The sequence below is a fragment of the Sparus aurata genome, chromosome 7 (assembly GCF_900880675.1).
Source record: "Sparus aurata chromosome 7, fSpaAur1.1, whole genome shotgun sequence".
In the NCBI taxonomy this organism is placed as follows: Eukaryota; Metazoa; Chordata; class Actinopteri; order Spariformes; family Sparidae; genus Sparus; species Sparus aurata.
The window spans coordinates 2674470-2743594 of NC_044193.1; the positions used below are offsets into that span (position 1 = coordinate 2674470).

Genomic DNA, 69125 nt, shown 5'->3' on the forward strand with positions numbered 1-69125 from the left:
GTTTTGTGTGTTTGTGGAAGTTTTCAGAGGTTTTGTGTGTTTGTGGAGGTTTTTATAGTTTTTAGAGGTTTTGTGTGTTTGTGGAGGTTTTTATTATTTTTAGAGGTTTTTTGTGTTTGTGGAGGTTTTTAGAGGTTTTGTGTGTTTGTGGAGGTTTTTATTGTTTTTAGAGGGTTTGTGTGTTTGTGGAGGTTTTTAGCAGTTTTGTGTGTTTGTGGAAGCTTTTAGAGGTTTTGTGTGTTTGTGGACGTTTTTATTATTTTGAGAGGTTTTGTGTGTTTGTGGAGGTTTTGTGTGTGTTTGTGGTTTTTATTGTTTTTAAAGGTTTTGTTCGTGGAGGTTTTTATTGTTTTGGAGTTTTTGTTTGTTTGTGGAGGTTTTTATTATTTTTAGAGTTTTTTTGTGTTTGTGGAGGTTTTAGAGGTTTTGTGTGTTTGTGGAGGTTTTTATTTTAAGAGGGTTTGTGTGTTTGTGGAGGTTTTTAGCGGTTTTGTGTGTTTGTGGAAGCTTTTAGCAGTTTTGTGTGTTTGTGGAGGTTTTTATTATTTTGAGAGGTTTTGTGTGTTTGTGGAGGTTTTGTGTGTGTTTGTGGTTTTTATTGTTTTTAAAGGTTTTGTTTGTGGAGGTTTTTATTGTTTTGGAGTTTTTGTTTGTTTGTGGGGGTTTTTATTGTTTTAGTGGTAGTTGTTTGTCCTCCACAAAGAGACCTGGGTCTATTTCGATTGAGTTTTGAGTCTCCTTGTGGAGTTTTGAGTCCCTGCTTTAGTTGTATTTAACCTGAAAACACTTCTCATCATTTGTTTAAATGGAGTTTAAATTTAATTTAATGGGAAGTAAAAGTTGAACATTTACATTGGCGCAAAATTACTCGTTCATTTAAGAAGTATACTTAACTTCAATTTTGAGGTACATGAACTGTTCTTGAGTATTTCCATTTTCACAACTTTGAACTGATTTAAAATTAATATTTTAACTGCACATTATTTAACAGCTTACCTTTTACAACATTATTTAGTTAATAGTTACTTTGCATATTCATACAATTAATAGAATTTTTGCCACTTGCGGGACTAATAAAGGGATTTCTGATACTGATTCTGACCACTAACTAATCTTGTGTACATACAACGATCCACCACAAGATTAAAACCAATGACAGGTGAAATGAATAACATTGATCATCTTGTGATAATGTCACGTTCTGCTGGGAAACCCTGAGTCCGAGCTTTCACGTGGATGCCTGTTTGACAAGCACCACTCACTCAAACACCACTGCAGAACAAGTGTGGCCGCTCATGGCAAAGACGCTCCTCAATGGCAGTGGCCACCCAGCAGGACAATGCAGCTGCATCACTGCAAAAAGTGCTCAGGAACAACCAGAGGAACATGACAAAGAGCTCAAAGTGTCAAACTGGCCTCTGAATTCCCCAGATCTCAAACCAACTGAACGTCCACTGGATGTACCATGAGCTGAGAACGATCCATGGGGGCCCCAACATGGATGGGACTTGGCTCTGGCACATCCCACAGATGTTCAACTGGAGTGGGATCTGAGAAATTCAAAGGCCAATTCAACGCCTTGAGTTCTTTGTCAGGTTCATCGGATCATTCCTGAGCCATTTCTGCGGTGTTGCAGGTGCACTGTCCTGCAGGGGGGCACTGCCATCAAGGAGTGCTGTTGCAAGGGTTTCAAGGGTTTCCAGCAGAACATTTGATTGTAACAAGATGATCAATGCTCACTTCATCTATTAGTGTTTCAATGTTTTTGGCTGAGGGTGTATGCTGAATACTTATAATATTAATTACTAATAATATTTTCACTGCATATTATTTAACAGCTTACATTTTACAACCTTATTTAGTTAATAGTTATTTTGCAGATTTACATATTTAATACAAAATATTAACTGATCAAATATAACGAATTATCATAAATTAAGACACATACTCTTCAAGCAATTCTGGAGAAAGATAGTCGATTTTTGAGTCTCATTCTCAGTTCATCAAATAACGCACTCAGGACTCATAGAGAGTCGAGTTGTTACAGTGAGAAGATTTGTACTTTCATATACATTTTATTTAAAGGTATATTTTTGTATATATATATATATATATTTGTGTTTATCCAGTAGCTGTAAAAACACTCCTTGAATCCTGTCGGTTTTGAAGTGGGGATTAAGTCTGCTCAAGCCTGATAAGCAGGTCTGCCTAGCAGACCACTAACAACTGGATTGCTGTTACTGAACTTTTGTGCCTAGAACTCTACGTTGGTGAACTGGTTGTTGCTCAACATTTGTTGAGCTAACACTGTTAGCCTGAAAGCTTTATACCACGATGCTTCTCCACGCACAGTTGTACACTTGAGGGGAGATGTACAAGAACTGAAAACAAAACTTAAATATATTCAGAAGGATGCAGACAAACTAAAAACCACTCAAGCTGTTTGTAGCTATCAGTTCACAAGACAACAACTCCAAAGGCTTCATAAAGCCCATTTGTGCACTCAAGTGGACATGTACAAGAACTGAAAACAAACCTTCAGTACAATCAGAAGGACACAGACAAACTAACAACTGCTCAAGCTGTTTGTAGCTATCAGTTCACAGCACTTCTACCATGAAGATGACCACAACAACTACTTCCAAACGAAAAACATCCCCCACAGCACAATTGGATCCTTATTAGTGGTCTGCTGGGCAGTGAGGCCGAGGGCCCTGTAACAGCTTTGTAATGATCTCTGCATGGTGTTATCAAGCAGGATGCTGTTACACACAGTTGCAAAGAAAATAAATTCCTGCAATTGTTTTCATTTTGTTTTATCACAGAGGTTCAACATTATCTTCAAGCAAAGGCATCGCGTCCATACACACTGAACTCGCGAGTGAAATCGGCATGGACAGATGAGGGCAGAGACCGGAGCCGCTTTGATGGCGTCAGGCTAGCTTTTATCGTGGCCCTGAGCATGTCCCTAGCCAGGCACGAGGCCCAACTAAACACGCACACTTTGTGCACGCTTCTACCAACCATAGGTGTGTAACAACAGGGGCCTGTAAGTTGGCGGGATGGCACAAGGGCTCATAGGATACACTACTACCAATACCAGCAGCTGATCAAAGGCCTGACTACTGCCATTCATAGAAAACACAGCTTACAGCTCCGATGGACAGCACTCGGGCATTTGCCATTGAAGATAGCTGAAGTCCGGTCAAGTTAACCTGTAACTAACAATAATAACACCAGGTTTGCCTGGCAGACCACTAACAACTGGATTGTGACTGACCTTTTGTCCCTAGAAAGCTTTATACCACAAGGCCTCCAAAACAACACATCTCCGCTCAATTCACTGCACTTCTACCACGAATAAGAATGCCAATGTTAACACCAGGCTCTGCTCAACATAGTTTATACACTCAGAAGGACGTAGACAAACTAACAACCGTTTTGTTTTACTTAGAAGAAATATAAACAAGTCTGGTCACAGTGCCTAAATGCATTTATGTGATCTAATTCATAAAGTATTCAACTGAGAGCCACAAGATTAGAACCAGTGACAGGTGAAGTACAAAACATGGATCATAGTGTTCCAATGCCATGTTCGGCTGTGAAACCATGAGTCCTAGCATTCATGTGGATGTCTCTTTGTCAAACACCAGTCACCCAAACACAGCTTCAGACCGAGTACACCCCCACATGGCAGCAGCACTCCTTGATGGCAGTGCCCCCCCAGCAGGACAACGGGCCTGCTACACTGCAAAAACTGCTCAGGAACGACCCGAGGAACGTGGGAAAGAGCTCAAGGTGTCAACCCTGCCTCCAGATTCCCCAGATCTCAATCCAACTGAGCTTCCACTGGATGCAGTCTGAACCAAGAACGATCCACGGGGGCCCCAACATGGATGGGAGTTGGTTCTGGTGCATCCAACAGATGCTCAACTGGACTGGGATCTGGAGAATGAGGAGACCAGTTTGACACCTTGGGTTCTTTGCCATGAGGGGGTGTAGTTGGTCTGAACGGTGTTTGGGTGGGTGGTGTTTGTCAAAGAGGCTCCACAGAAATATCAGAACTCAAAGTTTCCCAGCAGAACATTTGATTGTAACAAGATGATCAATGCTCACTTCACTAGTCAGTTGTTTTAATGTTGTGGGAAATACATGTTAAACAAAACATAATCATAATATTTATATTATATATAAATGAGATCAAATAAATGCAGGCATTCTAAACAGACAGACTGTTTATATTTCCTCTCAGTATACAAAACCCACTTACCATGTTGAACTAAAACAACAATATAGCACTTAGTAAAACCCATTTAAAATACTAGTTTTACTTCTGTCTTTTATTTCCCATTGAAGTTACTTGTACACCGCTTGTTTGCAAATTTGTTTGCCTTTTTTATTCATTTTAAAAAATAAAAATAAAAAAAAACAGAGAAGGAGGGAGAGAGACTAGTGTCCCAACGTTGACACTTTAGTGGCTTCTACCAACCCAAACTGTCGGTATTCAACGACCTGTGAATGAGACTCGACTATCCTCTAGAATCATTTACTGATCCTAGAGTTTTAATGAACAGCAACTGACAAATCTCACACTTTCTGTCTTTAATTTTTGCACCTACATTGCACTGACCTTGTTGGACCAGATGTCTCTCCTCTCAGGGTCTGATCACCATACAGGTCAGAGCTGTTCCACCTGAAGCTGAAGACAAGTCCCACTGTTCACCTGGAGAGAGGAGGCAGTACTTTAATATAACAAGATGACTACATGCGTGTGTGTGTGTGTGTGTGTGTGTGTGTGTATATATATAGATATATATAGATACACACATACATATACATGCATGTATGTACGTTAGAGGTGGGAAAAAAAATCTATATTGCAATATATTGTTGTGCTCTCTGTCGCAATAAGTAATCGATACACTGACGGTAAATATCGATATTTTATTACAACACACATTATGGATTTACCCCGTTGTCACCGTCAGTACTTAATCTTTCCTGTCCTGTTTGTGGGGGCGCTAATTCCGCAAATGAGGGTAAAGTAGGCGTAAGCAGCGGCCAGTGAAGAAGACGAGTTACCAACAGAAGAAGAACAGATGCAAGAATGGCGGAAAATACGAACAACGAAAAACAAATCAAAGACCCACCCGCGAGTCTCCACTCTAAAGTGTCGACCCACTTTGACTTTTACGAGACAGATGACGGGAGAACACTGGTGCGGTTGTTATCACCGTCAGCGGGGGGTGGGTTTAACAATAGCTAAACAAGATAAGAATAACATAGCTAATGTACGTATACATATATATATATATATATATATATATATATATATATATATATTCTGATTGTAACAGAAAAAAAGAAGATGTAATCAGATTACAGACATATCCGGCAAAAGGGGATTTCTTACAGGATTATAATTTCATAATAAAGAATGGTATAGCAGTCTGTAACCATGTGCATGACAACGCCTCAGTCTCACGTCACTCTGCACTGTAAAATCTACTATAATCTGATTTAATAAATGTGTTTTTTAAAGGTAAACCAAAAGTAAACCCTATGTATTAAATCCTGAGAACATGTAGTGCTTTGTAGACGAGTAACATGATTTTGAAGTCTATCTTTTGACACACAGGGAGTCAGTGCAGCAATTTAAATGAAACATTAAACCAGAACTGACACAAACACACTGAATACATTCTGTGCAGGCTACAATGAGGCTTCATATGGTGTGTTAAACTACTTTAGCTGCTCAGAATGACCTTCTAGATGCTGACATACTAACATACTGAGACACTATGAAACACAACACATGGAGCCTGTTAGCTAACTGTGCTGTACTCAGATATTCAGCTGTAACGATGCTAGTATTAACAAGCTAACATGAGCGGGATAATGGCGTCATGCTAACACTCTCCAACATACACACTCGTTAGCTAACATGTACACCTGTCTGTAAAAATGCGAAGATTAAATGACTCAGACCTCTTTATAAGCTCGTTATAGTGTCAGTACCCGGTTCATGTGTTAATAAAGGCAGCTGAGCCGCTGCTAACGTGTTTCCAAACCGGCAGTGCATCTGCAACAACTTTCAGCTAGAGCTAGCTAACCACTCCAGTAAACGTTAGCTAACCAGATTTCACGGCGTTCTAAAGAACACATTTAAAAAAAGTTTCATGCCGATTTTACCGGAACTACCTGCTTGTTTTGAGATAGTGACCAACGTTTAATTAACTATGCATTATCCATGTAATAAACGCGGCAGAGAAAAACGGCCAAAATCACAATGGGGTTTGGTGCACCAAACAAAACATAACGTCCATCGCGGATTTATTTGGCTGTAATTAAAGGATTATGTTCCAGCCGAATTTACCTCAACACTTAACAGTTAAATGAGACGTCTTCAGCTTCTGTTCAGAGTTATTTCACAAACATTTGAGGCTAAAACAAATCTCACCGACATGAGAGGGATGCTGGCTCCATTTTAACCCGCACATATGTAGAAATTACTGGGCTTGGACAACGCATGAAGGTAGATACTATGTGGAGCTGCTGATATATGAAGGAACATCACCTGGACTTATTATCTGAGATTGGTAAGTAATAACAGATCTGAACACCTCCCACACAGACATGAATACACCTGTACTGAGCAGGTAACTGGACACATGAAGCAGATTACTACAGAACAGTTTACTCACCATGTTCGTGTCCTCTTTGGAGACTTTGGGAAGCTCCAAACAGATTGAAGGTCCCTCAGCAGTTATTATAGTCATCAGAAGTTTTGGAGGGAAATGCCCTAACTTCTCGCGGGAAACGAGCGAGACCGCCTCTTTTGGCGCGCACCACCTGGATTCGTCAGAAAGTCTGTGGGCGGGACTTATTTGGCATAGTTTACGTCAATTTAACCAAAAATTGGTGAATGCTGTTCAGCTCAGTTGATAGAGTAGGCTTCCTGTGAATAGAGACTTTGTCTTCACCCTGGGTTTGAGTTCTGGTCCGGTATCCTTCACTTCATCCTTTTTCCTGTAATCTCTGTCTTGTCAAAAGAGGTTAAAATAAAAATAAAACAAATATGAATAGAACCAACTCTGATAAACAATTGTAAATAGGATAAAAAAACCTCACTTTTTCATTGATATTTCATTTCTCTGTTCATAAGTACCTTTGGTCATTTGCATAACATAAGTAAAGATACATGAATATTAAAGAAGAAAAAGAGAAGAATATTTGAAAATGAAAAAAGGTGGTAGTAGATTTAGTGCAATGGAGAATGAAAATGAAGAATGTAACAGTGCATATCTCTGTACTATATGGGTATTTTTATATCATTAAAATCAAAGTCTCCGGATATTTGGTCTGGTCTTAATCTGTTATTATTCCAATACTAACAGAATGTAATCAATTACTTTTATATTGTAATTGGGTTAATTCAGGTAATTTGGACTCCTCAGCTCAAGTGTTATTGATTTGTGTTCTGTATATTTACCATAAAATTAATGAAATTAATTGTGAATGATGACTTCATGGGGATGATGTCACAGAAAGGGGCGGGGCACTTGTACATATTATGTATATACAAATCTATTTCTTACCTTCTTATTATATTGTTTATTTTGTACTATTATTATTATTTATTGTTAAATTGAACTGTCTTTAGGCTGCTGTGACTCACAGATATCCCTGTTTGCAGGACCAATTAAGGAGTTCTGATTCTGATTCTGAGTCAATCACGATCCATGAGAATAGCATGAGGATGTCAGTGCTGTAATATTCTGATCAGCTATAAATAAGAAAAGGCTTCTAATATTTTATCACATTATGTTTGTGTTGGGACGTCACATGGTTCTGACATCAGAGCGGCCTAAGGAAAGTGCATCGACCCTAATGTCCAGTAGGTGGCGCCTGCTTGACACAGTGCCCCCAGGTTTGACAGCTCCTATCTCCCATTGTCTGAGAGCGCACCTGTCACTCCTGAGATGAATATTCAAACCAATCCCAAATGCACATTCATAAACAAACAACATCACACAGGACAAGTGGCTGATTTTTAGCAGCAGCGCTGCGTTTTATTGAGTAAAAATCATATATAGGTTGCTATAAGAAGTACAAACATTTTCCACTAACATTTCAAATAACGTATAAAAATAGTACAGAATCTGTTCTTTTTAAATGCTTTTGCACTTTAGGTTCATAAAAAAGCAAAAGAAAAAAAATCCTCAAATGTGATTCTGACACAAGATAAAGCACAGAAATGTTAAAACATCATTCACACTCAAGTCTACAAATAAACACTCAAATGTTTTACAGCTAACAACACAAGGTCTCAGAAAGCTATTGATTAATATGCTCTATATCGTACTGTAACATTACACGTTTCAAGCAAGCTTTATACGGTGTTAAAACTGTATGTGTTATCAATATAAAGAGTCTTAAAGGAGCAGTTACGAGGAGAAATCGAAAAACTTGAGAAAACTCCAGAAAATATATTTTCTGCGTACTATTTTCAAGCAAAACATTCGACAGGTTCAGCAGTATTAATGAAGCATGTAAACAATTACTTTTTGGTTTTTTAAAGGACTTAAAAACTAAAAGATGTTCCTGGCACTTTAAGGGGTTCTTGTGAACCCAAACGAGGATTCTTACATTTCTTGACGAACTGGTCATTTAAAGAAAGAGAACAGTTCGTTAAGAAGGCATTTGTGCATTTTGGTGTTTATATGTATGTAAAAGTAGCTTGTGGTCAAACAAGAGAGTCGAAACACTTGTAAACCTTTCTATCGTACAGTACGCTAAACATTAAGTAAAAAAAAAAAGGTTCCAGTGACAAAAAAATACGAGCTCTATATATATATACAGGGCATATGGGAGCAGAAAGCTACAGTATGTATTCACAGAACAGAGATCCTAGAGGAGGAGTGATGTACAGTTGCCCCTTTGTCTGAGGTAATGCCCATTCAGTATGATTTGGTGACAGCCAACAGCATTTAAAATCTTCCAGTTATCAAATAAAAAAGATGTTTTTAAAAAAGACTACGAAGAGTTTTTTTGTGAGTCGGTCCAAACAGCTCAGTAAAATACGTCCGTATGGTGAGCAGGCCTGAGCGTACAGTGTGAGAAGTTACCCTTCCACTTGCCAATCCATTAAAGGAGTAATTCACCCCCAAAAAAAAGAAACTTCAGTCATCATCTCCTCATCTGTATGCTGAACAGATGAGGAAGTTGCATAGTCCACAAAACAATTCAGAAGCGTCACAGCAAAACACAACATTCAACTAAACAACTGAAGCATAAAAAGATCCTGAAATCCCAAATTGATTTGTAAAGATGTTATTTACACCCGCGTGCATCCACTTCAAGTCGGGGTGTGAGCTAACACCTTTAGCCAACAGCTACAGTAAAGATTTTGGCTTCAAAGACAATATAAAAAACATCTTTTCAAATTAATTCAGGATCTTGGATTATGCTAGACGAGTTGTATGAAGACAGATTTTTTGTCCCCAGCTACTTCAGTTGTTCAGGAGAACGCTGCAACAAAATGTTTTGTCACCTACGAAACTTCACTGTACTTCATCAGCATGAAGGTGAGGAGAAGATGACTGAACTTTGATTTTTAGATTATCTTAAACTTTCACATCCATCCTCTGGTTTTACTCTTGTTACTCTGATTTATCTAAACACACTGTGTACGCCAAAGCCTGCGCACCACACAGAACAAAGCTCAGTATCACCACCATCACAGAGATGATTATTATGGCAGTTCCCTCGTCAGATCTTTTTGGAAACTGAAATAAACTCCTTTAAACAAAAAGTAGTCAGTGCTGGTTTACATAAAAACATTGTGTACACCAGTGTTTCCCACCATAACAACACATTTACACACAGTGACACTCGCTCTACTCTTTCCTGGATTCAAATGAACTTCTTCTCACCACAATCACCCACATGTGGAGACACTGGCATCCAGCCATTACAGTAAACAAGAAAGAAACTATAAAAAAAATAATATGAACTCATCTACATATAAAGCCAAGATCCTGCTTCAGTTTCAAGTTAGGTTTTTGGTCCACTAGCTTCCACTGCTGAATGTGTTTTCCTTCTTTCATTGCTCTCCTGAAAAACTCAAACATGGAGGTTTTCTTTCCGTGTTTGAATCTAAATCTGCACCGAATTCTCTACTGGGTGGGGAAATGTCAGCAGCGAGATGTAAGACTGACTTTGGACAAGTAAAAACATGTTTCTGCTTTTCAAGACGGATCAATGAAGCAAACGTTTTGGGGAAAATACATTCAGGCGAGGTGAGTGGATCAGCAGGTGACTCAAAAAGGTTCGCTGGACTTCAACGGTCCATCTTATGACTTTGGTTCAAGTGAGCTTAAAAAGTGTTTGTGTTTAGATGTCAGCAGCCTGTTTGTCGTCACGCGCGTTACCTGTTACCTCTGAAATGTTTAACACCTCCTAAAAAATAAGTTCGATACGGTTGCCACTCAAAAAGTTGTACCGTCGGTGTCATCTTGTTCTCTATTTTTCTACAACTACTAAGTGTTGTCAGCTTAAAAACGATGCCTGCCAGGGGCATCTTACAAGAGAAATATCCTATTAAAAATATCTGTTAATTATAAAAGAAGAAGCGTCAGGTGTCGTCTGTTGTCCCTTTGAACTCAGCTGGACCTCCGGAGAGGCGGAGCGCTGCGGGCCTCCGTCACGGCTGCACGTTCATGAATCCGACACCTGACCTTTGACCCCCTGGGGTAGTGATCAACCACAGCCAGGGTGCTCACCTAAGCTGCATTTGTGTATCTCTGTGTTAGTGTGTGTTATGTGTGTCTACGGCTGCAGTGCATTATCGCCAGGATCCAGAAAGGACTCGACACAAACTTGCTGTCGAGTTTCCCCCCTTTCACTGTTTCCCGGCTCCACTGATGTTTAGAGAAACTTTCGGCTATTTGGCTGAAAGAAAAAAACTGTCCAGCTCTTCACAAAATGTGGCTTGTTTGTTGGAGCCAGTATCAGGATAGAAATGCTGGTGTTTTGGCGTCCGTGCGCTGGTGACCCGGTGGAGTCTATTCACAGGCGAAGTAGTCTTTGAGTGGTGCGAACAGGTGCCTGATGACGGGGACGCTCCAGGACCGGCCCAGGAGCTTCTGTCTGGCACCACGACCCATGTTGGACACGTCTGTGTAGTGGACAGGGAAGCCGAAGATCCTGCAGAGACACACAACCGCCGTTAGAATCACAAGATATCGGGGTCAATCCACATCATCACCAGATGATCTTACAGGAACAGTTCACCCAAAAATACTAATGCAGTCAGTTTCTCCTCCATGTTGGTGGAGAGGTGAAGTATCGTAGTCCGCAAAACATTGGGAGGTGGAGATAATGACTACATTTAAATGTTTGGGTGAAGTGTTCATGAAAAGGCTTAAGTTTCTGTTTCCTGCTCACCTCTCCAGCTCAGTGCACCACAGTATGTCCTCCTTCCCGTTCATCAGCACCGGGAAGTGTTGGTCCTTCCCTTGTTTGATGGAGTTGGAGCGGGTAGTGATTGTACGCACCTTCCCAAACTATTAAAAAACACACAAAAAACAAATACACCGTCAAACAAATGCAACCAAGTCTGCGAGTAAGAACTGTGAAGAGCGAATTTTTCTGTAGAATTCGTACCTTTGCGACTCTGCCGTGCTCCAGACAGTCCTGCAGCTCCAGCTTGTCCATCCCAGAGGCACACAGAGGCCTGAAACATGGAGGAGGAACCACATTTAGTCTTAAGTCTGCTGTCATATAGGAGAGATCAGGACTCAAGCGTCTCTCTGAGTTGAGTTCCCTCTCCAACCTGTTCATGCCCGGCAGGTTTCCCCAGAAGTATCGGGCACGGTGAGCAGCAGAGACCTCGATAGCATCGATCATCACAGGGTTACACTGCAGATAAAACACATGAGGACAAGCAGTGTTTTACTCATTAACTCGTGACAATCATACATCTTATACTTCAACAACAATCAGTGGATCGAGAGGGATACGTATGCTTTCATTAGCTGTTTAAATGTTAACGTGGTCGTATCTTCTGGTGGACTTCTGGTTCATGTTTGTGACATCAACTCTCCGTCCGTGTGACTCACCTCCAGGAAGCGTGAGATGTCCCTCTTGTCGTTGACGCCCATGGCGACCACGTTCTCGAACATCCAGAAGAACGGCCGGTCCTCTCCTTCTTTGGGCTTGGCCTCGCTCAGCAGGCGATAAAACTCGAAGAACAACCTCCCTGTGCCCTCTGGAGCGGCAAGACGGCGTCAGGAAAGCAAGAAAACATCGTCAACCAATCGATTATACGCACAGAGGAGGTGAGCATCAGAAACAGCCTTTAAATAATTAATAATCAACAATTAAATTGCCTTTTAATGAAGAGTTAACTCCCAAAACGCACTCAGATTATATGATTAAAATTCAAATATATAATTGAAGAAGTAAAGCCTCTGTGATATGACTTCCTCTGGCAGGTTCTTACCGTAGAGGCCTTTCCTGGCAGGATTGACGATCGACAGGTCGTTGCAGGGACTTCCTCCAATCACCAGGTCAAACGGACCCCACTCCAGCAGCTGAAGGAGACAACAGCACCACCAAGTGTTAGACCGAGGGAACGACGGCTACTGCGTTAATTAATCAAGTTTATACTTTGAAAAAAGTGAGATTAAGGGACCAAGAATGATCCAAACCCAGGCTGTGATGTCTGCAGGTGTTTTGTCTTTGCAGCACAAATCTTTAAAGAAGCTTTAAAGTTCAAACTAATTATTGTTAATCAATCTGTTGATTATTTCCAAGATTTATTTAGAATTATTTAGAATTAACTGTTTGGTCAAAAAACCCCAAACATCTGACAGGTGTAAAAAACACCAATCAAAACTTTTTAAAGCCCAGGTTGGTCTGACTGAAAGCCCAAAAGCCAAATAAATTGACGTAAACTTTTTTGTGCAATTAATGTATTAATAGTTGCTGATTAATATACTTTTTTATTGACGGATTAATTAATAAACGCCACTGTAAACATGATTTATTCATAGAAACGGACACGAGACGACCAATTAACCCCCAATCTGAAGTCTCACATCTGCTCGCACTTTTGTCCTCGTTCACCTTTTCACATACAAACCCTTCCATCCACACAAGAGTCCTTTTACAGAGGACAAAGAGACAAAGAAAGAAAGAGAAGAAGAAGAAAGACATAAAGAAAGAGAGAGAGAGAAGAAGAAAGAAAGAGTGAAAGAAAGAAAGAAATAACAGGAGGTGGGGTGCTTTTAATCTCTCTTACATAAAGCTAACAGGGAGAAGAGCCGTGAACCCCTAAACACTCTCTCACTCTCTTACTCGCTCGCTCACACACACACACACACACACACACACACACACACACTTAAAGCGTGACTAACAAGTGAAAGGGTTTCTGAGGAGATTTACGGAGGTTAAAGCTGCTCTTTGTCCTCTGCCCTGAGCCACGTCACTGCAGCTGCTCGGCTTGCCTCTGTGTGTGTGTGTGTGTGTGTGTGTGTGTGTGTGTGTGTGTGTGTGTGTGTGTGTGTGTGTGTGTGTGTGTGATATTGATACCACTCTCTTGTCTTGTCTGAGCTAATTAGCTGACTGCTCAGTGGGCTGTGGAGCCAGCCGCTCTGCATATTATCACATCTGTCCAACATTCTCACATCTGACTGTGAATTCCGGATGTATTTTGTTATTTAGTAAAAGTCACTGAAAGTCTGAAGATGGTGAAGCGCTCAAAGAATCTTTTGGAATCTTTCTTACGTTTTTCCTGGTGATGTCTCTGACGTCGTGGACGTACTGGATCTTTCCTTCATGTCTGACAACGCCCACTGAGATGGAGTCCTCACACACCTCCGACGCCACGTACTGGTCCACCTTAAAACCAAGGTCCCTCAGAACCAGGTAGCCTGGAAACAGACAGACACAGTTTGAACGATGACCGGCTGTGTCACATCACGCTCAGGATGTTAGTGATTAATCATACATCGTTTAATTGCTCGTTCCGGGAGAAGACTCATTCTGAAATCTGGAGAGAGGTGAGCTCCTGCAAACTCCTCTCTCCAACTCTGACCACGTTTCCACAACAACTCAAATCTCGCGAGACTTTAGAGTGAGATCTCTCTAAGAGCGAGACTTCTCTGTCCGGTGCACAAACAGGTCTGTGTCTGTAGGAATCATTTCCACAATCTTGGCTGACGTGAACAACTGTTGTCGGTCGGCGGGACAGGATGACGTGATTTTGTTGCAGCCATTTTCCTGGACTGATTCCAAATCATTTGGTAAGTATGAATCAATTGTTCCTCTTTGAAGCAGCCGACTATAGATTCAAGAAATTATTTAAAAGACGCATTCAGTCCCTCACACACACACACACACACACACACACACACACACACACACACTCGTCCTCACCAGTTGCAATGCCATCAAACAGGGAGAGGACTCTGATTGGCCGTCTCTGCTCTGCAGGGACTGCTGGGTAAATCTTTGGTTTCTCCTGCAAGATCAACAGAAGAAGATAAATCACATTTTAGCTTTAATTCGTTTGGTGTCTGTCAGAATTATCAGGATTAAAAGCTGCGCAGCTTCATTCTTTCTGAGGAACAGACAGTCCAAAAGTGTCGGCCATAAAAAAGAGTATTTTTGTTTTCACTTCATGTTATCTGCATTACTGGAACACTGTTGACCTCCAAGCTGGAATGTTACATTATGATGCAATCGGACTGCTTTCTCCCCCAGAAACCTGATCACAACATGAACACTGAAATTTAAAGTTTCGCTTTTGCCCGATGACAACAACAACTGATGTGTTGTGTTTCAGAAATGTGGCTCGAAGAAGAAATAAGAAATAAGACTTTGACATGTGACTCTGTGAAGAGTCTGAATTGTTTTATTTGCTTCATTTTTAGAGGCCCGAGGATGTAAAACCGTCCAGTATTTCACAGTGAAAAGCAGAGATTTAGAAAAAGTCCGAAAAATATGTGTAACATCTTGTTAATCACATTCGAGCTGCAATGATTTCATGATTATTTGTCATTCTTAAATCAATGAACGGGTGTTTATAGAAAACATTCTCTAACTCGAGCTTCTTAAATGTGGTTTCTTTCCTCCATTATGACGGTTAAGTGAATATTTTTGGGTTGCAGATAAAAAACAAGACATTAAGTTTGTGATTTTGGACTTTTGGCCGACAGCGATCAACATTTTTCACTATTATCTGACATGTAACGGATCATACAAGTAATCGATTCATTCAGAAAATAATCAACCCGTTAATTAATAATGAAAACATTTGTTGCAGCCTAAATCATATCGCAGCCCCTCAGATTTATCTTGCCTTCCCCAGACTGGGAATTACTGATAATAGGAGAAACAGATAAATCTATATTTTTTGGAAAATAAAAAAAACATGTTTTTGCAAAGACTCACAAACTCCTGTCCTTTGTCGTTGGCGAAGAACTCCTGCAGCTTGAGGCTCCAGTCGTGCCGTCGCTTCAGGACGCCGTACTGCAGCAGCGGCTGGCACATGTAGCAGCGCCACGGGTCCAGATACCGAGCGTTGTTAGACGCTCCCGGGTCGACCAGGATGTCCAGACAGTCGACGCAGAAACACCTGGAGGAGGAGGAGGAGGCGAGAGAAGAGGTGAACGGACAGGTAAACACATCAGTCGAGGCCGAGGAGCTGATGTAGGAGCTGTTTCTTTGTGTTTATGTGTGTGTGTGTGTGTGTGTGTGTGTGTGTGTGTGTGTGTGTGTGTGTGTGTGTGTGTGTGTGTGTGTCGGACCTGCAGCAGTTGGCGTTGCCGCAGAGCAGAACCTCCCGACCTCCGCAGCAGACGGTGCAGTAGGACTGGTAACCGTCGTCATCGTACATGTAGGACATCTCCAGGTAAACGTCCTGAACACACGGAGACAAAAACGTTATCGATAACGATTCACGTCCGTCTTTACTGTCACCCAGAGATGAGAAGTAACAAAGTACAAATACTTAGTTACTGTACTTCAGTACATGTTTCAGGTATCTGTACTTTACTCGAGTATCTGTGTGACTTCTCCTCTCTACATGTGAACACAGATATCTGAACGTTCTCCTCCTCACAGCTTCTGAACAGGCTTGTTACTTTATTTGATGCTTTTAAGGTGAATTATGGATTATTTTTATTTGGCGTCATCGCACGCTGCCTTCCCAACGTCACAAGACTGATGTCGACCTATCAGAGCGCATCACGCACGGCAGACGCAGCAAGACGAGACGAACACGTAAGAAGGACATTACGTTTACACAATTTCCAACATAAAAACACAAAACATATTGATCTACGGATTCCTAAAAGTAGAAACAGACACAAAATATTTCTTAAAACACCAAAACTCATTTGAACTAAGTACATATTTTAGTTTCTGTGATATGTGGATACTTATGAGCTGTTTTGATGTTTTCACTTGTAATAAACATGCAGCTCTTTGCTTGCGCCTGTGTTGGTATTTTTGTTTATTTTGATGTTTTTTTCTTGTTTGCCGCGAACATCACACAGCGTAACGAGGTCATCATGTGCGTACAACTTGATATGGCAGAAGACTAAAGTCTGAGCTTCCTGCTGTAGCTGTTACTGCCTGCATTTTAGAAGAATTCAAACAGGATCATGTAAACAACGGTCTGACGTTGGTGCCGTACCTTGCATGTTTGGCACAGGCCTCCTTCAAACAGCGGGTGGAAGGTTGCTGCTCTCATCTTTCCACAAGAGAGACAGAAATCTGCCAAAACCAAAACCAACACACATCAGTCAACAGTTAGTAATGTTCTGAATAATCTGCGTGAGTCATTCACAAACTATTAGAAACACACGACGTGAGGGAGAGAGTGTTTACCTTCTATACTTCTTTTATTCTTTAGAACTTCATTCACCATTTGCTCTGAGGGAAAAAGAAGGACGGTGTTAACAACGCTGGAGGACGTTTACAGGAGGTGTCTTTCCAAAGTTTCAGTTGTCAAGAGGCAAGTAGGGATCCGTGAGAGAACAAAGAGAAGTCAAAAGAAAGTCCAGGATAGAATGGATGACCAAACAAGATATTCAAAGATATATAATTGTAATATCCAGGTGACTCCTGAGCGCTACCTCTGCTGTAGGACTCCTCCGGGGCGGCCTTGGTCTTACAGAGACTGACTCTGGGCCGCTTGGCGCTGGGGAAATACTCTGGCAGGGCCACATCCAGGACCTGGTGGTCCAGAGGGTTACTGTCTGCAGGGGCACAGAGGATAAACTCAGATTTTAAACTTGAGACGCTCAAACGTCTGCAGCTTGTTCCTGATGGACAGTTTGTGGCGTTTTTGCTCACCGGCGGTGTGCGTAGGTTTGAGTCCCTCCTCTCCTTTGGGCAGGAAGCCGCCGTTGGCCCAGTCCAGCATGGGTTTGACCTGGTCGTCAGGATTATCCGACTCGCAGGGAGTGAAGGTTTTCTCTGCACGGATGCTGGCCATCTGTGTGCAACACATACATCCAGACCGGTCAGTCAGCACTTTTTTTTTACACCTGAACTTCACACGTGTCACAGAGTTTGTTACAATCAGAGCAGGGGAACAAAATCTGATTGATCACAGATGGAATAGTTCTCCTGGTGCATCGAGAGGAGAGACTGACGGGCCGAAAGAAGAAGAAGAAGAAGAAGAAGAAGAAGAAGAAGAAGAAGAAGGAGGTTGTTATTTTAAGAAGACGGGCCGAGGGAAAGTTGGGGGCAGACGGATGGCAGGAAGCAGACGGGGCGACCGAGGCAGACAAAACACAGCAGCCACAAGGAGAGAGAGAGAGAGACAGCAGCATGATGAGGCCTGCAGTCCAACACACACACACACACACACACACGCACACACACACACACACACACACACACACACACACACGAGTCGCCATAAAAAAACACAACCACTAAAACAAACACAGACGAGAATGAAAGACGTCGTACCGAAAAAACAAAAACATGGCAGACAATAGAAAGAATAAAGAAAAGAAAGAGCATCTTTTAGTGGAAAGAGACAAACGTAAGTATTTTTACTATCTGACTGTTTTACTGTCACATTAAACATTAAAAATGTCAAAAATGATGCTCAAAAAAGCTCAATAAAGATTTGTTTATTCTTTGATATTCCTGTTTTGATTTATTTATATAACCTCATGTATTTTAATATATTTGTATATACTCATGTTTCAGCGGGAGTTTCTTTTTGTTGGTCGTCAGCAGTTTGTTGTTGTGGTTGTTAATCGAATGCTGTATTTTATGAAGTTCTCGTGTGACTCGGCAGTGGATTTAGATTTTTGAAGGGTTAGGTATCGTTTTGCAGCAGTGAGACATTCAGGTTTCACATTATCGTCCTTTAAACAAATTTATTTTAAAAAGCTTCTCAAAAGCTTCCTGACTAACCGCCAAACTTAAAGCAGCTACATGAAAATGTCCATGTCGATGATTCTGGCGCCCCCTGTGGTCAAAAGTGGAACAAGAAGAAACAGCGCCTGCTGTTCGAGCTCCTGATCTGCAGAGAGTTTCTGATTTTCTCTCTTTGTTGCTGCTCGGGACGCTTTACCAACCCAACATGTGTCTGTTTGACGTCCTGGGAATGAGACTCAACAATCAACTGTCTTTGTGGTGCGTTCAGGAACAGCTGGGACAAATCCTACTGATTCTACCTTAAACTTTAATAGTCTCTGAATTCTATTAATATGACGTGAGCTTCAGTTAGCTTTGACCACAAATGTCCTTCAGAGGGAGACTTTTTACTCTGATACTCTGAGTACATGTCAGAGCCTGTAATCTATTACTTTACTGGAGTAATGAAGTTGAATCAGTACTTCTACTGTTACCAGAGTCTGTTTATCTTTATGTATCTCAGTATCTGTACCTCTGCTTGATTAAAGAATGTGTTTTACCACCTCCTGGAAACAGTCAATCCTCTCGCTGCTGGTCTTGTTTGCTTATGTAGGTCATACAGAGGCGTCAGTATTAAACTGAGACTGTTTCATAACCAGCCGTAAAACTCTTTGTAGTCTTTTAAATGACATCAAAGGTATAATTTATCTCTCCGCCTGACAGTGAAGACAGCCCTGATGACTGTACCGTAACAGATTTATTACCCGTCCTGCCGCTCTTCTGTCTGTTTCTTTACCTGCGTCGTGTCAACAGACGACAACAGACTCTGTCACGACACTTGTTACCGTCAGGATGAGATTGAATAGATAGCGAGGAGGAATCCCTTTCAGACACACATCTGTGTTTGTTTTACTTGGCTACTGGAACGCACACACACACACACACACACACACACACACACACACACACACACACTGTCAGTAAACATGCTTAAATGCACTTCCAGTGAAGTGAACCAGTGTGTTCTTGGCAGGAGAAGCACACAGCATGTTTTTACAGAGGATATCCAATCTGATCACACACACACACACACACACACACACACACTGTACAGACATCCATAACAGTTTTTATTAGCTCATGTTAGCCGTGAATGATAAACTTAAGATCTGTTCAACCGAGAATATGATTAAAAATCTCTCTGTGTTTCAAGCTTTTTCTGCTGGTCCAGTAATAAAATAATAATCAGAATCTATCAGAAGTTGGTTCTAGAAAGTTTAAAGTTTATTTTGACTGTTTTAATTTGAAAGAGAACGGGACAAAAGAAAGTGACGCCTCCAGTCCTGAAGCTGACACCTTTTCTGCTGACAAATTACCACTCAGGCCACACGTACCACAACGATCTTGGCATCGCTTCAAGAATATTTGTGTCCATAATGGATCCATTGTAAACGACTCAACGCAAACAGAGAAGAAGAGACGGAGCATTCGCATGAAGCTTGCACGCTGTTTACAAACTGACAGTAGAAGGAGAAACCAAACACAAATCATGTGCCGTATGCGGTTGTCCGTAATCCTTTTTCACTCAGCGTCGTGGCAGAGCAGCAGAATATTTTGTCCTAGTAACCCTGATAGGCTCAATATCTTCTGCAGCACGGACACAAGCATGTAGTCCGCCATTGTTGTTGTTGTTGTTGTTATGAGACGTCGCGGGGTTAACAGGTCGAGGCTAGAGGCCGAGGGGTGGGGCGATGACATAATCGATACGCAAAGTATGCAAATTCGCCGTCCACATGAGAACACAAGGGCGGCGTTTTCAAATCTTTCCACCCTGAGACCAGGTTTCAAAAAGGTGCGTTTACAGGATCGGCCAAAATGATGCAACACATGTGCGTCTACACACAAAAGCGTCTCCATGTGGGCGGACCCTCAGGCGCCGTCTGCGATGTTTCAACATGAATCACCTTTTTAAAACTTGGCGGTGAGATACAGTGAGAGTGAAATGAGAGCTGAGGAGCTGTAAGAGCAAACATTCAGGTCCTGACCACAACAACAAAGGCGCTTATCAAGAACTAACTTCTTGTAGGAAAGACAGAATCTTCAAGTTCAAATGAAATGCATTAATTTCAAATAAAATTGCAATATCTTTTAAAATAATCATCATTACGCCCTAATATATAAATTCCATAATCTATTTTTACAAGGTCGTACATTAACTTTAAACAAAATATTGAGACTCATCTAAAAAAATGGAAAAAGAAAATCGTCATGGGTCAAAATCTGTGTTGTTCAGTAATTATTTTATTATTACTAGATATCATCCTGTTCACAGTGTCTTTTACTTCAATAAGACGAAAAGCACGGCCTCATGAACGGATATTAGAAACAATATTTACGTCGCAGAAACTGAGTTTTCTGGAAACGGTGACGCAGACGCGCGTTTATAACTCGAAGCTCGTGTTATGAAATCGGAGTATTTTGAGTTTGTATGTTGACAGAATGGAAGTTTTATTGTTTATTGTTATATTTAGAGAGACTCAGGCGGACTTTTATGATACGCTGATGAAAAAGTGACAGAAACAGCTCTTGTAATGTTTTGCAGTGAAGTTCTGTCAGACGATCTGCACATCTATCATGTGTCTCTGTGCGTTAATGTCATCAGATGTTTGTGTTTTCACTCGTGTTGTTACAAAAACACTTGTGTCCGTGTGGACGAGGCCTGAGGCTGCCCTGCACATAAAAATAAAAGTAATGTGGAGATGAAGTGGTTTTTTATTTTCTTTGACATCCAACAGGAAAACTTCCTTTGTGGCTGATTGAAAACGCATCTTATCGGAGCTGACACTCACCTCCAGCGCCTGGAAGATGGCTCTGCGGTAGGAGGCCAGCTTGGTGTAGGAGGCCTGGCTGAAGAACTTGGGGAAGGCAGTGATGGAGTCCAGTTTGTCTGCTGAAACCTGGAGAGAAAAAAAAAACAAAAAAAAACGTGGCATCAAACAAACATCTACGACCACAACCGCCCCTCCCTCGGTCTGTTTTCTCTTCCCTCCTCACCTCAGAGAACTTTCCGTCTCCAAACCACTGCAGCCACCTCATGCCGTGGCTGGCCTGCCGCTTGCCGGTGGCGCGCCACGTCACCACGATGCCGGGCCACCAGGAGAAGCCCTTGATTTTCCCCCACACCAGCTCGCCGATGCCGAAACCCTTGTTGTCCTGGAAGTCAGGAGGCAGAGAGAGAGAGGATGAGGTTAATCCGTCTTTACCAACAAAATAACACGTCTCATTTTCTCTCAAGTACAGAAAAAAACATAAAGGCAGAGCAAAGATTTGATCAGATGTGAAGGATTGAGGGCAGACAAGCAGATCAAGTTTCTGGTTTGATATTTTTCTTTCCCTCAAACTGCAGGTGTTGAGAACTGAGGAGAGAAAACTGGACACTTTGGCAGAAATGTCTTCTCGTCTTGCCGATGAAAAAAAAAAAGGAAGCAATATCAGTGGATGTCAGAGAGGAAGCATGAAGACACCGGAAACAGAGGTAGACAAAAAATAATCTGCCATCATATCTGTATCATGCAAAAGCTGAAAACCCCCCTACTCCAGTTATAGTAAAGAGAGAGATGAAGAGACGGAAGAAAAAAAGATGGAAAATGAAAACAATAGTCTGGTAATATTAGTATTTATGATGCCAGAAAGCTTTCTGGTGTTAGATGAAGACGTAGAGAAGAGAAGAGGAGAAAGAAGCTTCAAGACTCGTTTATCATGTCAAAAAACAAAAACATGAGCAGATAAATGCAAAAGATGAGATGTGAGAGGAAGAAACAGAAGAAATACAGACGCAAAAATAACATAAATGTGCAAAAGTACGTTTGTTTTCTCAGAGAAGGGCGGAGACAAAAAGCTCCGACACCTCACATCCGTGGAAAATGACATGAAACCGGAGAGAAACTTAATTGAATCAACTTGTGAAACTCCTGATATTATATAATATTAAGTATATGTATGTACACTTTTCTGTACGTATGTCGACGATGAATCTCGCAGCTGGCTTTTGACCTCTTCAAGAGCAAGATTAACCTCCGCTAGCTTAGCTGGATTTCTACTGAAAAGCTGACTAAATTTACCACTCTTCTGCAGCAGCTTCCTGTTGACGGGAAGTCCCGACGAGTCGATTACCGAGTGCAGTAGAGTTCCGCGGCTCGTGGATGAAAATGTCTGATTATGACTCCATGGAAAAGCAATCAAAGTTCATATGTGTCTTACCTGCCAGTTTATAACAGTTATTATCGAGAGCGGACAGGGAAAAGAACGGAATTGAGCATTTCTAACCGCACTCGGTAATCGTCGCGTCGGGACTTCCCGACCCGGAAGCTGATGGAGGAGAGTTGAACTCTGTTTTTAGCTTCACAATAGAAATCCAGCTAAGCTAGCGGAGGTTAGATGCCCCGGACTATGTGCTGAGACCCTATTTGTACTGTTGCTGAAGTTTGGTGCTGTTCTGAGCATTATTTGTGGCTTTTTGGTGGCGGTTTATATTTGGATCCATTTACTGCAGTGTATTGTTGTCGTGCGGTCGTTTCTGAGGTTGATAAAACTCCGTAAATTAGCGGTCTGCTAACTTGATCTCTCGAGAGGGAGTCTAACACAGTTTCACGGTGATTTCGACCATGGATTAAATTTACACCGGAATATCCCTTTAAGACTCCTCCCTGCTCGGATCGCTAACATTTCCGAGCTTTGTCCAGATCTTTAACGCATCGCGACCATAAATGAAAAGCTGTTTGTCCGCCTCGTCCATCACTCCACACCCGTCTGAACCTGCTCCTACTTCCTCATTTGCTCAGCTGTTTCTTTTATTGCGGCTGTAATCTTTCCTCCTCAGTCTCTCTGTGGGCAGAACACTCAACGGAAACATCTACCGGCCCCGATAATACCACCATCGACTCATTCCCTCTGTCTGTCTTTTGTTTCTTCTGGAAGTTGTGTGTGCCGGTTTATGAGCAGATGGGATTTCTATGCTTGCGAACAAATCCCAGTTGAGCCCCCCCTCGGCTCGGGCTACGTGATCCTAAAGAGAGCGAAACCCATTAGGGCTTTGTAACGGAGGAGGACTCCATTAAAGGATGCCACGCTCCGCTGAGTTCAGCCAGGCTCCAGTGAAAACACACACGAAAACACACAACGTACACAAAAAAACACACGTATGCAGGAAGAGGGCGTGCACACACACAGACACACACACACACACACACTGCATTCTGGTGGTCGTCATGACCTGAATGAAACTACTGATACACAGCCAGACTGTGTGTGTGTGTGTGTGTGTGTGTGTGTGTGTGTGTGTGTGTGTGTGGCCACCTGCACTAACACAAGGCCAGGTGGAGGAGGTTGTGTGTAGGGAGTTACACCCTCCTCTTCTTTCTATCGCTGCCAAACCTCCACTTCCTCTTTTTTAAAACACTGTTTTCATGTCTTTCTCTTTGATCGTCTTTAACTCTCCCTCCTCCGCTCATCTCGCCACGACTCCAGACTGATTTCACGACGTCTGTAACTTCCGTAGAATATCCGAACAACGCTGCAGCTCAAACGTTTATCTTCAGAGGCCGTCCACACGAAAACGCTCTTTTTTCACATGTGTTTCACCGTTTTGGCCGGCCGTCCACACGGAGCCTAAAAACGCACTTTTTGGAAAAGTCTCGGGTCTCAGGGTGGAAAAATGCAAAAACGCCGCCCTCCTGTTCTCGTGTGGACGGTGAATCCACATACTTTCCGAAACATGGACGCCATCACTCAACCCCTCGACCTCTAGCCTTCGACCTCTGAACCCTGCAACGTCCCATAACAACAACAACAACAATGGCGGCCTACATGCTCGTGTTCGTGCTGCAGAAGATATTGAGCTTTCTTGCAACTTACTCTCCTTGTAGTCGAGTGTGTGTTGCGGCAGCAGTTCCACCTCATTAACGGTCCACACAAACGATCCTGTTCTCATAGCACTCGCCATTTTCTTCTTCTTGTTGTGTTCAGTTTCTCCGTCTACTGTCTGTTTGTATGCAAGCTTAGTGTGCATGCTCCCTCTCTTCTTCTCCGTCTTTGGTGAATTTCAGCACCACCTAGAGGCTGGAATATGAACTACAGCGTTTTCGGTCGTTTTCAGTGGATCCGTGTGGACGCAAATATTCTTGAAACGATGCCGAGGAAGACGGAGGAAAACTGACTGACTGACTGACTGACTGAGATAAGTATCTTTAAACAAACGCTGCTGCTCGCGTCCTGACAATACCAGTCCGTAGATCTTTACGCTGACTTCCTGTCTGTCAAATAATAGATTTCCTTCTCTTGGTTTATGAAGCACTGAATGGTTTCAGGCCAAAATACATTTCTGATCTGCTGCTACGTCACGAACCATCCACACCTCTGAGGTCGTCTGCTTTCAGTCCCGAGAGGTACGATGCTCCCAGAAAGCTGCAGGTCCAAAATCAAGACCTTTTTGTTTCCGACAGCCTTTTATTGAAGCAATGTCATCAATATCTTAAACAGCACTTATATTTTAGCTTATTTTTTTCTATTTTTAACGTGTTTAAATGTGTATTAATCCACTTTCACGCCTCTGTAAATCACTTTGAGTTGACTTGTATCTGAATCGTGCTATACAGATAAACATTGTCTTGTCTTCACAATAGATGTGTTTGAATAATGATAGAAGACATTTAGAAACAATTAACTGGCATCTAATCTGAATCGAAACAGACGTAAATTACATTTCTAGAGACATTAAGTGGATAAAAAAGGGGAAAATGCACGTGGGTGCAGGTGTAAGAGCGTCACGAGAAGAACGTGATCGCTTCGTGTTCAGAGTGTTTACAATCTGAAGGCATCATGACACTGATTTGATTTTTAGTAAAATGTAAGTTGTTGTTCAGATTTAGAGAGAACAAGAGAGAGAGAGCTGAAGGAAACACGGCTCCAGTTTCTGACGCAACGTCTGAACTGGGTCATAAAAGTGCCAGAAGTTGTGTTATTTAACAGAACGGCGTGAAAAATATGAGCGACGTGTGAAGATATACAGTCAGAAATAACATCTGATCTGCTGCCAACACACCAGGACAACCTGACACCGTATCTTTACAAGCAGAAAGGAATAACTTCATGTGTTATATCAGCTGAATTTACAAGAAAAGGGCGGATAACTAAGAATTTGTTGCAGGCAGCGTTTCACAAAGTTCATAAAGTTTCCACTAACTCAACAACTCAGTGATTCTTTTTTTAAGGGAGTCTGGAGCTGATTTGCAGATGCAGATGCATCATAATCCTCCCGGAGGACAGCGAGCTGATATCAGTGAGGAGAACGAGAACACATAATCCTCTCCAGCAGTATAATTGCTACGTGTGAGGATGAACTGTATAAAGTTGGAAGTGGCGGTTCAGCACCTGCACTCGTCCTCTATCTGTTCCTTTCTCTTTCATTTCTTTGAAGATCTTCCAGGTCGCGTCTCCGCTCCGATGAGCAGAAGGAAGTCTGCTGTTATCTCATCTCCCTCCTCCATCCTTCATCCTCTGGATATATAATGTATACATGCGTTCCCAATTCACCACATTCAGATCTGGACGCGGGCCCATCAGACCCTCATCCGGAACCAGAACCTTACGATTACCACATGTTGGATACGCCGATATTATTTATGTTTTGGGGCGCTCTTTCGACATGCATTGAGAATATGTGTCCCAGTTTTTTTGTTTTTTTTTTTACCGCAGATTGCGACACGAAGCTTCCCGTCTGTTTACGATCAGCTCGCTGTGTTTCCCAGCCTACATTTCTGGACTTTTTTGATCATTATGAACAGGATTCTGCACATATATCGTCAACAACGAGCTTTTCAAGCGGCTGGTTGACGGAATGAAAGAGGGATGTTGTGTCTGAAATACTGAATTATTCATTTTCATCGTTAGCCACGCAGAACAGCTTCATAGGAATATTCTTTTTTCCGCAATTAGGGCAAAAAAACGGAATATTTTCTGCTTGTAAACTCGGTCGATGTCGCTCTCGACACACGCGCACACTTTCTCACACTTCTTACATTGTACTCTGGCTGGATTTCAGAGCTGGACGAGGTGATGCTGCTCTGGGCCGAGTCCTTGGAGTCCTGTTCCATCAGCTCCAGACGGGGCGACTCGGGGACGCCGCCGGCCACCCGGGGACCACCAACACACTGAGAGAGAGAGAGAGAGAGAGAAGGGGAGAAAGAAATAAAGAATTATGAGGCTATTTTGAATATTTGCATGAGAGGAAGCGAGAGAACGACATGCACACTTCACGTTATTTATAACTGAACTGAGGTCTGAGGAAACTGCAACTCAACACCAACAATTAAGCTGCATTTCCCTTCACTCAGCTGTCATTATCCTCCCTCCTGCCAGTGTTAAGTGTGTTTTTGGAAGCACTCTTCACCTGAGAACTGGCTGCAATGAATATATACTCAGAGTCGACACACACCACCCACATCAGCTGCAACATAAATCTCCAGAGCGTCTTCAGAGGCAGTTTGGAGGAAGTCCTGACCTCGCGCTGACCTGCAGTCAGTCCGTCTGCTTAATCCAAGGCTCAATGAAGATGTTCACGTTTGTATCCAGCTGATTCTTTTTAATCAAATTTAATTACACACAGCCAAATATCATAAATAAATAAAAAGTATCAAAAAAGTTCTTCAGCGTTTGTTCGTTTGTCGGCAGGATTACAGAAAAACTGCTCGACAGATTTCCACCAAACAGCAGAAATGAAACTAAAACTATTACGAAAATAGCTGAATTCAAGATTTTACTGGCTGGAAGTTATTTGTTTTTGTACGACCACATTATGACAGTTTTTGGACGCCGTCCCGCCTCTGCTCGCTTCACAGCAGCATGTGGGGGGAAAGAAGAAGAAAAAAAAAAAGCAGAGCCGAGCCGACTGAGCTGTCAAGTCATGATTTTCCACTGCATTGCAAAACTACAGCAAGTCTGGAGGGTCAAAAGAGCATGTAGCTATGTTTTCTGTTTACCCTGGCGTGTGCTGACACGCAGCAGGTACAGAGCGCTCAGAGAAACCTCAGTAAGGAGATCCAAAGAGGGAGGAAACGCTTTGAGCAGCCAAACATCTTTTAATTATTTACATGTTTTCAGGAGAATTTACTTCTTATTAACTTCTCTGCATGGGGTAAAAAGTACATGATGTGTGTGTGTGTGTGTGTGTGTGTGTGTGTGTGTGTGTGTTTACCAGTGACGTGCTGTGCTCCAGCTTGCGGTTCTGTCTGCGAGGTTTGTTGTTTGAGTGCGGCGTCAGCCCGGCCTGGAAGATGGTTCTGGGCCGAGGTGTCTGTCTCAAACTCAGCTGAGGCGCTCCGGTGGACTTGTCCTGGAATCACAAACACAAACACACACAGATGATTTTTTTTTTCCCCCCGCCAGAGAAGATTTAATCAACACACTCACATTAAAGCGTGACGTGTTTGTACCTCGCTGTAGGAGTCCCAGGTGGTCTCGTCCTCCACCGACTTCTTCCTGTTTCTCTTCCTGTTGCCCCTCGTACACTGGTTATCATCTGGGAGGAGAGAGCAGCGGGTCAGCAGAAGGTGAGACAGATGGCGCGACAGAAACTCAATATTCTTTCAGGAGATAAAGTTCAGACGGACAGAAGAAGGACGCTCACTTCTGCTCTGTTGTTTTGCACACTGGATTGTGGTTTTTTGGCCCAGAAACAGTCAAACTGAATAATTATCAACTGATCTGCTCAGATCATCACAACCATCTCTGCAGCTTTGGATTTACAGAGTCAAATTTTGGAAGTTGGAATGAAGGACATTAAAGGACTGTGGATAAAAAGTGCTACAATATGAATCTCTCTTGATGTGTTTCAGGTGTTTCAAATGAAAAGTGGCGCCACATCATCACCGCCTCAGTGACCAATCACAGCACACGTTACCTTGAGGCGAGGCAGCGTCTCCGTTCTGCTTGGGGCTGAAGGGGGAGGGCGGTTCGGCCGCCGTCAGCGGGCTGTTCTCATTGGTCAGCTCCACGCCGCTGTCGTTCTCTGATAGGCCCTCGGCTGGAGGCGTGTCTCCGTTCACAGGCGCCTGACGAGAGAGAGAGAGAGCAACGTCAGGGAAGCGATTCATAAACTTTAGATGAAAAGACGCCTGATGACCAGATCGATCGGTAACTGATGGAAGAAGGACTGCAGATATGAAAGATGGCAGAGGAATAAAAGCGAGACCAACTGGATTTTGTTCTTTTTTGTATTTATTATTTTCTGTTTTGGCATTTTTATTTATTTATAATGTTTCATATGTTCGGTCTTTCTTTGTGTACGTGTTCATCTTCTGCTTTAACGATGACTCTGGAGCACGGCGAGGAGGAAAGTAAGTTGTGAGAGAACGATTAAATGAGTTTGGAGAGAAAGTTGTTTGTGTTTTTAGTTTTTATTGTTTGAGCCTTTTTATGTTACAACTGGAGAACAGCTGTTTTAGAAACATTTGGTCCGCTGAAACCAGCCTGTGTGTAAGAAGTGTGTTTCATGATTCATGTGTGGATAAAAAGAGATATCCGGTCACAAGTTTGGTAGTTTGAAGATTTCTGTCCTGGAAATGTGAGCAGATAAGTGCATTTTTAATTAAACGACGACTCGTTTCCATATTCAAAACATAAAACATCTAAAAAAGTTGCAGTAACAAAAGTAATTGTTCCAAAGTGAGTCATCAGCGTGGGAGGTTCCGTGGAGGAATCTGTTCGTTCACCTGTCGCGTCTCCTGGATTTCGTCTAACTCAGACAAACAGGAAGTGTTGCCAGTGACAACACGCCTCCACACAGCCTTCACCTGGCAGCCCACCCAGAGCTGAGGACGCGCACGCCGTGTTTCAGGTTCTGGCTGCACATTCAGTACCCGACAGCGTGATGACATCACTCCCCAAAGCCTCGGATTAAGTCTGTCAGTCTGCTCGCCGTGCATCTGAACCGTTGTCTTTGTGGCGGCGAGCGGCGTGGCCTCCGGCTGCACAGGTAAAGCGCCTGCGATTAAATTGTCACCAGATATTACTGTAATTCTATAATCGCTCACCATTAGCACCACGCTGAGCTGAGCAGAACCAGTTGAATCACAGCTCAGAGTGCCGCACGTCCAAAATCTTTTAACCCCTTCAGAACAACAGATCAGAACGGTGCCGGGAGCTTTTGTCGGCTTTCCAACTGGGTCACCTGCTTCCTGGAACATTTCCAAAATCTGACATCTGACACAAATCATGCTGCTCAAGCTACGTCGCACAGGTGAAGCGGGACTAACATCTCAAACACTATGATGTCAAGACTTGGGATGTCTTATACGTTGGGGGAAATGTCACATAGCTGGTTAAATTCCTCCAGACTGCAACAGTTTGCATGCTATGAAAATAGGGAGCAGTAAACCGTCTATAAAACCCAGCAGAGTCTGAGGAGAATGGACTATAAAAAGGAGATTAAGTGGATTATTTTTACTGACACCAAGCCTTGTATTCTGTATTCTGTTTATAAGATAAATTGCTTTACACTCAAAGCTCCGGGGGATTAATAACTTCTTCAACACGGAGCCAAACCCTCCTCCACCTCGGGGCACAGAGAAGGTGTGAAGGCGACCAAATCAAACACAAACGCTCCACATGTGTCGCTATATTCAAAGACATTGACATGTCAGAGACGGTCGGGCACGCCCGCAGATCCAACAGCATCTGACTCAACACAAACATTATAGAAACTGTACAAGAACAACGCGGCCATGATAAATCTGCTCGCGGTGAGTCATCTGTTTGGACTGCTCGGTGAAAGCACAGGCGTTTCTCTCCCCGTCACTTCATCGCACACGTCACCGCAGGTGAAGGAAGAGACGCCACGTGAAACCTGCCGGTGCGTTTCTGTTGCAACTCCGCTCAGCTGCTCTGTTCGGACTTGAACCTCCATCGTTCCACCTCGGGTTGTGATTCCACCTAATCCCCCCTGCTGCTGCCCGCTCCGATCAGAGGCGGAACGGATACAAAAGATGCACAAGAGTTGTTCTTACTGGTAACACCTAGCGAGATTTACATGTGCGTGTGATGTACTGTATGTTTGAGCGTGTGTGTGCGTGTGAAAGACAGAAAAAGAAAACCAGGGATGCATTAAGGAGGATCTGGATGAGCATCTGAGGTTGGGCTCTATTAGTTCTTATGAAAGCTGCTCAATGTTGCATGAAACAAAAAACGCATCAGGGGCCCCGCAGATCCTGAGAACAGAATGATTGATCCATGACGTTCTTCAACGGACCAATCAAGGGGATGTGACACTTTTGACATAGTGGCCAAACTGTGTAATTACAGTCTAATGTGACGCACGCTGGTGTAAAAATACTTTTTCCCTGTAAGCTTGCATGCACTTGTAAAACACCGAAATTCACCAGAAGTTAGAGGAGTTTTGTGAAGATGTGGGTCATTTTACAGCCAGGGAGTTGAATTATTTAGGCTTCTGGATCCAGTTTCCTTATTATGGATCAAGAGGACTTGAACAAAACACACGCTGTTAGCTGCACGCTAAGACAGACTGCTTACACATGAATAACTGACAGAAAGATGTTTGGGCTTTAGATCCTATTTCTAACTGCTGTTAAAGGAACATTGCTTTGTTTTAATATATATTTATGCTCACATGTTAAATAAATGAGATAAAACATGCTACTAAGAGTTTTTTAAATGGAACTGATCGCCTAACTTTGCTAATTTCACTCAAGAAAAGCTTTCCGGCTGCCGGGTTGTTGATGGAGTCTCGGTCTCGCACACACTGAGTCTTTATTCCTCCAACAATTTGGTGCAAAACAGACAGAAGATGGAACAAAGCGGAGGGAGCGAGCAGCTGTGCAGCACATGGAAATTGTGAGATTGTGCTGACTTTTTAAGGCAAAACACGGCAACGCATATCTGAGGCTGTTTGTGATTTTTAGCCGTCGTAAAACAGGGAATGCGTGCGGTGTGTGTGTGTGTGTGTGTGTGTGTGTGTGTGTGTTAGTGTCTTTGTGATGCCAAATTTCCACTGTAATAAATGAACCCGCTGAACTTGCGTATAAAGAGCGAGTGCTGAGAGCGAGAGCTGCCGGCGGGGCTGAAGAGAGAAGCTGAGACTGAGAGAGACAGAGAGGTCAGCGAGGTCAGCAGACACATTAAGGGAGAATAATCCCGACGCCACGGACGTTTCTGCAAAACTGAGACAATAGTTTTTAAGATGCAGCACATTAGCGAAGGGGAAAAAATGACCTGGTGGCGGATTTTAATCTTTAACACAAACTGTATATTCGCTTTTTTGACAACAAACATGTTTCAGCCAATTTCTTATTTGGGCTGCTCACAGAAACTCCTTGGTCAATATTTTAAAATACATTTGATTTCTGTTCTCAAAAGTCAATTGAACCGCTCTAAAAAATGTCAGAATTTAGTAAAAAAAAAAACCACATTTGACCAGATTTGATGTCTTCAACAACCCAAAAATATTCAATAAATAAATCCTTTTACACGTCGAGCTGGAACCAGATGATGTCAGCTGACAAACAAAAATCATCATTGAATAATTATTTATTTCCTGAAACCTGCAACCTAAAATCTGTCTGCAACAACTTGAAAGTGAAAGTTCGCCCCAAAATCCAAAATGCATGCTGACTGAGATAGCTAATGCAGCTAATGTCCATCCAGCCTGTCGTTCATATGTCGACGCTTCCTTCTGCAGACAGAAACGTGTTCCGACACAAACCGGCTCACATCGAGGTCTCTGGATTATCTGGAGTTTGAGTTGAGATATCTCCAAAACTCTGCAACTCACACGGAAACAATCCTGAAGGATAAACAGCGCGACAGGTGTGAGGGAGAATATGTACGTTGGTCTCCGTTTACTACTTTCAAAACACAGTCGCTTCTTTGGACACAGCAGGAATCACTCCAGAAACCTCTCAGCTACAAAAGCAAAAATAAAACCCTGTGTGTCTTCTTGTCGTATGTCAGGACCGGAGGACGGACAGCAGGAGAGATTTAACGCGAGGAGGTGCTGGAGGTGAACGGAGGCGAGGAGTGACGGCAGAGCGAGCGGAGGGAACGAGTGATGAACGAGGCGGAGAGAGGGATGAGAGAGGAACAGCTGTTTGTACGAGCCGTCGCAGATGTTTCGACTGTGTTACGACTACTGTGTGGAGAAGAATCTGCTCAGCGGCTTCAGTGAAAACAGGGCTGAAACTGTGACGTTTAGTTTAGTTTAGCGTGCGATTTCAAATATTCTGATGTTAAGGAAACTGTTTGTAGAAAAGTTAACTGAACGCCGGTGAAATCCAGAGCAGTGTGTGTTGATTAAACCTCTCTGAGCTTCTTAAATCGCTCACGTTGAGGATGTTATTCGCTCTAAAGAAGCTGGACTTCTTTATGTCTCTTAATGAGCCTTAAATTTGAAACGGGAGCGCTGCGCTTTTCTGCAAAGAAAATGAACTTCGACAAGTAAATTTCCGAGGACACGACCTCCACGTTCTCTCAGATACTTAACGGTCCTGCGAGAGGGATCGCAGCTGGAGGAAATGTGAATCCCTGCAGCACAGCTGTACTTTATTGGCCTCGGCTGCCACAGCACGCTCCCATTACTCCAACTAACACATTAAAACAGAACATGTGACAGACACACTGACCTTCAGGCTCATTTCAGTAACTTCCTGTTTCTCTCTCATGTAGTTACGCACCTGGCAGCCGTCCAGGAAAACCACCAAACCACCAGTAAAGGCTTCTGATATGAACTCCAGCGGGGTTTTCCCTGCCGATGTCTGCACCGCAGCGCCCGCTTACAAACAGTCTAAAGGTCGGCCGCAGAAAATACGCTTCTGCAGGAGGATGTGTGGACGAGGAAACACGGAGGATCTACAGATGACAGCTGCGTCTTATCGTGTTCACTGTCGCTTTATCTGGCGATTACTTGAAAACATTTAAGAAGCTGGAATCAGATCATTTTAAATTTCTTCTCGTCAAGGCTGATCGTTCCAGCTGTTGAATCAGTTTCTATCGTTCTCCAACACAACAAGAGAGGAACTGTAGAAATGTTGTTACAATAATGTTAAAAGGATGGTGAATAGTTATATTTACAGACGGCTGATTTAGGCCGTTGTTTCGTCGGTCCGTCAGTGACGTTCAGTAGTTTTGTTTTAAGGCACGACTCCTTGATTGACAGGGAAATCTGACCAATTACACTCCAGTGAACACGTGAACTACACAGCTACAGAAAGACGTAAAATAGAAACAAAACAAGTCGCCCAAAATGAAACATCCACTCATCCTCTCCTCCCTCCATGCTGATGGAAAGTCAGGTGAAGTGTTGAAGTCCACAAAAAGACATTTCTGCAGCTTCACAGCAAAACAGCGTTGAAGCATTCTGCTGAACAACTGGAGACAAAACAAAGAGTACCCGGGGGAAAAAAACAACCGGAGAGCAACAAAAGGCTCCACACAGCTCCTCTGACGTTATCCAGGCTTGTGCACTCAATTAAAAGCTAAATATTTTACCTCGACTTTGGCATCTTTTCAAATCAATTCGGGGATCTGAAGGCTTCGAGAGACTCGGATTCTCCCCGTCGTCTGAATGCTTCGACTCTGTTTTGCTGTGAAGCTGCGCCCGACTTCCCATCAGCATCGAGGGAGGAGAAGATGACTGGATTCTTTGTTTTTGGTTGAACTTTTTTTTTAGCAAAAAACGTATCAGTTAAACAAGCAAATCAAGTTTACAAAGGGGGAAGTTTCTGTGGCGTTTGTTTTCTTTGTGGAGGAGAAGAAGGAAGCAGACAAAAAGAACAAGATGTCTGTCGCCTGTTCAAACTTGTTTGCTTGGTTGTTCCATCATGTTTGTTGCTGGATGTCAAAGGCCGCAAACTCCTGCAGCAAACAATATAAAACATACCTCCAGTAAAAGTAAAAGTCTAAGCATTAAAAGATTTATGACTCTAAATGACGCTGTGTTCTTTGCTACCCGCCTGCATCAGAGGTACAAATCACAGCCTAAAGAACCCGTTGGAACCGGTTCTGATAAAATACTATAAAAACAAACAAAACTATAAAACTTTGCAGTTTTTACGAGATCTTTATCATAATGTACCACAAAACAACCGTGTGAGGTGAGAAGACGTGACGACTGCGCCGCAGGTCGCGTTATCTGAGGAGACATCAGACGGCTGCTGTGAACCTGAATCCCTCGCAAACGAGTTTGACTGCAAAATAAAGAGACTCCAACCAGCTCGGGTTACCTCTAAAGATCCTTCCAAACGTTTGTCAAACCTGGACGCAGACAAAGTGAGGACAAGAAAACCGTTAAAAGATAAACGTCTGTGACGCAGAACAATCACTCATTCATTAAACCAGACAGGAAGCAGATCTATGTGTCCTGCAGGGAGCACGAGAGGAGGACGCACACACTCACACCTGGAGGCTGATCATTACCACAGCATGTGTGTGTGTGTGTGTGTGTGTGTGTGTGTGTGTGTGAACCTGATTTGCATCTTCAGGTTTTTACTCGACCCATAACTCACCGCCACCCGAGACGTCCAAACAGACGGACAAGAAAGACAAGAAAACACCCGAGGCTCCTCCATCCGTCTCCACCTCCCTCCCATAATCTCTGCTAATCTCATGCTACCTTCCTCCTCTAACTACCAACTCCGAGCAGGGAAGAGTGCGAGCTGGAGGCTGTTTGTTAAGCTTAGTAACTTTATCTCTTTTCATGGAGGGTCGTGTACCAGACTGCAGCGTCCTTACTGACATATAACCAACCTTAAAACAGCCAACGGTTGTTTTTTTATACTTAAGTCTTAATGTAAAGCTTAAATAAATGATATATAACATGTCAGCGAGCTTTAGAAGTGCTGGAGATTCACACAAGCTGCTTCCCTCGACAGACAGGAAACATTTGAAAGTTTCCCTCAAACACTACGTTGTTAATGTGGAAGGAGTACAACAACAAAACGACAACAAAATGATCATATAGATCTCGTGAAAGCAGCTTAATCTCTCCGTATGCAGCAAACGATGTTGTTTTGAGAGTCAGAACAGCGATTTCTCCTTCTACAAGTCACAGAACTGTTAAATCTTTGTCTCACATGAGGCTTTATTCGCTCCAACACGACTGATATAAACAAACGAGGGATCTGTCTCAACATAAATTACAGATGAGGCTCTGTGGTGATTATAGATGCTCCCGCCTCCGTCACGTCTAAACCTTCACTCTCCTCTCTCACCAGGTCGTCTTCTGTAAACACTGAGGGAGTAAACGCCGACAGAAGGAGCACGAGACCAGACTCTGTTGCTCCAAACTTCTTGGAAAGTAAAAGCAGAAGACAAAAGAGAAACCTGCTAAAATAAGTTCAGTTTGTTTTATACTTCCGGTCCTCCTCCTCCCTCCTCCTCCTCCTCCTCCTCCTCCTCTTCCTCCTCCTCCTCCTCCTCCTCCTCCTCCTCCTCCTCTCCTCCTCCTCCTCCTCCTCCTCCTCGGTTGCTGCCAGCATCAGTTCAACTCTTCCAAAGTGATTTGTGAAATGTTTCATTCCAGTTTGAGACATGAATGGAAAACGGTGATGTCGGCCAGGTAGCTGTTTAGACTATTATCGTTATTATCCTTCATTAACCTGCCTTCCTGGATATGCATCACTCCTCCTCCTCCTCCTCCTCCTCCTCCTCCTCGCTGCTGGCAGTCATGCCCAATGAAGCATTAAAGTAGCACAAATGATCCTCCCCTCCACTCTTCTGTCTGCCCCTTTTGCTCTCTTTCATAGTACAAACACTGCAACGACGACCGCTACAACTACTTTTATAACCACCGCCTTCGAGTAAAGTGTGTTTAACATGCGTCTATCTTCCATCTGTGCGGTAAAGCGGTGTGTGAAGCCTCGCGCTGACGTCACACACACACATTCCTCTCCGAGCGGCAGCGTGCCCTGCGGCGCTCTGACAGCGCTGTCAAAGCATCTTAGCGAGGCCTAAATGATTAGCAACGCAGGTCCACGGCGAACATCTGAGCAGGACTGTTCCAAAAAAGAAAAAAAGAAGAACGCCCGGGGTGCAGCAGAGTGTAACAAAGGACCTGCGAGGTAAAATCAACAAAACACCCACGGGTGCTTTTAAAATGTGCGCCGGGTCGTTTTGGTCCACGATGCTGCAAGTCTCAACTCAAAGACGAGGTCACGTCGTTTACAGGGTGGAAAGTTCAGTTTTGATTACCTTGCTTGAGATTCTTTATAGTTGCATTAATTTAAAGATGCACACAATTAACTTTTCTTCCATTTTTTCCCCCCTCAGCGAAGTTATTGCACTCCTGTAGTTTAAAAACAGGGACGACGGGACGATCAGATATCCAGATTTTTTCTGCTTCAGCTTTGTCTTAAAATAATCTGAATTACAAAGGTCTATTTGCACAACTACTGTGCAACAACAAGTGTGTTTGTGGAGGCACAGGGGACAGCAGAGTTCATGTTCAGCTACAGTATAAAGTTTTATTTTCTTTAATTCGCCGACAGTCAGTCTGCTGACGCCGTCGAGTTCTCTCGCTCTGCCCTCAGGCCGCTGCTCACACTAAGAATGTGTCCTCTGTGACTCCGAGCTCAGGCCTAAATTTACGTCTGACCCCAAAAACCACTCCAGAGTGCTAAACACCTTCCTGTGAGTCCAGCTCAGTAAAAAAAACAACAATTTTCTAAAATACAGCAGGTTTTTTTTGGTTGATTTGGCAGAAAACCAGCCTGAACACACACATACCGGCGTGTCAGCTCTTTTTTTTTTTTCTTTAAATGTCACGCTGTTCATCTGAGTCATCTGAGATTAAACAGGATTAAAGGTGTTGAGGTGTTTCACAGTGGAATAATACGCTAACCTGTCATCAACTGTTACATCTGGGAGGGCTGCAGTCCAGATGTAGTACCTGGTTCCATTTTAAATCTGAGGTGGTGCGATACCTGATCTGTTCAACTCTGTTAAAAAAATCTCTAAAACATTCATTTAGTTGAAAAATATCAGTATTTAATCTAAGTCTTCTTGTAGGTAGGTCACACAGTTAAAGGGATATTCCGGTGTAAGTTTAATCCATGTTCTAAATCACAGTGAAACTGTGTTAGACTCCCTCTCGAGAGATCAAGTTAGCAGACCGCTAATTTACGGAGTTTATCAACCTCAGAAACGACCGCACGACAACAATACACTGCAGTAAATGGATCCAAATATAAACCGCCACCAAAAAGCCACAAATAATGCTCAGAACAGCACCAAACTTCAGCAACAGTACAAATAGGGTCTCAGCACATAATCCGGGGCATCTAACCTCCGCTAGCTTAGCTGGATTTCTACTGAAAAGCTGACTAAATTTACCACTCTTCTGCAGCAGCTTCCTGTTGACGGGAAGTCCCGACGAGTCGATTACCGAGTGCAGTAGAGTTCCGCGGCTCATGGATGAAAATGTGTGATTATGACTCCATGGAAAAGCAATCAAAGTTCATATGTGTCTTACCTGCCAGTTTATAACAGTTATTATCGAGAGCGGACAGGGAAAAGAACGGAATTGAGCATTTCTAACCGCACTCGGTAATCGTCGCGTCGGGACTTCCCCGACCCGGAAGCTGATGGAGGAGAGTTGAAGTCTGTTTTTAGCTTCACAGTAGAAATCCAGCTAAGCTAGCGGAGGTTAGATGCCCCGGACTATGTGCTGAGACCCTATTTGTACTGTTGCTGAAGTTTGGTGCTGTTCTGAGCATTATTTGTGGCTTTTTGGTGGCGGTTTATATTTGGATCCATTTACTGCAGTGTATTGTTGTCGTGTGGTCGTTTCTGAGGTTGATAAAACTCCGTAAATTAGCGGTCTGCTAACTTGATCTCTCGAGAGGGATTCTAACACAGTTTCACAGTGATTTAGACCATGGATTAAATTTACACCGGAATATCCCTTTAAGTTTAACTGGTGACCTGAAATCATTTATCTATGATTGATTAGCTTTGGATCATATCACCTGATCGTTAACAGTAGGTGAGGCTCTGTACTGTATTGTAAACCCTGCTTTCTCTGTGTTTGTGGAAAAATGGAGGACAAAATACAGCACAGAGGAAGTGAGTCTGCCGACACGGGAAGAGGCGCCGTTTTCCCCGGTCGATAACAACGGATGGTGGAACGGCGTTAATCACTGCGGAAACTCTACGATGCAAAAGAAGAAGCCGCTGATGGACGAGGTGGAAGAAGGTGAAGAAGGTGAAGAGGAAGAGGGATAGAAACCGAGGTGAAACAAGAGTGAACGGACGGACAATCACGAGATGGAGAGCGTCCGGTGTTGTGTCGAAATCTGTTCGAATCAAGACGCTTCACAGCCGGCATCCTTTCTACAAAACCTGCCGACTTTAATAATTAATAATTAACACAACCAGATGTTTTACTCCTCTAACAGCACTGAGATCAGATTTTCAAGCTCGCACTGGAATTCTCAACAGAAGCGTTGCAGTCGAAGCAGCGAGAAGATGAAACCACGTGAAGCATTTTGAAGATAAAAAAAGCCGACCTGAAGCAATTTGTGTGCATCATCACAGCTGAGCAGGGAAACATTAGAGAGAGTTGTTTTTATCAGATTTAACGGGTGATTACAGTTTTTACGTCCCGGTGATCGCTGACAGTGAAGACTTGGTTCTGGTCATGTGTCGCCAAGATGGCTGCCGAGTGGCCTGAAAGGACGTCGGCGTTACCGCGGCTCAAGAGCAGTTACTTTGAACTTTGTGAACTCTGAATCTTGATATTTATAAGTAGTTTAGTTTTCATCTTTCTGTTGTAATCCACTCGTTCCTGGATCCTGCACCTGCGCTGTATGCTGGTACCGTCACACTCGACCCGTCGGACTGACAGCTGAACGGGTCGAGCAACACGACTTGTGAGAACTGCGCTGCTCGCACAGGAAGTGTTCTGGATAAAATCACCCAGCAGATCGTGTCACCTCAAGTGCAAAACCTTCAGCCTGCGATCTGAAGAGCGATAAGTAACGGCGCGCCCGGCGTCACGCTGCCTAAACTTGAAGTGAATACCTGCAGACGCCAGTCGTCATGCCACGCGTGATCAGACGGTTCGCATAGAGACGAAGAGCAGACAGAAGGAAAGAGGGAAGGAAAAAAAGACAGAGGAAGAAGAAGAGAAGAGAACAAATGAGAGAACGAAGAGAGAGAACAGCAGATGGTGGAGGGAAGGAAGGAAGTGTCGCTCTCAGACGGAGTGATATACGAGACAGAGAAAGAGGAAGAAGTGGTAACGGACGACAGGAGCCACATTAACTGTGTGTGTGTGTGTGTGTGTGTGTGTGTGTGTGTGTGTGTGTGTGTGTGTGTTTGTGGCTCTGCACGTAATGAAACTGTGAGAGTGAAAGTGTGTGTGTGTGTCTGTACATGTGAAACAAAGTGTGTGTACAGGTTGAGAAAGTTTCTGCAGAGTGTGTAATCAGGAAATGTGAGTGTGTGTGTGTTTGTGTGTGTGTGTGTGAACACTTGAAGCGAACCCATTGGACGAGAACATAAAGACTCCAGTGTGCCGCCGCTCTAATGTCCTCCATCCTTCCGTGAATCCTTAATGTTCTCGCCTCCTTCCTCTCTCTCTCCTTCGCCGCCGCCATCCTCCATCCTCTCTTTCTATCCTGCATTTCCCATTTCCTCTTTTTGTAGATGCAGCTGCGTGTGTATCAGTGTGTGTATCAGTGTGTGTGTGTGTGTGTGTGTGTGTGTGTGTGTGGCGCATGCATACACCCTCACAGCCAACATGCATTCTCAATTAGACTCGTATAACATGCTGGCACTCTTGTCCGGGCATCTGCCCTGGCATTGACACACACACTCTTTGAAACCACAGCTGGCAGAGAGGAGTTACAGGGAGTGGTTGTGTGTGTGTGTGTGTGTGTGTGTGTGTGTGTGTGTATATATATGTGTGTGTGTGTGTGAATGAGAGGGCTGTGGTTTTTGTAAATGTTTTCACTTTGACTTTTATTATTTCCACAGTCACAAAGGAAAGGAGCACGCTGTGACCCCTCCTGCCTGTTGTGAAACGTATGTGTGTGTGTGTGTGTGTGTGTGTGTGTGTGTGTGTGTGTGTGTGAGGGACTCACGGTGGCGGCCATGTTGTCGCTCTCCTCCATGATAGCAGCGGAGTATTTGTTGGAAGGCATCGCTGTGGCGGTCGACTGGTCCAGTGTCTGTCCTGACTCCTTTTCAAACCTGACGAGACAAAAACCAGAAAATAATTTAAACGTTTTGCTCCCAATTTCACTGCTGCGCCTGTAAACATCAGTCGTGGTTGTGGATTATCGGTCAGCATAATTACTAAACGTTCAATGGATCAATAGTGGAAGTAATCGTTATTGTAGTCCTGGATGAACTGCACATCAGGAGAAACAACTTATCCAACATGTTTTGTTGTTGCTGTTTATTCTCCTGTTGTGTCTTTTCATTCAGGTTTGATTCTGACTTTGAGTGCCGGCCTCCCAGAAAAAGCTCAGCACAAGCAGTGTCAGTATCAATCACGCGTCACTGAAGGTCAGCTGAGTCGTTATCGATTGATCTTGTAAAAGAAAATGTGAATCATTCACTAGATCACACGGCGACGTCTTCAAATCCGACCAACAGCCCAAAACTCAAACTGACAATACTGAAGGAACGGCAGCAAATCGTCACATTTAAGAAGCTCGAACCAGCTGGAATATTTACAATTATACTGTTTAGATCGACTAATCGACTGATCTACTAATCGTTGGCCTTTAACATATTGGAACGTCTTTAACTTGTTTCCTTCAGATGCGTCCGTCTTTCACAAAAACGTTCATCGTTCTGATGAATAATCAGTTTGTGCATCAGTTAAATTAAATATGTTAAAGTTAAATAAGTAGAGGCAGGAAAAGAAAGAGAGGAGAGGAGAACGCCGGCCTCCTACACGTCTATACAAACCTGAGGTAAACAGATACACAGGCCTGTCAGGGGGTGTGTGTGTGTGTGTGTGTGAGTGTGTGTGTGTGTGTGTGTGTGTGAGAGTTACTCAGTAGGTGAAGGTGTATGTGTTAGTACATGCATTATGTATGCAATTGTTCTGCATTTAGTGTGTCTACATTCTTCGGAGACGCCGCGCTGCTGCAAAAAGAGTGCATATGTAATTGTGTGGCTGTGTGTGTGTGTGTGTGTGTTTGGCTGTGTGTGTGTGTGTGTGTTTGGCTGTGTGTGTGTGTGTGTTAAATTTCAGGGTCGGGTCAACAGCTTTGTCAAACAAGCCCGTGCAGAGCGACCTGCAGACCTCAGGTAGACCTCGTGTCAGTCTTAGTTTCACTCGCTTTAATCCGCCTGGAGACATAAAAACAAAGTGATAATAACACGCAGAGAGAAAACGCACTGAAACGCCCCGAGTCAACGTGTAGAGCTATATAATTAATTCAGTCTGAGAGCACAGCTCTGTATCAGGGCGTCGTTTAATCACAGCTCTCGCTGCGCAGGAGAAGTTATTGTTACGCTGTGAGAGAGAGCGACACTGTAGATAATCCCAACGTGTCACTGAGACGGATCGACGGCAACAAACACTTAAATAAAGTCCAACAGAACATCACAAACGGCACCGTGTGTCAATGTAACGAACACATTTCACATAGGAGCTTCATTTTGGGTTGAAAGGAACCATTTTGAACTTCCTGCGACTTCCTGAAAAAAGTGTCTGCGAACACAGTTACTTAAAACATGATCAGTTCTGTTGTCGTTTTCTGGATCACAAAACTTTAAACAGGGGATTATTGTACAGAACTTATTGTGCCGAACAGGTTTTCCTTGCATTCCTTGTCTGTCATGTACTTTATGGCTCCTTCCAGCTCTGATCGAGGCCCTACGCTAGAACTTTTTGTGCCGAACAGGTTCTGATTCTACATGTTGAAGTTCACCTGAAGTCAGTCAGTCAGCACTAGTCAATCCTTCTTCAGGTCCATGTAAAAAGCATAATGAGACCGTTTATGTCCTTATTAGATGCTTAGTAATGTTAACAAGTGTTATTAATATTTTCCTATTATGTCATGCTAAAATTGAACTTTCTTTTTCAGAATTAAAACTTTATTTTAATGGTTAATTATGCTTTTTGCAGCGGCTGCATCTGAAGCAACAACACTGCCGTCAGTCCGGTGTTTGTTCATTAATCAACGAGTATGTTTTAGTGTCATCAGGTGACTTTAGTTGTGAATGTGGCGCTGTACAAATAAAGATTGATTAAGTGATTGATAGGTTGATAATCATTTATTATGCACTTATAAATAGTAGATTGCATCACAATGTTTCCTGCCTTTCTCTGTATAACAGAAATAATGCAGGAACAATCAATCAGTGATCATGAAGGCATTAAAAGAGGAATTTTAAACTGTATATTTGGATTTTGGGCTGTTCTGAAGTCACCATGTCGGATGTTGACGTATTTTTTGACAAGGAACTTTTAATTTGTGTTGTTTCTTTTAGCCTCTTTGGACAACAACAGAAAAAACAAAGTACATTTAGTTTGAGTGTCGTACCAACAGACTACAGATTCTCTCCTCAATCCATCCTCAGCATGAAACACACTTTCCATAATTTATTCAACCCAGATTAAGTCTGAATCCAATCCGGTGACGGGCTTCAAGAATAAATACAGCAACTTTATAGAATCTGCCGATAGTCTTTAAATAAAGAGACCAATTCATCACCAGTTAAAAGTTCCTTTTATTAGGTTTAAAAAAGAAACCCAAATATTAATCACTTCTGAGCAAAACTCTCAGCATCCAGCAAAACCGAGCGTCCTCTTTTCTCACGCTTTCAATGAAATTGGTGAGCTGCCAGACTGGTTGTGAGATTAGATAAACACTCGCACGGCTCCCTAAATAAACTGATAAACTCTCTTAAAGTCGATCCATAAAACCAGCTGGATGTCATGTCAAGTCTTTTTAGAGGCTTTAAGATACGTCTGTTTGAAGTTTAACAAAAGATAACCAGCCGCCCAAATCAAAAGAGTGAATGACGAACATGCAAATGTGTCTGTTTGGTGTGTGTGTGTGTGTGTGTGTGTATATTTGAATATGTAACAAAAAAACAAACAAAAAAATCCCCAGAGAACCACAGAAACACGAGTTTTACAGATCGGGGATTCTGGATTTTACCCCTCATTTCTTACAGTCCCACTACAAAGGGGAACCTTCAGCGGCGGTATGAAGAGGAGGAATCATTAAAGTGTGACACACGACTCTCTTTACATACGTGTGGCACGTGACGGCTCGTCGCCGTGTGTGAGTCAAAGCGTGCAGACGCAGGTAAACTCCGTCTCCTGACATCGACATGTCTGAATCAGCGAGGGACTCTCCCTCCAACACGCAGGTGAATGAGTTCACCGCTCAAACAGGAAGTCGACTCCCCACGCCTCCGACCTTTCACCTACACACCACCAGCAGCACCAAAAAAAGGTCCCTGCTAACTGTCTGTTTCTGATAAAAGCTTTGATTAATGACATGTTGTGTCATTGTGTAGTTGTGTTATTTCTAACTGAAGCACAAACAAATATAACTCAAGTGCTGCACAATCCCAGGCCGTCACTTTGCGGGCGTCCAATCAGGCGTTTGCATCCTTTTTTTTTGCATTTTCTCATAACGGGATCTCTGCAAGAAACGTGGCTCCGTCTTTACAGGCAGAGCGAGAGTTGGTGGGCGAGAATGAATTAGAAGAACTGAGGAAGGATGGAGGGCAGAGAGTGAGTGAGGGGCCCAGGGAAAGGGGGACACGGAGGACAAGGGGGTGGGCTGCACATCAAAGTTGTGTCTGGTGGCTGGAGATTAGGGACCGCATTGCAAGAGGGGATTGTTCACTCCCCAAAGGGTATGGACATGAATGTGTGTGTGTGTGTGTGTGAGGGGGGGTCGGCTCCTCAGGGTCTCTCTCTGGGGGCTGCATTCCTTGTCTGTCATGTACTTTATGGCCCCTTCCAGCTCCGATCGAGGCCCTACACTTTATACACTGTCTACTTTGTTGCCTATTGTACGATGGAAGGAACACGAGCTGGTACGGTGAACCGTCCACTCAGCAGCAGCCGGGACCCACAGCAGCCGTCAAGACTATTAAAGATAATATGCTAAGATAAATTGCTTATAATAACGTGTATTTTTCTAGACGATAAAATTTAGCAGCGTTCTGTTCGGCGAGAAAAGAAGAGAGAAGAGTTACTGAGAATTTCAGTGACGCACGCTAAATAAATCCGCTGGGATGCATCCAGTCAGTATCGGTTATTAAAGGCGCCTCAGGTATTTGTTTAGTACTGAAACTATAAAAAATTCCGGTTCTTCTTATTAATGGCTGGTTGATGACTCATCGAGATTTGGTATCGGTGATTTGGCTGCAATTAACCAATCATTTTCACAGCTTTTTAACCGCTCCGATAATTTCTCAACTCATTCGGCGAGTTGTTTGATCTATAAAATGTCAGAAAATGGTGGGAAATGTCAATCGGTGTTCCTCAAAGCCCAGGATCGGGTCGCCAGAGGTGTTTTTGTCCACAACATAAAAGATATTCAGTTAACTGTCGAAGACGAGGAAAGAAGCCTGAAAATACTCACATCTAAGAAGCTGGAATCAGAGAATTTGGACAATCAAAAAATTGGGGGACTGATTGAATAGTTGAAAACTATTCAGACGAAATCGTTGCAGCTCGTGTGGATCGACCGATCAGAACATTTCCATTTGATGTGGATCAGGTAATAAAAGTGAACACAAACATGAAGGAAAAACACGTCTCCATGACAGATAGCGGGCTTTTACACCACACTAACGAGGAACGAAGAAATCCTTTTCTAATTTGATTCCAGTGAAAGTGATGGTGGACCGATTATCAGTTTGCATTTGTGCATTTCGGGATCTGTTGCATCGTTCTTGTGCTTCAAACAGGATTTCAGTTCTAATGCCTGAAGCAAGGTCTATGGTTCACACGAGGTGACGAGATTTTCACGTTTAAAATACGTCAGTAAACACCCCACGTGTTTAAAACAAGCGGCTGAGTGTGACTACAGAGGTTGTTAGCTGTCGGCACTCAGCATTAGTGATGCTGAAGTCATGTGATCGGGATGCAGTTAGCCTAAAGTTAGCCTGAGATTCATTTACGCATCTTAAATCTTAAAAGTGCTGCTGGTCTCTGCAGGGAGAGATTGGTCTGTCGCAAACTGGAAAAAGCTCATTTTCCGCAGTTATCCAAACCCTAATTGAAACATCCTGTTGGCTTTCTGTTGAGGGAACCAGAGCGATGCTAACTTCTGGGTTAGCCCACAAACATGCCTCATCTCTGCTGCTCAACAACATCCCACAACAGCGTCCCAAAGCAGGCAGACGTACAGCCGACACAACACGTGTTACAGGCTTTCTCGTAGACACTCATCATCATCCGGCTCCCATTTACACTCCTCTCATAGTCGCCACAGTATATTCTTCTTCAAATGCATTCAGTTCAAACCCTCAAGCATTGTAGCAGCAGCTACAACATTAATCGGGTCTTAACTTCCTAAATCACGAACATTTAACGAGCACTACAAACCGTAAATGTCCGGCGTCAGTTCTCCTCACGCTTCACAATAAATTCACTGACAGACGGTGTAACTGTGAGCCAAGAGGAGCCTGAAGCTGACTGAACTTCTTCCAAAAAGATCTTGGCATTGCACATTATTTTGACAAGAGGGCAATTAGGAGATTACAGTGTGAAATAAGTCCGGCTATAAAACATAAAGAGTTCAAACTGAGTGTGGAGAATCAGACACTCGTTCACCACCGCCTCTGGACGAACGCCCTCGTTTCACCAACTTCGTCGATTATGAGCTTTGAACAGGAGACACAGTAACTTTTCTTAAACTGTGAACAAAGTCAAGAAAATATCGATTTCAGACATTTGTGGCTCTGCAAGCCGCAATTATCACAGTAAACGTGAAACAATAAACGAGACAACAACCGGAATGCCGTCACGCGTCCCGACAGCCGAACATGACGCCAAGAAATGACTTTTCTGTCCAAAACTCAGAACATGTTGACTTCGCCGTCACACACAGCAACAACACTTCAGTATCTGGAACCTGAGATTCATTAACTGAAGGACGAAGGAGACTTCTGCTTATAAACTGACTTTGATTATCAAATGAGTTTCTGCAGATCAACTCAACGTTTCAACTTCAGGAGTGAATGAAATGATGGAACATGACAGGAGCCAGATTCACACTGACGTATTTATGCTCGTTGTCGTATCCTGATAAAATGACTCATCGTCTCATTAACATCATCGTGTGACTCATTTATCTCGTAGTAAGTTGTTTCAGCTGAATCCACAGATTTGATCTCAGGATCAGTTCAAACCAACAAATCAACACTCATCAGAAACATCAAGAGTCACAAACTGAGCGGAGATATTCCGCTGACTGCAGTACGAGTACGAGTACGGTCACATTACTGAAATATTACTTAATTACACGTTAAACTACAGGTGTTAAAATAATTATTCAGTAAAAGTGGATTAAGATTTTATTGGGCAACATTGAAAAAACGTTTTGCGACAGGAAGGAGAGGTTATAATGACAGAATCTAATTAAACAAAACAACTGAGAAGAGTAAAAACTGTCCATACGACATGTTTCTGTCAGGTGTTTGTACGAGGAGACGTCGTGTTACAATTCAGTTTATTAACGCTGGGTGGATATCTGGATCATAAATGAACTGGAGACAGCTGTTTGTATATTAGTTGTAAACAAAAACTGAGAATTGAAATAATAAGAGTTAAAAATTACAGAAAAGTAACAGATTAAGTTTAGTATGTTAAGTTTACGTGAGGACTTCCCAGCATGCACTCCTGAGAACATTTCTTTTAAAATGAAACTTGATGTTTCTGAAACATTTCAGTACAAATCACATCTTTTTTTTGGTGTAAAACCTGAAGACATCGCTCACCATGATTAAAGATTATCACTGACTTCAATTTCTGACCATGACGGATAAAATATGTACATCAAAGGACAGTTTTTAAGAGATGAATCTTATTTTATGGAACGTCTGTAAATTATGTTGTACAACACAGACTCCTGAAAAGAAATGAATCCCAGTGAACTAATGATTTTAAGCTTCTGTTTCAGTTTGTACATACAGACGTGTTCAGTCTCATCTTCTAAGTTTAAGGCGACAATCTCAACGCAATTTTCTTAAAGTTAACTAAATCGTAATAAGACTGCGCCCACTTCTTTTTATGAAGTTGTTTTAATCTTTAGATGGAAATAAAGTCATCCACTCATCGGTCACATGTGCTTTACCTGCTGTGAGAAGTCAAAATGTCTGCCTGTTCAGAAGTCCCTCTGCATTTTGAGTGATTTTAAAAGATATTTCCCTGAATAATCTCTTAAAAATAAATTCTGCTTAAAACCTTAAAGACTTCTTGGATTGTGCAGAGGGGGGAGGAGGTCTGTGCATTATCCAACCACCTGCATGATGTCAACATTCCTGTGAATTACCGCTCCTTCACTGCGCTTCTCTCCCAGGTGACTCCTCCCCTTCACCATCCACCGCATGGCTCCTCTGCTCAACTCTCTCCAGATGAGAGACAACTTTTCATTTGTTATGTCTGGTATACTTGTTTGCTTGGTTTTGTCTTTGTTTGTCCTGCCAACATTTTCATTAAAACCCAACAAAGTTGTCATGAGAGTGATGAAATCCTGCCGTCAGCAGTCGCGACATGTTGAAGCCCTGGAGCGCGTTCAAAACCAGGAAACCACGGCGGGCAACGAAAGAAACTAAATGCAATGAGGAGTAATCCTGCAAGTCAAACCAGATCTAACCACACAACCTGCAGGAGCGACTACAAAAGAAATCACTGTTCAACAACTTTTCAGCACCAAAGGCGCAGTTATGATCAGACAGGGAGGCAAAACTCTGCACCAGGAGCAAAGTTTGAGTCCAAAGTGATGACAGAGAGAGATTTAACTACTTTAAAGTGTGAATTTAAAATGTTAAACTCGTCTCAGATTATTGTAGGAACACGATAATAACTGCTCTATAATCCCGACACGACACGGTGTGGATGTGTGCACGATGACGAGGAGGATTGTTGGGATTTTTTCTTGTCAACACATCTACAAGCAGCTCGGTGTTTGTCGTGCACATGGACGCAAACACACACACACACACACACACACAAAACTTAACAAGTGCACGATGAAATAAACTAAAAGCACCAGAAACAACAAGTCTGCCTCCACACAAACGCAACAATGTGATTTCTTCGTTGTCGTGCGTAAAACATGACCGTGTGCGTAAAAGTTTCTCTGTTGCGGCTTTTTTTAATTACTCAGCTCAGATATAAAAACGTGCACACACACACAGAACAGAACAGAAAAAAAGGAAAAGCCGCCCTCCCCCGGGAAAAAACTTACATAACCATCCACGCGTGTTGCACTCATCCACGGCAGGGAAGTGAGGAGAAGGTGAGTCGATGTCTGAAGAGTTGAGTTTGAGGAGGAATGGAGTGAAAAGAGGTGAAAAGCGAGGCTGGCTCGGAGCTGGAAGCAGGGATCAGGTCCGTCTAGTCCTCTGGCAGGAGGTGTTCACTCTGTCGGAGCATGCTGCTGCAGATCTCTCTCTCTCTCTCTCTCTCTCGTTCTGTCTCTCTCTCTCTCTCTCTCTCTCTCTGTCTCTCTCTCTCTCTCTCGTTCTGTCTCTCTCTCTCTCTCTCTCTGTCTCTCTCTCTCTCTCTCTCTCTCTCTCTCTCTCGCGTGCTCTGTGCGTGTGTGTCCTGCTGTACACTGCGTGAACTTGGCTGCGGGTCGGCCCTTCTATAGTCCTCCCCGCGGGGGCAGATGGGAGCAGATTGGTCGCTTGAGTGTTTCCCAGGTGAGAAAGTCAACTCCCATTTTCTGCTCTGCCTGTGGGGGGTTAAAGAAAGTGAGCAGGAACTACTTTCTCCACCTCCACCTTCTCTCTCTCTCTCTCTCTCACACTTCTCAGTCTGAGTAAACCTCGCTTCACCATATTTCCCTAGAAAAACACACAGACTTTCCCCTTTTTGTCCAGGGGGAGGTGAGACGCACTGTAGCTGAACAGAAACTACAGGAGCCGACCTGTTGACACAACTGTGTACTTGTTTCTTACACCTGAACATCCGTACTGCAGTACAAACTGTGCAATTATAGGGAAAAATACAATACCGGGAAGAAGAAGTAGAAAGTTAGTTTAAAGTAGGTTTGAAGTGTTTAGAGGAAAAGTTTACCCTAAAATTAAAATCCAGTCATCCTCTCCTCCCTCCATGCTGACTGAAAGTCAGGTGAAGTTTTCAACAAGACATTTCTGGAGCTTCACAGCAAAACAGTGTTGCAGCATTCTGCTAAACAACTGAAGCAGCTGGAGAGTTGATTTAAAACGTTGCTGAATTAGTTATTATTACCTCCTGTTTGCAGTGTACTCATGTTTATACAGACAGCCATCACTGAGTTACTGTAATACTGAAGAAAACTTAATAACGTGATGTTTCTAAGGCAAGTTCTGCACATGAGAGGAGTGACTTTTTTGAGGATTTCTAAACAGATATATAGACATTTCTGGAGCTTTGCAGCATTCTGCTAAACAACTGAAGTAGCTGGAGACTTGATTTAAAACAACCCAAAAAATTAGAAGAAACTACTAAAATGCAATTGAAGTGTTGCTGAATTAGTTATTACTACTTCCTGTTTGCAGTGTACTTGTGTATATACAGACGGCCATCAATTACTCATTCTGATACTGAAGAAAACTTAAAAACATGATGTTTCTTAAGCAAGTTCACATGAGAGGAGCGACTTTTTTGAGGATTTCTGGAGCTTCAAAGCAAAAGCGTAAGCATTGCAGCATTCGCTTTAACAACTAAAGTGGCTGGAGAATTGTTTTAGAACTCACCAAAATGAGTTGCTGTCGTTAAAGGATTTCCGAGTTTTTCTCACTAATGTATCTATTTTAACACTTCTCTCCTTTTATTTACACACCACTAGGTTCAGTAGGATTTGTTTTTGAGGTTTAATAAAAGTCTCTGGAAGCTCCAACATCCCCAACTTATCTGCAAAGACGGTATTTACACCTTAACTAACGCTTTTAACTTAGCAGCTACAGTGATGATTTTGAAGCTTTAATGGAGTTTTTTTTACATTTTAAATCAAGTCTCCAGCTGCTTCTGTTGTTCAGCAGAATGCTGCAACTCTGTTTTACTGTGAAGCTCCAGAAATGTTCTGTGGAAAACAGGACTTCACCTGACTTTATATCAACATGAAGGTGAGGAGATAATGACTCCATAAATCAGCTTAGAAATACAAAAAAAAAAGTCGCTCCTTACATGTGCAGAACTTGCCTTAGAAACATCATGTTTTTAAGTTTTCTTCAGTATAAAGTAACTCAGTGATGACTGTCTGTATATACATGAGTACACTGCAAACAGGAGGTGCTAACAGCTCATTTGGTACCATTTTAAATCAAGTCTCCAGCTCTCTCAGTTGTTTAGCAGAATGCTGCAACACTGTTTTGTTGTGAAGCTCCAGAAATGTTTTGTTGAAAACTTCAACTGACTTTCATTCAGCATGGAGGAAGGAGAGGATGACTGGATTTTGAATGTTTCCTTCAAACACAATACCTCAAATCTACGTTTTAACTAACTTTCTACTTCTTCTTCCCAGTATTGTATTTTCCCCATAATGATACAGTGAAGAGTTGGTTGTTTTTACATTTTAAAACAAGTCTCCAGCTGCTTCAGTTGTTCAGCAGAATGCTGCGACTCTGTTTTACTGTGAAGCTCCAGAAATATTTTGTGGACTACAACACTTCACCTGAATTTAGATCAGCTTGGAGGGAGGAGAGGATGACTGGATTTACACTTTTGAAGTGAACTTTTCCTTTAAGAACGATTTAAAGGCATTTTATACTCTTACTCATCTGCTTCATCACTGTAATATAGTTATAGTTATATAGAAAAGCAACTAGCTATAGTAACTTTTAATGATGCATTGTTATAGATTCAGTGGTGAAAGCCTTGATCACTAAGTAAGTGATGAAGCACTGACAATAGTGTATATAACTAAATGACCTTGATTTTTGTGCTTTTATTCTGAAAAGTTTTTTCTTTCAGGACTAATTTGAATATTTTTTTGAAACATTTTCTGTCAAATAAACCTCAGAGTGAAGTAAACAATATCTAATAACCTCATACTGACAGGTTTAATTAGTTGTTCATCTTGTAAATCACATGTTTATGATCAAACATCTGGATGTCTGCCTCCAGCTGCAGCAGGGGCAGCAGCACACTCCTGAACGCATGCGCAGTGAAGAACCCGGAAGTGGACTGCACAGCGGAGCAGAGCAGCTCCGACGGTTTGTTGTTTTTTCAGAGAAACTGCTGGTTAGAAAAGATGCAGCTTCACTTCACTAAAGACGTTTTACCGGACTCTGTCAGCACCGACTTTCAGAACCTCAACAAATTCAGCGAGCAGGTAAATGGACCCGGATTTACCTCGAACCGGGTTTGTTGTTCAGACGGCTAATCGAAAAAAGCACACCAGTTTAGCTAACTGAGCTGCTCAACTAGTTCACTTAACAACTTTAATTGTGCTTCGAGCTGATGTTTGAATAGCTGTCACAGTTTCTGAGGCTGTTAAGTTCAGTTAAAGGATTCGTGGTCGTGAAAATGCGGGATTCATCTGATTTTAGAGAGCTGTCAGTGAACGCACCACTGTACAGTGACAGTCATGTGACAGCAGCTGATCCATGTTTACTCTGGATCAATAAGACACAACATACAGTCCACATGTATCCTGTAAGTTCTTATGTATCATACAGTAAATACTCTAAATAAACTGTGACTGTGTGTTATACATTATAATACAGTACGGTTCATTTAAAGTACACTATACGTAACATAAACACTAAAGTACCCCCAGCTGATTTTAAGAACATTTAAAGTCATTAAAGTTAAATTTTCATTGTAAACTGTGACAAAATAATATGTACAGTTGTTGTTTAAGACCAATACTGATACTAATGTTTGAGAGATTATAAAATCAATAGCTAATAATATGTTAGCTGATCGTAATTCTTAAACTGCAACGAATTGATCGATTAGGTGTCAAAATTTTGTATGAAAAGAAAACTCCAGTTCTCTGATTTCAGCTTCTTAACTGTGAATATTTTCTGGTTTCTTTCCTCCTCTGTGACAGTAAACTGGCAATCTTTGGGTTGTGGACAGAACGAGACATTTGAGGATGCCATCTTGCGAAATATTGATAATTTTATAGACAAAACAACTAATTGATTAATTGAAAAACAACATTTTAAACCCTCATCAAGAACATGACCACAATGCACACTGAGCAGTGTAAAAATCAACCAATTTATCAGTCTAATTATAATCCTGAAATGAAAATAAAAATGAAATGAGGACTCACTGAAATCACACTGTGGTTGCTGTGATTTGTGAAGGGTGTGTTTAAAAATCATTAAAATCATGTGTATATGTACTGTGGGTGTAAAACATGATTATAGAGCCTGACTGATGTTTTGTTTGACCAGCTATAAATGTATTAGTATCGGGGTGCAATGCAGAAACAGATGATTGATGTAACTAATCATTAAATTCCCAGTGAAGTTTACTGTTGAAACTTATGACCCCAATCTGAGGAATCAATACAGAGTTGTGTATATTTCAGCTGATATAAAGACATTAGAATATTTTACTCCCTCATATCAGCGTCTCTTCCTTGTTTTTATAAACAGACAAAAGAAAACCTCAGTTTGTAGAACATCAACATGCTCTGTAACAAGACTTTCATTTGAGTTTTTTCACTCTTTTTTTGCTGCAGCAATTTCTTCGTCTGACTGAAATTCTGTTCCAGTTCTTGCTGGAGCCTAAAGAGGTGAACACACACACACGCACACACAAGCACACACACACACACACACACACACACACACACACACACACACAGATGATAATGGGACTTTGGACTCAGTGATTAGCCTTGATAACTGAACCGAGGTAAAACATTGCCTGTCCTATTGTGTGTGTGTGCAAATGAATGCATGCATTTGTGTTGCTGTGTGTGTGTGTGTGTGTGTGTGTGTGTGTGTGTGTGTGTGTGTGTGTGTGTGTGTGTAGACGGAGAGGTTCATGCAGCAGCTCAGTGAGTTTGCAGGGGAACATGGGATGAGTGCCGGTCCTCTGAGGAACCTGATGAAGAGCGTCCTGCTGGTGCCACAGGGTGGGAGACACACACACACACACACACACACACACACACACACACACACACACACACACACACACACACGCACACATCGAACAGTTGATTGATTTGGACTCAGAATAACAAAATTAACAAACAATTAGATTCAGATAATTTAGTGGTGATGTAATTTGGTTCTGGTTGCTCCTCCGTCCCTCTGCCCGTCTTATCTACTTCTACTTCAGTTATTGATCTACATGACCCAGAATGCACCACTGGAAAACTCACCTGAACCCTAACATCTGTTGATGTATGTGGAGAGAGCACAGGTGTGTTATTGAGTCCTCAAACACATAAGTCTTGATGAAATATTTTGACATTAAGGTAAAAAATCAAATTTGTGTTTTTATGATGATAAGAACAATATGTATGCTAAATATTTAGCTTGTATTTGTTTAGCTTAGCACAAAGACTGGACGCAGACAGAAACAGCTAGCCTTTACCGGCTGTTTGATGCACTAAAACCTTTACAAAGCTTTAAAAGTGCTTTTTTTATAACTTGAGGACAGAGCTCAGCTAACTGGCTGCTGGCTGTAGCTTCATATTTAGTTCACAAACATGATCCTCACATCAAACTCTCAGCAAGGAAGGGAATAAGTGCATTTGTGGCTGTAGATCAGTTCAGATAAGAAGATCCAGAAACAGATCCCTCTTTTTTGACTCTGAAAGGAGGCAGAAATTAGTTTGACATCGCTGGAAAGTTTTCTGCTCTCAGGGTCTTGACGTGATATAACATTAACACTGGTTTTGAGTTTTCCCACGTGGCTCAGCCCAACTCCTCCTGAAGGTTCAGCTATAAAGTGTCAGAATAGCTTCAGCTGCAGGAAGCTTCTTCCGCCTCGGTGACAGTGATACGTCTCTTTTCTCCTTCAGGAGCCCTGAAGAAAAACCTGACAGCTGAGCAGATCAAAGAAGACCTCGTCACGTTAGGTACGCATCCCAATCCATCACCGCACACTCGGTTATTAACAGGGGTTAAGTATAGCTGCTGGATATTGTTCTCCTATAAACCTGTCGGGTTGAAAAGGTGGCGCCTAATTCCCACGAGCAGCATTTTCTATTCCTTATAACTGTGATGGTTTTACTCATGACACCAGACCTGTTCTATCTGCTGATTCTTCAGGACTTAACGAAGACAAGGCAGCTCACTTTTCACAGCAGGTAACGCTCAATAAATGACCATATTACATGTTACACACTACAGTACTTGTTCATTAGATTACGTCATATGAGACAGTTTGGGGCTTCCAGGCACCCTTACTGATTAAAAAATGTAGTTATAAACATTCAGAAAATTGTCGTTGATCCAACAGACGCGTGTGAAAAATAAAAACAACATATTTTTCCTCTCACTGTCGTGCTGCTCATCCAAAGTTAAGAATGAAAATGTAGAAGAAAGTGTCATCTTTGAATAACCGGGTCATGGTTCCTGAAAGGAGACGTTGTTGTTAAGTCTTTACATTTATTTTCTTGACGCTTTGAGCTCCAAAGCTGAAGGATGTCTAGTCTTTTCTATCTCCAGGACTCTGAAACTCACACCAGATCAGTCTAGATGGATCAATAACACGACTGGTTAGAGGAACAATATGTGTCGTTGGTTTTGGGGGGAACTTTCCTTTGTTTTTATACCAGCTGTTATTTTCTGTGCAGTCTGTGACATTAATATCTGTACTTGCAGTGGGGCGAGCACTACGCAGCGCTGTCCAGGCTCGCTGTCAGACAGACTCTGATGGTGAACCAGCTGGTCGACATGGAGTGGAAGTTTGGAGGTAACGAGACAAAATCATGGCGTGATCACAGAAGGAGGAGCGCTGCAGTCGCGTCTCCTCTCACTCTCACAGTTAATATTCATGAACACAGAGGCTGTAGTCTAACACGGTCGTTAGCACAGCGTCTGTCCTGTAACGCTTTGTTTTGGCTTCATTGAAACACCTCTGATGTGTCTCTATCAGGCCTCGGTGTTTATTCATACGGCCTAATGACCTCTTAAGGCTCACGGATAAAAGAAATGCTAAACCACTGGGCAGGAGAATGATTAGCATTATGCTAAGCTAGTGCTGAGCTGATCTTCATACAGGAGTGGAGAGGGAGTGTCTGAAGAGCTGCACTCATACATGTTCTCTCTTTGAGTGTACACTTAGTGACATGTTAATCACCTTCGGACCGGCTGACGGGCCGCGTCTCTGCATGTTCGGTCTCACCGGCTGGAATTCAGACAAACACTGAGTGTGTATGAAGTGCATAAAAAGGTCTTATGAGTTTAGGTCTCACGGAGATCAGCTGACTGTGATGACATTTACTTGTAACAGAGTATTTCTACTGTGTAGTATTGTTACTTAATGAAAGATCCGAATACTTCGTCCACCACTGCATTACACATTATGACACTCGTGGAGTATTTAAAGATGTTCTGTGGAGTTTTTTAACACTTAAAGGGATATTCCGGTGTGAGTTTAATCCATGGTCTAAATCACCGTGAAACTGTGTTAGACTCCCTCTCGCGAAATCAAGTTCATCAACCTCAGAAACGACCGCACGACAACAATACACTGCAGTAAATGGATCCAAATATAAACCGCCACCAAAAAGCCACAAATAATGCTCAGAACAGCACCAAACTTCAGCAACAGTACAAATAGGGTCTCAGCACATAGTCCGGGACATCTAACCTCCGCTAGCTTAGCTGGATTTCTATTGTGAAGCTAAAAACAGATTTCAACTCTCCTCCATCAGCTTCCGGGTCGGGGAAGTCCCGACGCGACGATTACCGAGTGCGGTTAGAAATGCTCAATTCCGTTCTTTTCCCTGTCCGCTCTGGATAATAACTGTTATAAACTGGCAGGTAAGACACATATGAACTTTGATTGCTTTTCCATGGAGTCATAATCAGACATTTTCATCCATGAGCCGCGGAACTCTACTGCACTCGGTAATCGACTCGTCGGGACTTCCCGTCAACAGGAAGCTGCTGCAGAAGAGCGGTAAATTTAGTCAGCTTTTCAGTAGAAATCCAGCTAAGCTAGCGGAGGTTAGATGCCCCGGACTATGTGCTGAGACCCTATTTGTACTGTTGCTGAAGTTTGGTGCTGTTCTGAGCATTATTTGTGGCTTTTTGGTGGCGGTTTATATTTGGATCCATTTACTGCAGTGTATTGTTGTCGTGCGGTCGTTTCTGAGGTTGATAAAACTCCGTAAATTAGCGGTCTGCTAACTTGATCTCTCGAGAGGGAGTCTAACACAGTTTCACGGTGATTTAGACCATGGATTAAACTTACACCGGAATATCCCTTTAAACGATAAACAGCTATTACAAGTGGGTCTCCATTTTGTTTTTATCTCTTCACACTCTTCTGCTGATTGACAGTCAGGGGGCATAACAGGTGTAGCAATGTGCCAGTGAAGGTAGTGAAGAAGAAGACGGTAAGCTAGTAAGCGTGGATGTAAACGATTTAGATTTTAAAATTTAAAATGTTCAAGACATATTATCCAAAAAGGTAATTTTAACACCTTGGGGTTACACAGCTGTTCTCCTTTTATGCCTTTATTTGACAATCTATCAGTGGACAGATGACAGGAAATTTGGAAACGGAAAAGAAAAACATTTTAAATACTATCTATATAAAAAGAAGAATGCAGCTCAAGGAAGCAATAATGTATATTATACTGATTTGGTTCTTTCCTAACATGAGATCAAAACTGATGCACTGAAAGTTTTTATTTCACTTTTTTATTTATACATTTTTTCCCCCACCAACCTCTAACAGTGAACCTCTAGGAAACAATCAGTGAAGCGTTTATTTCTAAAATAGTCTTTCGTAAAAGAAAAAGGTAGGAAAGCTGGAAAACAATCACGTCTTCTTGTTTGATTCACGGTCGTTGTGTTTTCTGACCTCCACAGTGACGGTCGGCACCAGTGAAGTACAGAAAGTGGGCAACATCTTCCTGCAGGTATAAAAGCTACACACACACACACACACACACACACACACACACACACACACACACACACACACACACACAGGTCTTTGTTCAGTTGTGTTGAACTCAAACTTTGTCCTCCTGCAGTTGAAGCTGGTGGTCAGAAAGGGGAATTCCACAGAAAACGTCTACATGGGTGAGTGACTGTGTGCCGTTACTGACACAAACAGCCAGAAAACACTTAATTATGTGCTCACGTAATTTATTGTATGTGGTAAGGACCTCCTCCAACGGCTGCTTTAGTACTGGAAGTCACATGTCGGAAGAGTTACATACTCGGAGCATCAGATATGAAGCGCAGCTGAAATTGTTCAAATATTTGAAACAAGCCAAACACTTCTTTTTTCGTACATTACGCCGAAACTGCTGCGGAGTCGCTGAACACAAGCAACAGAGATATTTATAATCGGCAGGAATGCACAGATTGTGCAGAGAAAACCCAGTGTGACCCGCCGACATGGAGACTGTAATTTACTTTCTCTTTCTTCATTCTGACATGCGGCTGCAGAATAACAGCATGCAGATGATGATTCAGAGGTTATCAGGAGATCAACATGAGGAGTTGTTTTTGTGCTGAAACTGCACAAATCCCCCAAAGTAATGCCTGATAACAGTTCATTATGTCTCCATTCATTCAACCTTTATTTAAATCTTGAAAAGTTATTGAGGCCAAATAGTCACAATATCACTTTCTGACCTTGTTGTGCAGCCATCGGCAAACTACAGCTAGTGCTAAAACATTTTAGTTTGAGTGAAGTGACCCTTTTGAGTGAGCTCTCTGGTGGTCAGCGTTATGAAATACATTTTATCAAACAGTAAATATTTTCACAATCACATTCAGGATCTACAACCCTGATTCCAAGAAAGTTGGGATGCTTTGGTTCATTCCACTTTGTGTGTTGCAGGCGTAAAGACAAGATTCATCCATTCATTCAACCTTTATTAAATCTCGAGGCCAAGCCCCAAAAAAAACAAAAAAAAAACAGAAACAATGAACAGAATCACAGAGCAAATAAACAGAATGAGGACATAAAAATGGTAACAGATGAGAAGCAATATGACACAATGCAAATAAAAAGGATAAAAGCGCTGAAAATGACGAGAAACTGCAAATAAACATGATAAACACAAATAAAACAGAAGCGCATAAAAGATAAACGGCAGACAACCACACAGAATGGCACGTAATTAAAAACAGTTACATTCAAATGCTGTGTAGTTTTAAATAAAAGTCTTTAACTGACCTATAGGTTAAACTGTATCAAGTTTAATGTATTTTGTAAAATTGTTCCGAGTGTTTGGATCACATATTTTTTCAAGGACTTTAAAAATAAATATATTTACACAAATAAAAACAATAAAGTTTATCAGTTTGAACCTTAAATACCTTGTGTTTGTTTAAATTAGTTTCACAGGGCGTCACAACTTTTTGGGGAATCAGGGTTTTAAATTTGGAGCGACCAAACTCATGAAACATGATATAACACAGGTTGATTATCCCAAAGTGTGAAAGAAAGTCATAAAACTGACATTTTGTTTCTTCTTTCGTTGTGTGATGGAGTCGTAATGAGTTAATCTCAGTCTGTTTATCTGCTGACTGCTTCCTGTTTTCTCCCCTCATCTCATCCAGAGTTGACGCTCCCTCAGTTTTACAACTTCCTGCACGAGATGGAGAGAGCGAAGGCCAGCATGGAGTGTTTCAGCTGAGTGTGTATATGTGTGTGTGTGTGTGTGTGTGTGAATGTAAGAGAGAGAGTGTGTGTGTGTGTGTGTGTGTGTGTGTGTGTGTGTGTGAATGTCAGGCTGTAGCTGCAGGGCAGTGTGTGGTATGTGTTACGTCATTTTGAGTCTGTGTGTGGCTCTGACGGCCTCCCAGCGACTGAAGCTCAACACGAGATACAATTTATTTACTGCCAGACATTTATACGGAAATCTGCTAATAAATCTGGATGAAATGAAAACAACCGCAGTCTGTGTCTTCTCTCAACGTTGATTTATGTGGGAATAAAAGCCACAATCGTGTGTGTGTGTGTGTCTTCCTCAGGTGGAGGAAAAGTTTCTTTGAGAAGCAGCTCTGACGTGTTTATGTCTATTGTTAAGATGAAACTTAATTGAGCCCCGTGGAGACATTTTAATCCAAAACAAACATTAAAATGCAGAGAGGAACTTCACCTCAGCCACACCTGTTTGATCAAGTTCAGTCCAGATGTTTCTTTGCATCAATAATAATGTGATGAATTGATTTGATTTAAAATGACACTGCACACACATGATGGAGCTTGTTGACCTTTTCCACCTGTTAACACTCTGTTAATGTTAAAGACATTTCATGAACCAAACAACTTGTTAATTAGCAGCGATAACGGATCAAACGATTCGCGTTGAAAGCTTTAATTGCCATAAATACCACACACAGAAACTTCTGAACCTCCAGGCAGCGTTCAGAGGAAGCGGTCCGTCGTACGTGTGTTTACTAGTCCTCGTCATTCCGCAACATTTCTATTCTTATACACAATCCAGCGTCCAACAGTCTGTCTGACTCGGGTGTGCACATCTCCTCTTATCTTAAAGTCTTTTATTGTGCCACATTTTTATGTTCCTTTGTACAAAAGCGTCTGGAAAAGTGGACATTTTGACCCAGAACCTGTGTGACATTGAGGTTTAAAAGGTCATCTCCTTAAAATCCTGCTGAACAACACCTGCTACTGGACTGTTATGTCTTGTGTTGCATGTCTGGTGAATAACGGAGCTCTAAAGTGTTTTCTGCTGCTGAACTTGTGATTGATTGATTGAAGATCGGACAACTTTGCTTGTTAGAACGCATTAATCACACCAGAGTTCAACAACACTGATACCGCAGACTCTAACATGATCATACAGCTGAATCCAACATTAGAACCTTCAGCAGTTTGGGGTTCAGTATCGTGCCCAAGGACACATCAACATGTTGATCAGGGGAATCGAACCAGCGACCTTACGATAGCAAGACGCTGGCTCTTCCCCTGAGCCACAATCTCCCTTAGTAAATAATGAAAAATGCACTTTCTGGGCACTGAAACTCCCCAAATCAGAAATAAATAATAAAGGAGTAAATGTGTCATTAAATGCAACAAAATGATACAAGAAATAAGAAATAATTAAATAAAATGACCCTTACCTCAATCTTTATCCTCCCTATTTATTTACTTTCTCATTTTATTATCAATTTAATATACAAATGTATCCATTTAAAAGTTAATCTATTGTCAAAAGAGTTGAGATTCATGCACCATCTGCAGCAACGGTTAAGTAACACATGCAGTAAGAGCTCTGTTAAAGTGTGTTCAATGTTAAACTAGAAGAAAATAAACAGTTATGAACAAGTAATCAGATACAATCTGCGTTCGGATGAGCTGAGGTTGGAATGAAGCAATAACTCAATAAGAAAACATCAGCTGGTCATGAGTGGAGAGGCTGCAGGCTGGAGGTGCACTGAAATAAAAAGGAAACGAAACAACCCCAGTGCTGCACGGGACTCACAGGAAGTACCCGACGCACACACATTCATGAAGTTTGGGAACAACAAAAGAGTGGAAGGATAGAAAGAACGGGGTTGTTCGTCCTCACTTCTTCCTCAGATCAACAATTGAGACGGAGAACATGAGCAGCTTCTACAGCTTCTTCTCAGCTGAGAGTAAGAGAAACTGACATATTAAGGATTAACAATCTTCCAACCGGCTGTTGACCAGATCCAGAGCAGGGGAAGCCCAGCCTGTTGAGCTCAGGAGCCTCAGAGAGGATGTAAGTCAGTGGACATCCCAATTATGACGGAACTGAAAGTGCAAGAAAGCAACTTCTCCCCGGCTGGGAAAGAGACGTTCAAGCAGATTATCTCAAAAGCAAATGTTGTTTGGTTCAAGAATGACTGTAGAGATTTAGGACCCAAGTATGTTCACACCATCGTAGGAGGAACCAGTCCGCCAGTACCCAATGAAACCAGGAACTGTCAAAGAGGTGGACATAACAGTAAAACTCAACATTTAGAAGTGCCAGATGGGACAATTCAAGGTAAACTCTCCAGGGACTCTCAAATCTGTTTGCTGGCTTCAAAGAATCACCTGCAAAAGATCTTGGGACTTTACAACTATGGGAGAGATCAAGTCCCCAGCTACCAGAAGTATGCCAAACCGCTGTATGCATGTCTCAGTAAGAAGAAAGTTGACCAGGATGAGAACAAGAACTGAGTATGGACAGCTAAAGACTGGAAAGATTAAAAGAAGCCAGTCAAGCGGCCATAAGATTGGAACCGAGAAACTGTACCACCAGGCACGTGGCCGAAGTCAGCTGCAAGGATGAAGATGCTCTGCTGAGATGAAAAGCAACAAACAAGGGGGAACTGTGACCTTATAGAGCTGCACAGAAGTATCCACCAGAGGAGAAAGAACTAGCAGTCCTGGCCAAGTACTGGTGCCCCTTGAAGGAGCTAGTGCAAGGCCAGGCTGGGGATCAGGGTCGTCACCCTAGAGTCGGGTACACAGGTACAATAGGAAGGGGACAGTGGAGCGGTCCAAAGCAACAAAAACAAGATGGGGAAAATGGAAAGACATCCCTGCTGGACCCCGGTCTCGAGATTGGTCCAGCCCAACCTTCCAGCAAGAAGCAGCAGAAACTGCTGAACATGGATCTGGACGTGGTACATCAGTAAGCCCACAGAAGGGAGGGAGCTCACTTGCAAGGGTGGGACAAGACACCCAGGGGAAGGACTGTCCCAAAAGAGTCTGGGGTGAAAAGTGTTGCAGGGCGTTCTTGAAGCACGAGGCCATGAAGGCACCCTCCCTGGATTGCTGAAAGCCAAATTTGCCGTGTCCTCAGAGACTGTGAAGTGTGTGCACCATACCCTGGGATCAGTGTGCAAGGACATAGTTGGCCCCATGTTGTTGAAATGCGTGAGGAGGTCCGTAGTACACTTGGGGTGCTCAAGGAACTACACACAGACAATAGCACTCAATTTAGTTTTTGCTCACGTGGTTTCTTCTGACAGCCTGAAGCTGCACATCTATGATAATCTCTGTCTCTCTTTAAAATCGTCTCAACCCACTACAGGTTTGTCCTCAATGTGCAATTTATCATCATCACGAGCAAGATCAGACTTATAACTCTTCCTTGTGGCGTACCATTATCAGCGCCTGTAACACCAGCCTTCACTTCTCTCTATAAGCTGTACCCTCAGGAGATCCTGCCATATATAACTTTCACAACCAACACTGTTTATGATGACATATCCTTCCCTCTAATCATGTTTAATATCCAGACAGACTGACGAATGTGTCTCAATTAAAAAAAAGGTGCTATTGAAACATCTGGTCTGAACAGGCCCCAGCTGCAACCGTATCATTCACATTATTTATAACTGTAACTGTCCACTTATTTCTGCTCTTCAGTGTTTCCTCTCACATCTTCACCTGATCTTAATCTCTGCATTTGATACTCCTCCACTATATCTTTCTGCATCGCTGCAGTTTCAATCGACAGAAATATGTGTGCATGACAAATTCACATGTCAGTTGAGAGATCATAAATTACCTCTTGTCAGAAGGTGTGGCACACTCACATACTTTTAACAGTATGGGACATGAAATATAAGTTAGTTAGTCAGCCGGCACAAACTTAAGAATGATGCAGCCCAATTTTTAAATTTAAGGATTTTTTTTATAAACTGGAAAAAAGACATAAAATGGCTCCATACAGCTACTGTGAAGCTCCAGAAATGTTCTGTTTACTACAACACTTCTACTGACTTTATATCATCAAGAGGAGGAGAGGAGGACTTTATATCATCAGGAGGAGGAGAGGAGGACTTTATATCATCAGGAGGAGGAGAGGAGGACTTTATATCACCGGGAGAAGGAGAGGAGGACTTTATATCATCAGGAGGAGGAGAGGAGGACTTTATATCATCAGGAGGAGGAGAGGAGGACTTTATATCATCAGGAGGAGGAGAGGAGGACTTTATATCATCAGGAGGAGGAGAGGACTTTATATCATCAGGAGGAGAGGAGGACTTTATATCATCAGGAGGAGGAGAGGAGGACTTTATATCATCAGGAGGGAGGAGAGGAGGACTTTATATCATCAGGAGGAGGAGAGGAGGACTTTATATCATCAGGAGGAGGAGAGGAGGACTTTATATCATCAGGAGGAGGAGAGGAGGACTTTATATCATCAGGAGGAGAGGAGGACTTTATATCATCAGGAGGAGGAGAGGAGGACTTAATATCATCAGGAGGAGAGGAGGACTTTATATCATCAGGAGGAGGAGAGGAGGACTTTATATCATCAGGAGGAGGAGAGGAGGACTTTATATCATCAGGAGGAGAGGAGGACTTTATATCATCAGGAGGAGGAGAGGAGGACTTTATATCATCAGGAGGAGGAGAGGAGGACTTTATATCATCAGGAGGAGGAGAGGAGGACTTTATATCATCAGGAGGAGGAGAGGAGGACTTTATATCATCAGGAGGAGGAGAGGATGACTTTATATCATCAGGAGGAGGAGAGGAGGACTTTATATCATCAGGAGGAGGAGAGGAGGACTTTATATCATCAGGAGGAGGAGAGGAGGACTTTATATCATCAGGAGGAGGAGAGGAGGACTTTATATCATCAGGAGGAGGAGAGGAGGACTTTATATCATCAGGAGGAGGAGAGGATGACTTTATATCATCAGGAGGAGAGGAGGACTTTATATCATCAGGAGGAGGAGAGGAGGACTTTATATCATCATCAGGAGGGGGAGAGGAGGACTTTATGTCATCAGGAGGAGGAGAGGAGGACTTTATATCATCAGGAGGGGGAGAGGAGGACTTTATGTCATCAGGAGGAGGAGAGGAGGACTTTATATCATCAGGAGGAGGAGAGGAGGACTTTATATCATCAGGAGGAGGAGAGGAGGACTGATTTTTCCTTTTTTGGGTGAACTGCTCCTTTAAGATCTGTTCATGTTATGATTGAAAAGATCCCTTGTCGTCACTTTCAATAATAAAAAAAAAACAAGTAAGGTAACTAAAACATAAATCTACATGTATGTAGATATTAGCCTTTACTATACTGGACTCAGCATTTTTTTGTTTATTCAACTTTTGTTTTTTTTGTCTGAATTTAATTTAATTTAATTTTAAAATGCACTCATTTGTCTCTGATGCAGCGATCAGAAAAAGTAACTAATAAACTAAAGTTATCAAATTAATGCATGGGAGAAAAAGTAAGATATACAGTATGAGGAAGTATAAAGAAAATGGAAACTCTCACACTGTTTTTCTGTCCGTGGTCGTCTGAACATATGGCGTCCTCATTTCCTCATCCGGCCATAAATGAACTCGGCACCATGTCGTCTTCCTGAAACATGTCCACAAACTTCCCCACGATCCAAAGTTGAAGAAAACAGTTCCATAAAGTTCTGCTTCACAGTCAAGTCTTACACAAGGGGAGCAAAAGTTAGAACAACACATTTATTATAGTTATCGCAGTCATGGTTGTCTTAGACGAGATCAGCACCTTTAAAATCATTTTACAGGTGAAGCAACTTTTTTGGAAATAGCTTTATTTTCACATAATCTATCAATTTGTTATCAGCAGGTTTGTCTAACTTCTTTCTCCTTCTGTCTGCCAAGAGTCTGTCGGCCCGGAGGTTCTGGGATTGCTTCGCATGTTTTCATTTCATACAATAACTGAGATTACAGAGACTCTCTGTATCTTTGCTCTTTGAGTTGTTTCTGTAGACAGACCATCAGTGAAACTCACTCAGATTGGCTTTTCACCAGTAAATCCTACGCTGACTTTGTCCGACTACAAACTGAGCAAATATCCCCTTTCTCAAAAATGTCTTTCTCAGTTTGACTTTTTTTTCAGTACTTGAAGTGAAAGTAGCTAAACACTTGGTTTATCTCCAACTGCCATCCTCCAGGGATTCCCCTCTGCTTCATCTCATGCTCATCTTTACCTTCACATTCTTTCACTTTCTTCCTCCTCCTCCTCCTCCTCCTCCTCCTCCTCCTCCTCCTCCTCCTTCCTCTCATCGTGTGACCTGACATGTCGCTTCATGTTCTTGTCGACACATGAAAACTGTAGAGATCTCCTGCGCTTCTCTCAATTGTTTTCTCTCTCTGTCATTGTGTTTCCGCTTAGTGGGATAAAACCGAAATAATCAAACATACGTCTGCGAAGCTCTCGATTTACCGGTCAATCTACGTTCCGACCCTCACCCATGGCCATGAACTTTGGGTCATGACGGAAAGAATAAGATCCCGGATACAAGAGGCTGAAATGAGTTTCCTCCGCAGGGTGGCAGGGCGCTCCCTTAGAGACAGAATGAGGAGCTCTGTCCGCCGGGAGGAGCTCAGAGTAGAGCCGCTGCTCCTCCACATCGAGAGGAGCCAGCTGAGGTGGCTCGGGCATCTGTTTCGGATGCCCCCGGGACGCCTCCCTCGGGAGGTTCTCCTGGCATGTCCCGCCGGGAGGAGACCCCGAGGAAGACCCAGGACACGCTGGTGTGACTATGTCACCCAGCTGGCCTGGGAACACCTTGAGATCCTCCCTGAAGAGCTGGAGGCAGTGTCCGGGGAGAGGGAAGTCTGGGTGTCCCTGCTCAGACAGCTGCCCCCGCGACCCGGCCCCGGATAAGCGGACGAAAATGGATGGATGGATGGATGGACGTCTGTCAACCCATCTGTGCCTAAAGGGACCAAAACTTGTACATTTGTCTTTCTCTAGATGCTGAATATCACAGAAACACCACCGATGCAATATTCCTGTGAAACTTAACAACTTTAAAATGACTGAGCATTAAAGAGCAGGTCACTGGTTCAAAACTGTGTATGGTAAAAGAAAGAGACGTCGTGCATCTGTGTTTAGACATCTTTGTCTTTGTGAAGTGATGAAGGAATGTCCTCTGATGTGACTTTACAGACTTGATATGTGTCCTGCAGACCGTGCAGAGCTGAGTGCTGTCCAAACCAACACTTCATCACAATATGGGCGTGACGTGTAAAACCAGGTATGAAACAATAATACAACCACCTTATGATAACATTACTTGCAGTAATGCACAGGCTGTAGAGGTCACCGTATGGATTTCATGTAGGCCCGTCTGTCAGCGGCTCATTATAGCATCACGGTCTCACGCCCTCGCGGACTTGACGTGTTGACAGTAAACGCGTCACAGCACGTCGCCTGAGGTCTTCAGGGGCTCAGTCCACAAGGCCGGAGGGTGGAGGTTTGGATGCAGCTCTGTTATACTTCTTACTTCTTTACTTTTCCTTCAGTGTGTTAGAAGGTTGTGTTCTTGTGCATGTAAAAGAATCAGAATCAGAATCAGAATTGCTTTTATTGCCCAAGTAAGTTTACAGGTAGGAGGAATTTGCTGTGGTCTGAAGGTTTAAAACCACAAAACAACAACAAAAATACTTAAAAGATTATTAAAACTTAAAAAATATGACCAACTGAAGTCCTCGCCAACAGAAGCTCCTCTCTCCCACAGAGAAAACAGCTCCTGAAACGCCTCGTCAGTAGCCCCGCCTTTAATCCCATGACTTCATCACGTCACATTACATCACAATGTCACAGATTAGCATAATATATACCTAGCGACTCGTTTGACATGTAATAATTGATTTAGCACAGCTGCTCTGATGCTACTAGCATTGCTCGCTCAGGCGTGTGTGAGTGGACCAATCAGAGCAGACTGTGTGTTCAGGAGGAGGAGCCTTAAAGAGACAGGAGCTGAAGCAGAGGCTGAATACAGAGCTGCAGCGTTAGAGCATTCAAACCTGTTCTAGTAGCAACCCAAAGTAAAATAATGAATCTGAAAATGAGCAAATGTTTTACTTGATGAGTATTTCCAAGGACAGAGAGCGGAGGAACATGTGCGCTCCCTCGGCGGCCGTCTCTTGCTTCAGAGGGCGACTTTACTTACTTCCTTATGAGGCCGTGCAGCTGCGTCCGGTAGTCGGTCGCATGATGTCCTAATGGTCAAAGACGTTCCTCTTCTCGACCTTTGACCACACTAAGCCTGTTCATGACTTTTATCTGATTAATCTCTTCATTTGATTTCTTCTGTTTCTTATTCTTATCCAGTTTTAGCTTCAGATTGTGTGGAGCAGGACTGCAGAGAGCTCAACTTGTCTGACAGTCACAATCTGCTAATAGCTAACTTCCTGTTTTGCTGAGAGCTTTCTGTCTTTTCTTTTGTATTCCTGACAGCTGTACATTTGTGGGATATCTCTGTCCACTTAGTTAAGAAGGGCTTATTATCTTCAATGATAAGCCCGTCCCTCACCTGCAGCCTCATTTGTGTATTTTTCTTCCTCATGTCCACACGGATGCTGTGCATCTGTGTTTTCCCAGTGGGGAATAACCGTGGGCTTCTATGGAAAGAACTGTGTGTGTGTGTGTGTGTGTGTGTGTGTGAGTGTGTGTGTTTTACCGTTGGACCTACAGAGGGAAGAGGAAGTTTATGGGAACTAACTCCAGTAGCTCACAGCTGCCGCTTCACTTCTCATTGTGCCCTCGAGCTGAGAACACACAGGATGCACATTACAAGTTGTGAATGTGTGCTATCTGTGTGTGTGTGTGTGTGTGTGTGTGTGAGTGTGTGTATGCTATGTGTGTGTGTGTATGTTCTCATGCTAGCACAGTTACTATAATGCATTATTTCTTTCACCTGACGTAGAGAGAGGCTGTGACGAGTTGTCCTTTTTTAAGGTTTTGTCTGGTGAAAATGATGATGATGCTTGTGTGTCTGTGTGTGTGTGTGTGTCTAACTGTGTGTGTGTGTGTCTAACTGTGTGTGTGTGTGCTCAGTCCAGGTGCAGGGAGACAAAACCCAGAGACTGAAGAGAAAGACAAGAGTGCTTTATTTATCGGAGTTTACACCTTTGAGGTCAAGGGACTACATTTTTGCCCCATGGTATATAGAAGTCTGTGTCTGGGCATGTTTCGTGTTTTACAAGCTGGAGTTAAGCAGGAACAGTGTTAGCGTTGGTGTTAGCTGAAGAATTAGGATTCACAACAGCACAAATAATCCTTAAAACAACTTTTTAAACAGCCTGAATTGTCTTTCAGTCCCTTTCTCTCCTTCCTCCCTCCTGACTGGATGTTAAGTCCAGCCGCCTGAATCTCTACTAGCAAAGTTCTTCGTACCATCATAAAGTTTATTGAGGCGGTTTTCCCTGCAGGTAAAAGTGTCCTTCCCTAACGCTGACATTATTAAAGTGGAGGGGAAGACTGAGGGGTTTCGCCTGGCTGGTTGTAGAGGAAACCCGCCTCTCTGCAGGTTGAAAAACAAGGAAATAAAATTGTAATCTTAAGTCGAAGGTTTGGCCCCTCAGGACAGGGTGGGACCGGGGCAGCTGCCAGGACCGGCCCTGGCTATTTATGTCATGGCATTTCACAGTG

At 42.7% G+C, this 69125-nt stretch overlaps 2 protein-coding genes and 1 long non-coding RNA gene across 4 annotated transcripts; 2 read left to right on the plus strand and 1 right to left on the minus strand.

The window, feature by feature from the left end:
• Window positions 1-8047: 8047 nt before the first annotated feature.
• dnmt3bb.1 (DNA (cytosine-5-)-methyltransferase 3 beta, duplicate b.1) lies at window positions 8048-49120 on the minus strand. Of its 2 annotated transcripts, XM_030423895.1 has the most exons (22): window positions 48858-49119; window positions 40539-40647; window positions 28349-28499; window positions 27882-27967; window positions 27644-27781; window positions 26469-26600; window positions 21448-21606; window positions 21243-21350; window positions 17371-17512; window positions 17151-17273; window positions 16903-16947; window positions 16709-16788; window positions 15819-15931; window positions 15463-15646; window positions 14446-14530; window positions 13795-13940; window positions 12506-12596; window positions 12123-12271; window positions 11837-11922; window positions 11668-11737; window positions 11449-11567; window positions 8048-11208 (listed from the first exon to the last, which is right to left on the minus strand). In XM_030423895.1, the coding sequence occupies exons 1-22, from the start codon at window positions 48863-48865 to the stop codon at window positions 11067-11069; spliced, it is 2466 nt and encodes an 821-aa protein (XP_030279755.1). In that variant the 5' UTR covers window positions 48866-49119; the 3' UTR covers window positions 8048-11066. The 2 variants fall into 2 exon arrangements, with proteins under 2 accessions (XP_030279755.1, XP_030279754.1); XM_030423894.1 differs by having other exon boundaries at window positions 11668-11922; window positions 48858-49120.
• Window positions 13935-15947, plus strand: LOC115585492 (uncharacterized). The gene is made up of 3 exons (XR_003984716.1): window positions 13935-14312; window positions 15491-15688; window positions 15825-15947. It is a non-coding gene; the product is annotated as an uncharacterized LOC115585492 (long non-coding RNA).
• A 2617-nt stretch (window positions 49121-51737) lies between the features above and the next one.
• Window positions 51738-59656, plus strand: commd7 (COMM domain containing 7). The gene is made up of 9 exons (XM_030421841.1): window positions 51738-51929; window positions 53295-53348; window positions 53591-53693; window positions 54591-54647; window positions 54841-54878; window positions 55396-55486; window positions 57616-57665; window positions 57783-57831; window positions 59326-59656. The coding sequence occupies exons 1-9, from the start codon at window positions 51849-51851 to the stop codon at window positions 59400-59402; spliced, it is 600 nt and encodes a 199-aa protein (XP_030277701.1). The 5' UTR covers window positions 51738-51848; the 3' UTR covers window positions 59403-59656.
• The last annotated feature ends 9469 nt before the right edge of the window (window positions 59657-69125 follow it).

Bases quoted from the DNA above. Each gene is read 5' to 3' on its own strand.
- dnmt3bb.1 (XM_030423894.1), bottom strand. The intron at 27,968-28,348 runs GTAACGTGTGCT...CTCTCCTCCCAG, and splicing joins AGACGCTGCCTCGCCTCAAG to ATGATAACCAGTGTACGAGG. The intron at 16,948-17,150 runs GTAGCGCTCAGG...TTTTTCCCTCAG, and splicing joins GGAGGAGTCCTACAGCAGAG to AGCAAATGGTGAATGAAGTT.
- commd7 (XM_030421841.1), top strand. From the start codon at position 51,849: ATGCAGCTTCACTTCACTAAAGACGTTTTACCGGACTCTGTCAGCACC. The intron at 51,930-53,294 runs GTAAATGGACCC...TTTTTGCTGCAG, and splicing joins TCAACAAATTCAGCGAGCAG to CAATTTCTTCGTCTGACTGA. The intron at 57,832-59,325 runs GTGAGTGACTGT...CATCTCATCCAG, and splicing joins CACAGAAAACGTCTACATGG to AGTTGACGCTCCCTCAGTTT.